Raw genomic sequence first — 54,000 nt, forward strand, 5'->3', positions numbered from 1 at the left:
GTGGTTGATGTGGACAGGATCACTGGGTGTTTGGGCGCTGCCTGGGAATGTGGAGAGAAGGGGCAGTGCCATCGGGTTAGTGGAATGAACATTTGGTGACAGAGATTAGGAGGGCCTGGGTCATCCTCAGAGACAGTCCTGGGATGGGGTCTCTAGGCTGTGGCTATGGCGGGGTCCCTCTAGGAGGACAGGGGCCTCTCTCCTGTGCCACGGCAGGGTCTAGGCATGGATGAGGAGTTTGTAGGGGCTGGATTTTGATGAGGAAGGAAGAGCAGGGAAGGTGCGCCCTCGGAGCCAGTGCAGCCACGGCCCCTCCCCAGCCAGGCCGTAGCCCAGGCTACTCAGACAGGTGCTCACATCAATAGTCAGGCGACAGTGGGGCACGCCAGCTTCACGCACTAAACCACCAGGCACAGCCCAGCAGGCCACTGTCCTCATTAATCAGCACTAACCGTGCACCCGGGGCTGGTTGTTGAAGACCCAGCTCATCTGTGAGAGACGTGCCGTGTGGGCAGCTGGCTTGGAGAGACCGGGGCTCTGAGCCACGTGGAGACAAGCCGACCACTGGTCAGACCACCAGGAGGCTCACCCGGTGTGTGAAGATGCAGAGGGAGGAGGGACGTAGATGGGACCCCCTGATCCTTCAAGGGACCTTCTTTCAGGGATATTTAACAGCTGTGGGGTCAGGGATCAACATGTAAGGGAGGCAGCGGGTCAGGCACGGGCCCTCCTGTTGGCTCAGACCCCTCCTGCCCTTGGAGCAACCATGGGGCAGGCAGGAGGATTGGGGGGATGGAGGGAGGGGAGCCCTGGGTTCAGGAGTCCAGGGCACCATCTAGAGGATTCAGGGGTTCAGGGATTTCTGTCCCAGGGAACCAACCACATTCCTGCCCCACATCCATCTGTCATCAGCTTTGCGACTCTGGGAAAGTCACTTAAAATCTCAACATTTTAGTGCCATGTACCATTAAATATGGATCACAGCACCTGCTGTGAGCTCCCCATGGAGCTGATGTGGGGATCACAGGAGATGATAACACATATTCTTCACAAGCTCTAAAGCATCACACCCATAACCTTCCCCGCTCCCCTGGCCTGTGGCATCCAGGTCCCCTCTCTGGAGGCAGCACTACCACATTTCTTGCTTATTCTTCCAGACATTTACTATTTGAACACTTAGGTAGCACTTATGAAGTACCCATCATTTTTCGTCAGGGTCTACCTGATTTGTTGTATTAAGCTTCATCACGTAATACTAACACGTGGGCCCTATTAACATTGCCATTATCACAGAACAAGGAACTGAGGACAGAGGGTCTGCATGACTTTCCCAGGTTCATGTGGCTTCTGGTATGATTTGAATCCAGACCATCAGGCACCAGCCCCCACTCTGTCGGTCACTGTGCCATGCTCCCTTTCTATATTATCTCACTAAATAAAGTCATGTCCCCGTGCAGTCAGCCTGCTGGCTGTTGTAAGTGCACACCACATTGCAACAGCCTCTTCTCAAGCCCAGCTTTGATTCACTCGACTCCCCTAGACTCCCCTAGGAGGCTGGTGAACAAAGAGAACAGACGTGTGACCTGGGAATGAATTGACACCTCCGCATGGTCTTCTCCCAGCAACATATCAATAGTTCTCTCAGTTTTTGTTGTGTTTTCCAGGATCATGACTCGGGTAGCAAGAAGAAAAGGAAGATTAAAAAGGAATCAAACACAGGATACACAAGAATATCATCTGCGATCAAGATAATCTGCTGGCCATCTGCAGCGGTCGTTCAGACACATCAGAATCAGCATCTGGCCAAACAACAGGGTAGGGACACAAATAGCACGGCCACTAACCACTCCATCGAAGGTACTGTGGAAATAATACCAGTTAGTAGATTCAGGAGTAATGGCTGTCGTTTGTACAGCAGAGCCTGGATCTGGCTGAGGGAGGATTGGGCAGGAAAGGTGCCCACTCAGAGCCCGTGCAGCCACTGCCCACTCTTAGCCAGGCCTTAGTCCAAGCTGTTCAGACGACTGGTCAGTTTCTAGTCACTGAGACCCTGGGGGCCTGTAAACGTCATCTATTAAGCCACCAAAACACCAGCCCAGTAGACCCTGTTCCCAGCTAATGAATATTAACTGCTCATCATCCAGGTTTGGTCAGTTGAAGATGATGCTACTTCTCTGTGCAACTGTCATGTGGGCAGTTGGTTTGGAATGTCCTGGGTTCTGAGTCAGTTAGGGAGTCAAGTAGACTACTGGTCATTCAGGGTGGTCACCTGACCACCAGGAAGTCTCACTGCAAATCAGCTGCTAGAATCAAGTGCTGAGGGGGAAGGGAGGGGAGATGCACACATATTTGGATACCCCGGTCCATCAGGTGGTCTTCATTTGGGGGAAAGGCATTGTATTTGGGGTCAGGGATTGAAATGTAGAGCCAGGAGGTGGGTCCAGATTTGAGCCATTCTCTTGGGCCAGGCACCTCCTCCGACTACCAGCTGTCTCCTTGCAGCATCTTTGGGGCAGGAGGATGTGGGAAAGGAAGTGAGGAGAGCTCTTGGTTTGTGTATCCAGGGCATGCTCTCATGTCCATATGTTCAGGAATCTCTATCCCCCGGGAATCAACTCCCTCCCCTGCCTCAGACCCATCACTCATCAGTGTTGTGACTCTGGGCAAGTTACTCAATCTCTCTAAATTTCAGTGCCCTGAACCATAAAATATGGGTCACAGCCCCTACTCTGCCCACCCCACAGTGCATCACAAGAAATAGTATTCTTTCCATGAGCTCTAAAACTTCTTACTCATGTCATCAATGTGAAAAAGTAGGCTCTATCCTCCGTTTGTAGCCTCCTAGGTGCCCTTTCTGGAGACAACCTGCTTATTCTTCCAGGCATTTAATACTTGAACATTTCAGTAGGTAGCACTTATGAAGTAGCCATCATTTTTCTTCAGGCTTTGTATTTACTAATTTTTAGCCTCAGAACATAATACAAACAAGCAGGTCCTATTAATATTTCCATATCACTGGCCAGGGAACTGAGAAACAGAAGGGCTAAGTAACTAACCTTCCCAGGTACACGTGGCTTTCAAATAGGATTTGATTTCAGGCCATCAGGCACCAGCGCCCATACTCTTCCTCATTGTGTTGTGCTGACTTTGTACTTGTCTCATGTAAATAAAGTTATTTTCCCCATGCAATCAGCCTGTTGGGTATTTTAAGTGCACGCTAAAATGCAAGGTCCATCTTCGTAAGCCCTACTTTGATTCAGGGGGCTCCCCGGGCAGCTAGTAATAAGGAGATCTGAAGTTTGACCTGTGAATTAGTTAAGACTTTTGCCAGGAAGATGTCAACACCTCTCGCCATTGTGAATGTATTTCCTAGGAACTCGTTTCAGGAATATGAAGAGAAAAAGACAAGGATTCTAACCAAGAATACATTTGGGGACTGATCCTCAGTGAAGAAAACATACTGGCTGGCCCTCACCACCATTCAACAGCTCAAAATGAACATCTAGTCCCAAAGGGTTGAGCCTCAAATATCATCCCATACAAGCCACTCCACTGAAGTCACTGTGGGAATTCCATCATGAAACTGATCAAGAGTAATGACTGTAAAAATGTTAAGTCATATTATCTTTTTATTGAGATATAATTCACATTCCATCAATTAACATTTTTTTGAACTGTGTGATTCAGCGGCTTTTAGTATACTCAGGTTTTGCAATCAACATCTCTAATTCCAGTACATTTTCATCATCCCCAAGAGAAACCTCATACCTAGTATCAGTCATTCTCATTCTCTCCTCCCCTTTCACCCGAGCCCTGGGTCTTTCTGTCTCTATTGATTTTTCCTATGCTGGACATTTCACATGAATAGAACCACACAATGTGTGGACTTCTGTGTCTGACTTTTGCAGTAAGCAAAATGTATTCCAGGTGCCTCCATGTTGTAGCATGTATCTGTCCTTCACCCTTTTTATGGCTGAATAATATTCATTGTATGGATATAACACATTTTATTTTTCCATTCATCAGTTGGCGAATAGTTGGGTTGTTTCCACTTTTTGGCTATTATGAATAATGATATGACAATATAACACTCATGTACAAGTTTTTGTGTGAACATATGTTTTTTATTTCTCCTGGACATATACCTGGGAATGGTGTTCCTGGGCCATATTTTATCTCCGTGTTTAACTTTTTGAGGAACTGCCAAACTATTTTCTTTTTCATATTTGCACCAGCAGTGCTTGAAAGTGCCAATTTCCCCACATCATTGCCAACCCTTGTTTTTAAAAAAATTATATGCATACTAGTGGGTGTGCAGTGGTATCTCACTGTGGTTTCAGTTTGCATAATTCTGACTAATAATTTTGGACATGTTTTCATGTGCTTATTGGCAATTTGTGTCTCTGCTTTGGAGCAGTATCTATGCAAATTCTTTTCCTCATTTTTAAAATTTGGTTATTTGACATTTTATTGTTGAGTTGCCAGTGTTCTTTACATATTCTGAAAACTAGGCTTTATCAGATATAAGACTTGCAAACATTTTCCTTCCTTCTGAAGGTTGTATTATGTCTTTCTTGATGGTGTTCTTTGAAACGCAAAGGATTTTAATTTTGATAAAGTCCTATTTCTTTTTCCTTTTGTTGTTTGTGCTTTTGCTATCATATTTAAGAGTTTGTTGCCAAATCCAAGACTATGAAGATTTATCCCTTTTTCTCTTCAGAAATTTGTATAGTTTAGCTCTTGTATTTAAGTCTTTGATCCATTTTAAATTCAAAGTCTATTTTGTCTGATATTGGTATAGACACTCCTGCTCTCTTTTGGTTACTATGTGAGTTTTCTCACTGAGTTTGGAATTCCTTTTTCTATCCTTTAACTTTCAACCTGTTTGAGTCTTTTGATCTCAAGTGAGTCTCTTGTAGACAGCATATAGTTGGATCATATGTTTTTACCTATTCTGCCAATCTTTGTATTTTGATTGGAGAGTTTAATCCATTTACATTTAAAGTAATTACTGACAAAAAACAACACAGACTTATTTCTGCTATCGTGCTATTTGTTTTCCATATGCCCAAAGCTTTTTTGCCCCTCATTTCCTGCATTCCTATCTTTCGTTGAGTGCGTTTAGCTGATTTATTACAGTAAAATATTTAAATTACTTTCTCACTTCCTTTTGGGTATATTCTATAGCTATCTTCTTTGTGTTTACCATGGGGATTACCTTTAACATCCTAAAATTAAAACACTCTAACTTGAATTTATACCAGGTTAATCTCAACACCATCCAAGTTCTTGAAGCTAAAAGAGCATCCTACTATCTCAATGCAAAAGACCTTCTCCAAGACACATTATAATGAAATTGTCAAAAATCAAAGGATAAAGAATTCTAAAAGCAGTCAGGGGAAAAAAGATTTTAACTTACAAAGGAACCCCCATTACACTATCAGCAGATTTCTCAGCAGAAACCCGACAGGCCAGGAGAGAGTGGAATGACATATTCAAAACATTGAAAGAAAAAAAAAGCCAACCGAAAATACTCTATCCATCAAAGTTATCCTTCAGATATGAAGGAGAAATAAAGATTTTCCTAGGCAGACAAAAGCTGAGGGAGTTCATCACCATTAGACCTGCCTTGAAAGAAATGCTGAAAAGAATTCTTCAAGCTGAAATGGAAAGACAGTAATCAGCAACATGAAAACGTATAAAAGTATACAACACATTGGTAAAGGTAAATATACAATCAGAAAACTCTAAATCTGTAACAGGAAGGTGTGTTAGCCACTTAATTATAACAGTCAAAGGAAAAGAGTATTTAAAATAATTATAGCTACTGTAATGTATTAACAAACACACAATATAAAAAGACGTAAATAACAACATCAAAACCATGAAGAGTGGGGAGTAAAAAGGTAAAGTTTTGGTAGGCAATTGGGGTTAAGACGCTGTCAGATTAAAATGGACGATTCTAATCTATGAGATGTCTTACGTAAGCTTCATGGTAACCACAAAGCAAGACCTAGAGCAGATGCACCAAAATATATGCACCAAAATATGCACAAAAATATAGAACAATCTAGAAAATTACAAATCAAGTGACCTTAGTGTTCACAGGCAAGCACTAGCACATTTTAATGTACCATGATCGTATTAAAATAGAAATAACTAAGAAACATTTTCTACGAAGAAGCAGCCCCTGCGGCAGGCAGCGGGAAGGGACAAGAAGGCTGCGTGGCGCCCAGGCCCCCGATGGCCTAGGTCTCATCCCGCAGCACACTGTTGATGCGCAGGAGCGCTGCTTCCTTCTCTGAGTCTAGGTCTTCGTCGGTGACCCGGAAACCCAGCTGAGGGGGTGAGGGCAGCCTCAGAGTCTCCCCTCGCCTGTGCGGCAGCAGAGGAAAACTACGTTTTCGGGGACTGGGACTGTCAGATGTGGGGGAGCAGTCCCTCCAGGGCCGTTTCTGCCCTCTTGTTGCCTCCGCATCTTTGACAGGCTGGCATTTTCTCTGGGAAACCACCAGAGCTGCAGAGGGCGACGGAGGGCCCTCCTCGCTCCCTTTCTTTGAGGACATCTGGGGCAGCCCTTGCGGTATGGCGGGACCCCTCCTTCTCTTCACGGGCGGGAAACCTCGGGTGGAGCTATATGAGCTCGTGATGGCATTTCTTTTGGGGCAGGAGCTCGTACAAGAGGTGTGGAGTGTCCTGTTGGAACTGTCTTCTGCCCTCTTGGCATGGAGGTTTCTCTGCAGAGGTCCAGGTCTGGGCACGAAGAAAGAGAAGCCCAGGGGCCTAAATGCAGGTCGTGCATCACTGGGGCCATCGGGGCCGCTTCTGTGGCCGTCGTTCCCCTCTATGACTGTAGGGTCTTCCTCCTGTTGGCCATCCCTTTCCCGCTCTCTCCCAGGGCCCTCAACACCGTCTGCTCTGTGCTGCAGTTCGGGACACAGATGGGTGTCGTGCGTGGCACTGACTGCCCGCACGCCACACTGAAGGTGACTGTGTCCACTGCAGACACTGAGCTGCGGGACATCATGGAGGTGAGAGCACCCATGACCGCCTTCTTCTGATGGCCTCACCTACAGATTAAGAAAAGGACCCCCAGAAAGGAGTGCAGGGCCTGCGGGATGGTAGAATGGGGTCTCAGAGACTCTGTGGCAAAGTGCAGATGCAGAGTCACTGGACACTTTTGGTCTGGCCTGCGAGTGGATAGCCGGCCATAGACAGCTGGGTGACCCGGGCCGGCCACAGGAAGTCGGTGGGTGCGGGGAGCGGGCTGGGGGCAGCCGAGCCCTCCTGGCAGGTGATGGTCACCCAGTGCCTGGGGTGGGGTAAGGGGCACGGCCTACCTAAGTAAATGCCCGTAGAGAACGTGAGTGAGATCGGTCCTTGGATAGAGAGCTGGGCTCCGAGCACTCTCCTTCAGCTGCCAACTCGGCCAAAGGAGAAGTGCACACTGTTTGGGCTGTTGCTGGTATTTATAGCTGTGCAACCTGTGAGCGAACAATGGGCACAAACGCGTGTTCCCTGCACCGGCAGGTGGACTCTCAACCACTGTGCCACCAGGGAAGACCTTGACATAATTCTTTTGAATTTGGATAGTGCTGATGGTTGCACAGCACTGTGAATGTATCTAATGTAACTCAATTGTATAATTGAAAATGGTTGAAATACTAAATTTGGTTTTATGTATATTTTACCATAATAAAAAATCAGATGAACGAACAGCATAAACCAGAATTAGGTAAGATGATAGAACTCAGGACAGAATTCAAAATAAAAGAAAAAAAGTTCAGAAAAGCTGACTAAATTTAAAATAATACAAGAGTGGGGACTTCCCTGGTTGAGGAACTGAGATCCCACATGCCGCAGGGCAGCCAAGCCTGCACGCTGCAACTACTGAGCCTATGTGCTGTGGAGCCCACGCGCCACAACTAAAGAGCCCACGAGCTGCAAGAAAGAGCCCACGCACTTCAACGAAGAGACCACGTGCTGCAACTAATACCCGACACTGCCAAACAGAAATAAATTAAATAAAATCATACGAGTGAATGAACATAATGGATAATGCCTTAAGAGAAACAAACAAGAAAAGGAAACAGTTTTTTAAATCAAAAAGAAGATAAAAAGTTTAGAGAAATGGCAAACATAAAAGATAGGCAAAAAAGAGTCAGGACAGCTCTGAAAAGAGTAACATAAGTACGTATAAGAATCTATTATACCATAAAAGTGACATTTCAAATCAGTGGGACAGATTAGTCAATAAATTGTGAAACATACATGTTGAGGTATAAGTAATTCTCTGGAAGATTCCACGGCACGGCAAAAGCAGATGTCTCTGAGGAGGGAAATGTGTGGCTGGGGAACGTGGGGAAAAGGGTGACTTTTCTTTGAGTGCCCTTGTGTACCTTTTCTAATGTTCTGTCATGTGAATTTATTACCTCTGAAGTTCACCTGAGTTCAAACCCCAGTTCCCCCAATTGCCAGCTCTTAATCTTGGGCAAACTCTTCACACTCTCCAAGCCTCTTTATCTGTGAAATAAGGTCAGTAACTTAGCCTGGTGCTGCCTGGCACAGAATACACTGTCAATAAATGGAGATTATTAGTGTAAAAAACCGAAATGCCCATCGATGGATGAATGGATATTTTAAATGTGGTGTATGTGTGAAATATTACACTGTCATAAAAAGGAATGGAGTACTGACACGTGCTACGACATGGACGAACTTGAAAACATTATGCTAAGTGAAAGAAGCCCCACACAGTGGTCACATTTGTATTATTTCATGAAATGTCCAGAAAAGGTAAAACCATAGTGATAGAAAGGAAATGTGTGGTTGCAGGGACTGAAGGAGGAGGGGATGAAGAGGGCCTGCTGATGGTTATGGGGGCTTCTTTGTGGGGTGATGAAAACGTGATGGGATAGATGATGGTGATGGTTGCATAGGCTTGAGAATGTACGAAATGACACTGAATCTGCGGTCTCAGGTGGTGAATTTTATGGCATGTGAATGACATCTCAAAAAAATAATTTTGAAAATGAAAATTGCCAGTTTTCCCATTTTCACTATCCACTATCCACTGCCTCCATCTCTCCCTTCTCCCCACGTCATTCCTTTTGACGCCCACCCCTGCCGCTCTCTCCCAACCTCACTCCCTCGAGCTGCCCCACGAGGCCTCCCAGGGAGCCCCTGAACCGCTGGGCGCCTGCGTCCTGTGGCTGTTGGAGCGGCTACCCAGTGCGCGTGCCCCCACCGCTCTCACCCGTGAGAGTGGACGCTTCCGTCGGAATTTTCTCGTGCGTTTCAGTTGATGGTGATGTTTACAGAAGGTGGCACACCCCCTGGTCAATGGAGGAAGCCCCTCAAGTTAATACTTAGGCCTGTCCAGAAGTTTGATGTCGTCCAGCAGTAACCTCAGCATGCTGTGCTCTGAAAGCCAGGTTGGACGCCTGCAGGCACTTGCAAATACTGAGGACTTCAGAGGCATTTGGGCCTCAAATTGAGGCCTTGTACCTCCACATGCGATGTGACCTCAGCCCTTTGCTGCACGTCTCTAAGTGAAGTGGCACAGGAATACTGGCCTTGCCTGTCGTTGCCAGGATTAACTGAATAGTGCATTAGCTGCCCTGGTGCTTAGGTGTTGAGTACATGGTGATTTACATACCAGGCCCTATCCCCTAGGATAACTCTGAGCCCTAGCCACCTCTCTGGTAGATTTCCCTATACCCCCACTATAATCACACCTGCATAAGGCAACTCAAACCTTTCCGAGATGTGTCCTGAACCTCTTGTTTTCTTAAATACCTGTGTGGTGGTTGTGAGACTTAAGGCCAACCTCCCCAAGAGACTTTTTCTATTTCTCCTAGTAAACCTAGACTCACCTTCCGTCATCTTCAACTCTACTCACATTTTGTTCTTTCAGCCCTGACCTCTGACCCTGCTCTTTACTTCTGCCATTTCCTCCTCACTCCTGCTTCCTTTCATAAATCCATAAATCTCTTCTGGCCTTCCTAGCCCTGGGCCACGTTCCTTCCTCTTTCCTCAGTTTTTACCCCTTTCCTCCCCTTTCCTTCATTCTCCCATCCAACTTTCAGTGCTTCCTTTCTCATGCAGACTTTGATTCCAACCCCATCAAAAACAAAACAAAACACAAAAACTTAAAGCACGCCACAGTTAGCAGCATCTCAAAATTCAGAAGGTTTATTACTCGTCTATTAATTCGATGACATTCATTTATTCAGTTTTATTGTTTTAATAAATATACAGAAATAAAAACAGAAATATATAATTAGAGAATAAATAGAGGAATTTATACCTGGTGCCCAAGGTGGCACCAACAATCCTAGCAGCTCTTACTATAAATATCCGTAGTAGTCAGCGATTTCCATTTCCTTTTGCCTCTCAATGAAAACTTGCAGTTTCCCCAAAGAGGTGTATTTGGCAGCATTCTCACGTTCTTGTTGAGCCCGCCTCTTCATGGCCTCCCGCTCTGGTCTCTGCTCTTGTTCGATGGGCTTTGACATGACTGGCTCAGAAACGTTGGGTTCCCTCCATGGTCTTCGTTGCTTGCTGAAGTCTTGGAGTAGAAATGGGGTTTGGAGCTTGGGTGGGGACCGGCACTTAGTCAGAGCAGGGGGAATAGGCCCCCGCTGGAGAAAAGCGAAAGATGAAGTTTTGTAGGGTGCAGGCCTAGGAGCAGCAGGCTGAGGGACACTAGGATGGATATGGGCGGTCCAACCCGGTTGGGTTGGGTTGGTCACAGTTGGCTGAGCTGGTTTGGCAGGACCTGGCAAAGAGGCAGGAGCTGGCTGGGATGAACTGGCTGCAGCAGGTTGAGCTGAGTTAGAAGAAGCAGGCTGGGCACGGTCCGCCACAGCAGGCCGATGTGAGGCCAGAGACTGTGGCCTCCGAGGAGCAGGTCGAGCTTGAGGCTTGTCCCAGGCAGAAAACTTGACCTTCTTAGGTGGAGGCAGCTCATACTGGGATGGAGATGGACACTGTTTTTCAGCACTGCTGTCTGGTTTCTGGGCTTTGACTTGAGTTTTCTCAGGACTCTTACCCTCACGTGGGGTACGCCGCCATGGCTGGATAGCTGGGGGTGGCTGGGGGTCTTTAGGGTTGCTTGAATTTCCCAAGACCCGACAGGAAGAGAGCCCAGTTCTCTTATCATTCTTCTTCCCCAGTGCATGAAAAACCTTCACAGACTCCAGCATGCGCATGCCTAGGGAGGTTCGAGGCTTTTTAATGCTCTCGTGGATAAGCTCAGTTTGGTGTTCCTTTCGCTTCGTCTTGGGAATTGTTGGCTTCTCTTCTGCCTTGACTTTGTTCCCTGACTGCTTCTTCTCTTCAGCCTTCTTTCTTCCTCTGGTCCTTGTGGTCTTTTCCTGCCCGTGGCTCTTAGTTTTGCTGATCTTTCTGGATGCAGCTTCCTGAGGGTTGCCTTTAGAATGCTTGGCCGTGTTCACAGGAGCCCTGCCACTGACTGCAGCATTGCATAGAACCACTTCTCCCCCTAACAGGCACTGTGGATTCTTTGGCTGGATTTTGGCCTTGGGAGCACCACTGATAGGCTCAGAGGCTTTATGTTTGTTCTTCCTGGGTTGATCAGAGGGATCCTTTATGACACTTGGCTTTTCCTGCACCTGATTCACTTTAATGACCCTGGTGTCTTTGGCTTTGATCACGTTGGGACCTTTGGATTGATGAAGATCTTTCAATGAATTAAAGAGCTGGGGAAGGTGACTATGCTCCGCCAGTGTAGTAGTGTCTGCAAAACCACTGCTAGATTCCATCCCATTTTCAAGTGTCCCTAGGTCCTCAAGACTCAGGCTGTCCTTTCCCAGATGAGCATTTTCAGAACCAGGCTGCTCCTCTTGGCTGACGGGGTCAGTGCAGCCCGGGAGCTGGTGAATATCAGGGATTTCTGAAGGGAGTAGTGGAAGCTCTTGGTTTTCTCTTGGGATCTGGTAGGCATCCAGAGGCTTTGAAAGCTTGGTTGTACTAGCCTCCAAGTTCTTACTCTCTATTTGTCCCTGCCTTGGAGCTGGAGGCAGGGCCAGGAGACTACTGGCACTCTGGACTGGAGCTGTCCCTGAAATGTCCCCAAGTTCGGGTGGTGGATTTCTCTCAAGTATCTGAATACTTCTGCTCCTGCAGGACTCGGGGAGTTCTTGAGTTTGTGTCACACAAAATGTCTGGATTGGAGGTTGCCATCCCAGGGAAGTTTTCATCACCAGGGAAGTCTCCATCCCTACAAAGGAGTCAAGGTAGAAGTCAGTCCCTCGTAAGTGAGATGCTCCCCCTAAACACCAACACAGCAATCATGTACCTTTCAAGGTCTATGATCGCTGTGTTGGTGTTTAGGGGCAAGATGGGCAAGGCATTTCTACTAACTCTTCTTAAGGACCATGGACAGTGTTCTATGCTACGAGATAAGTGGTGACTGTTGTAATTCTTACTGGTGATCATTTCCTGTCACTGATTCTTGGTTTTCTTTGTATTTCACAGGATTGTTATAAGTCAATTAGAAAATGAGTCTTATTTTTCAAAAATGAAATGTTTTACAAAGCCTAGCATTCTCATATAGAGTCCGTTCAATTCTCCCCACGTTCCTGAGAGGCTAAGAACACTTCACACCATGAACTAGGAGAGGGAGTAGAGCCCTTCCTGATGAAATAGATAAACAAAGACAGAGTCTTAGCCTGCTTGCTCTGGACAGGATCTCGGACCCTAAGGTCTTAAATCCTGGTATATATTAAGGAAGTGAGGACAGTTAAACTGGCACTATCATAACAAGAGTTCTGAAACACCTTCCAAAGAGACTCTGGCAGTAGATTAGGGAAGGGAGAGATACAGTGTGGTAGTACAGGGGGAATGATCGGCTACAGCGGTGAAAAATGTGGTACCTATTGGTATGCTCTTGGGGTTCTTGTACATGTAGCATAGATGACCTTTACAGTGTCCCTCCCACCTTCCCACCTGCAGTAGGTGTTCTTTTTTAAAAAATTTATACTCATTTATTTATGTTTTGAACTTATTTATTCTATGTATGTATTTTTTTTGGCTTCACTGGATCTTCTTAGTTGCTGGGCTACTCTTAGTTGCTCCATGGCATGTGGGATCTTCCCAGCCCAGGGCTCGAACCCGTGTCCCCTGCATTGGCAGGCGGATTCTTAACCACTGCACCACCAGGGAAGCCCTAGGTGTTCTTATGTAGAGTCTAAATACAGACAGCCCTGAGCAAAGGTAGTGGTTATTAAAGACTCAGGATCTAAATGCTACCTGTCTATACACCACTTCCCAGCTGTAGATTTGACCCCATTTTTGAATGCTGACCTCATTGTTCAACTTTCTTGCTGTTTGTACTCACCTGGAAAACTTGTTTCTGTGATGTGGTGTGCAGACACAGGGTAGTAGATTCCAGAGGTGGAAGCTGGTGGTAAGATATTGGTGGGCTGAATCTCCTTTAGTACCATTACCATTTCTGGTTGCACAGAGGCCCTACTTCCTGTGTATGACACAGAGCCATAGGACTGCAGGCAGGAGCCAAGTTCTCCATACAGTAAAGACCCCAGTGTGCCGTGGTTATAGTAAGATACCTGGCTTCCTTCCTGGTAGGGAAGTGACAGGCTATGTCCCTGATTTGGAATCTGAGATGGCGTTCCCTGAGCAAGGCTGGCAGAAAGTGGTGGATATAGAGGGGCCATGGTATTGGTGTCTGCAGTTTTATCATACTGGGCTGCCATAAGCATGGAGGAAGCAGCTGTGTGCTGGTCAGTGAGTGCCAGAGTAAAGTCTCCGAGTGAAGAAGAATTCTTTTCAGTGCTTCCTGTGATGCCCCACTCAGAAACACCTGGATAGGATGCAGCTGAAGTGGAGATCTGGCTCTGGTCAGTAACTCCAGATAACATAGTTGTGCTAGAATGTTGGGGAAGGTAGGCACTACCCATGTGTGTCTGGAAAGAGGTGGCCGTAGCTGATGCCGAACTGACGGCAGGAGCAGAGACTCTGGAGAAGTTGCAGACACTTGCTGTTAGGGAAGCTGCATTGCTCACCACAGGAAGAGAGTGCTGCAGAGAATTCAGAGTTCCAAGTACAGATGGATTTTGGCAATTTTCTGTAAGAACAAGGGGGTGACGAAAAAATCAGGGAGACTGATAAATTCTCACTATGCTTGAGGAAGGTTCTTGCTATCAGGACACCTCTACTGTCAATACTTACTGAGAATCCAAAAATCAGACAGTTATGATGGTTGTAAGGACTGAGCAGTTTTACACTCTTCTGTATTAACTGCCTGTGCTCCCATCTTGGGCACAGATGGGCAGAAGACCCAAGTGGTATGGTTCAGACATTGTTCTCTAGGATGGAAGCAACCTTCTCCCTGCCCTATCTTTCCCTTCAGCCTGCACTAGTATTGACTTCTATGCTGTTTCCTAGACTGGAAGCATTTTAGAACTAGGAGGGCCTTAGAGAACTTCTATTTTCACAGTCTCACTTCATGAGGAAGGAAACGGAGGCTCAGAGAGGTCAGGTTGACTTGTTCAAGTTCTCTCATTATGTTAGTATCCTTACCAGGTTTCAGAACCTAAGTATCCTGACTTCCTTGCCAGGACGCTGCTCTGAGCATGACACTGCCAGAAAGCAGGAGAAATAGAACTTATAATACAGGCATTTTCTTTGTCCGTTAGAAAACAGTACGGCTATTAATTACCCTTGTGATCTTCAGTGTCTCACTTTGCTTGTGCAGTTCCCACGCTCTTACCTAGAGTTCACATATAGCTCAGCCCAAGTGGTAAATTTAAAGAGTCATTTTTACCCTCTTCAAGCCTGGTTTCTCATCCTACCTCAAAAGGATTACCCGAAAGTGAATTTCTGACGTGCTTTTGGAAAGAAACAAGCGATCTGATTCCTTCAGATTGCTCGTCTGTAAAGTGGTTATAGCACCACCACCAATAATGATGGGGACGTCCTCCTGCTTGGCCATCCCTTTCCCGCTCTCTCCCAGGGCCCTCAACACCGTCTGCTCTGTGCTGCAGCTTGGGACACAGCTGGGCGTCGTGGGCGGCACTGGCTGCCCCCGCGCCACACTGACAGTGACTGTGTCCACTGCGGACCCTGAGCTGCGGGACATCATGGAGGTGAGAGCACCCATCACCGCCTTCTTCCGATGGCCTCGCCTGCAGATGGAGATACGGACCCCCAGAAAGGAGCGCAGGGCCTGCGGGATGGTAGAATGGGGTCTCAGAGACTCTGTGGCAAAGCACAGATGCAGAGTCACTGGGCACTTGTGGGCTGGCCTGCGAGTGGATAGCCGGCCATAGACAGCTGGGTGACCCGGGCCGGCCACGGGAAGTCGGTGGGCGCGGGGAGCGGGCTGGGGGCAGCTGAGCCCTCCTGGCAGGTGCTGGTCCCCCAGTGCCCGGGGCAGGGCCTACCTAAGTAACTGCCCGTAGAGAACTTGGGTGAGATCGGTCCTTGGAGAGAGAGCTGGGCTCCGAGCATTCTCCTTCAGTTGCCAACACGGCCAAAAGCGAAGTGCGCACCGTTTGGGCTGTTGCCGGTATTTATAGCTCTGCAACCTGTGAGCGAACAATGGGCTTGCGTTTGCGGGACGCAATAGTTTAGGGAGGGGTGGCGCATGCGCAGAGTACACGTCACGCCCTGAGGCGCACAGGTGAGAATGCGAGCCTGGACCGTCTAGCGCTTCTGAATATCCCGGGGTCTGAGGGTTGGAGGTGTTTGCCTTGAGGGTGATGAGCTTCTTGGCAGGACAGCTGGCCCTTCTCCCCTGGCCTGGCCCCAGTGCTGTCGGGGGAACTAACTGTACTGGACGGGGTCCCTGCCCAGCCAAGTGGAGCAAGGTTGCTGGCTGTGCAGCTCCCACAGGAGGCGGCAGCTCTGGCAGCAGCGCCTCTGCGTCCTTCTGCCCTTTCCCCTGGCGGCACTGGAGGGGAGAGCCGCTAAGAGCACAAGTGCCCACACCACCAGGAGCTCGATCGTGCACGCTTCTGTTTAAGGTTTCAGACTTTAAGAGTAATAGAAAAGCGTTGAACTTTTTTTGTTGAAGGTGAGTGTGTGGAACATCCCCAGTTGCATTTTCAACCTATCATTTTGCTACCGCGTGGAGAAGGCACTGCAGGGAGAAAGAGTGGAAGCGAGGAAACAAGTTAGGAGACTTTTGTAGAAATTGGGCATAATGGTGGCTGGGACCAGGGTATGGTGGTCATTGTGGTGGAAAGATGTGGACAGATTCTAGAGGTATGTAGGCAGTATCATTGTTAGCACTGCTGGTGGGTTGAGGATGAGGGCGAGGGAGAAATAGCCGTCAGTGATGGTGATTCCTAAGTTTCTGGCTCCTATGGTTGGTTGGATAGGGTTTTTTAGATATGATGTTCATATTTATCCTAATTTGTCTTTTGTTATTTGTTGGTTCTTGATGAATACTCTGTCCTATTAAGTCTCCTGTTTTTAGCGTACAGAGCATTTTCACCGAAACTGACTGTTGCATGTTAACAGATAACTTTTTACCATCTGCCAGTTTGGCCCTGTATTTTATTCTCTTTCATTTATTAATTAAATTGTTGTATTAATGTAAATAGTTATATTAATAGATTTTCTAAAGTTGCGTTACCCTTGAGTCCTTGGAATAACGCCTTTTGGTAGTCATGGTGTATATCATTCTTTAATAATTATCGATTAGATGTGCTGATGTTTCTTTAGGATTTTTCTACCTATATTTGTAAAGCGAAATTGTACGTTTTTTGCAAAAGCTTGATTTTCTTTCCTTTTTATTTACAAATGACTCGAATTTTGTTGTTTTGTAGTTATTTGATTGATGTAGAAGGCATGTGGCCAGATGATGCAATTGGATATAAGTATAAGGGTTGTCACTACTTTTCCGTTTTTATAAAATTTGAAGGTAGAAGTGTAGGGGAATTTCGCAAATTTTGGAAAAAGAGAAAAGTTTGTAATTCATTTTTTCTGACATAAGATAACTTTTTGCTAAAAGTTTATAAAGGAATGTATCTGGAAATGGTGAGATATAACAGCCTGAATAATTAGTCAGTGGATTTCAGCATTTTTTTCTTTTTAAAATTTATTTAATTAATTTATTTATTTTTGATATTATATGCACTGCACAACCAAGGAAGTCCCTTTTTCTTCCTTCCTTCCTTCCTTCCTTCCTTTCTTTAAAGCTCCAAGTCGTTTAAAATACATGACTTCTTACTAAAAATCTGCAGTTCATATAACCAAGGGGTTTATAACTTCTCCTCTAAAAGTTATATTCTGGGACTTCCCTGGTGGTCCAGTGGTTAAGACTCTGCGCTTCCAATACAGCAGGCATGGGTTCCATCCCTAGTTGGGGAGCTATGATCCCACATGCTGCAAAGCCAAAGAAATTTTTTTTAAATGTTATATTCCTGTATGATTGAATTTAGTGGTTTAGACTTTCTTTTTCTTTCTTTCTTTTCTTTCTTTCTTTTTTTTTTTTTTTTTTGTGATACACGGGCCTCTCACTGTTGTGGCCTCTCCCGTTGAAGAGCACAGGCTCCGGACACACAGGCTCAGCGGCCATGGCTCACAGGCCTAGCCCTCCACGGCATTAGGGATCCTCCCGGACCGGGACACGAACCCGTGTCCCCTGCACCGGCAGGTGGACTCTCAACCACTGTGCCACCAGGGAAGACCTTGACATAATTCTTTTGAATTTGGATAGTGCTGATGGTTGCACAGCACTGTGAATGTATCTAATGTAACTCAATTGTATAATTGAAAATGGTTGAAATACTAAATTTGGTTTTATGTATATTTTACCATAATAAAAAATCAGATGAACGAACAGCATAAACCAGAATTAGGTAAGATGATAGAACTCAGGACAGAATTCAAAATAAAAGAAAAAAAATTCAGAAAAGCTGACTAAATTTAAAATAATACAAGAGTGGGGACTTCCCTGGTTGAGGAACTGAGATCCCACATGCCGCAGGGCAGCCAAGCCTGCACGCTGCAACTACTGAGCCTATGTGCTCTGGAGCCCACGCGCCACAACTAAAGAGCCCACGAGCTGCAAGAAAGAGCCCACGCACTTCAACGAAGAGACCACGTGCTGCAACTAATACCCGACACTGCCAAACAGAAATAAATTAAATAAAATCATACGAGTGAATGAACATAATGGATAATGCCTTAAGAGAAACAAACAAGAAAAGGAAACAGTTTTTTAAATCAAAAAGAAGATAAAAAGTTTAGAGAAATGGCAAACATAAAAGATAGGCAAAAAAGAGTCAGGACAGCTCTGAAAAGAGTAACATAAGTACGTATAAGAATCTATTATACCATAAAAGTGACATTTCAAATCAGTGGGACAGATTAGTCAATAAATTGTGAAACATACATGTTGAGGTATAAGTAATTCTCTGGAAGATTCCACGGCACGGCAAAAGCAGATGTCTCTGAGGAGGGAAATGTGTGGCTGGGGAACGTGGGGAAAAGGGTGTCTTTTCTTTGAGTGCCCTTGTGTACCTTTTCTAATGTTCTGTCATGTGAATTTATTACCTCTGAAGTTCACCTGAGTTCAAACCCCAGTTCCCCCAATTGCCAGCTCTTAATCTTGGGCAAACTCTTCACACTCTCCAAGCCTCTTTATCTGTGAAATAAGGTCAGTAACTTAGCCTGGTGCTGCCTGGCACAGAATACACTGTCAATAAATGGAGATTATTAGTGTAAAAAACCGAAATGCCCATCGATGGATGAATGGATATTTTAAATGTGGTGTATGTGTGAAATATTACACTGTCATAAAAAGGAATGGAGTACTGACACGTGCTACGACATGGACGAACTTGAAAACATTATGCTAAGTGAAAGAAGCCCCACACAGTGGTCACATTTGTATTATTTCATGAAATGTCCAGAAAAGGTAAAACCATAGTGATAGAAAGGAAATGTGTGGTTGCAGGGACTGAAGGAGGAGGGGATGAAGAGGGCCTGCTGATGGTTATGGGGGCTTCTTTGTGGGGTGATGAAAACGTGATGGGATAGATGATGGTGATGGTTGCATAGGCTTGAGAATGTACGAAATGACACTGAATCTGCGGTCTCAGAAGGTGAAATTTATGGCATGTGAATGACATCTCAAAAAAATAATTTTGAAAATGAAAATTGCCAGTTTTCCCATTTTCACTATCCACTATCCACTGCCTCCATCTCTCCCTTCTCCCCACGTCATTCCTTTTGACGCCCACCCCTGCCGCTCTCTCCCAACCTCACTCCCTCGAGCTGCCCCACGAGGCCTCCCAGGGAGCCCCTGAACCGCTGGGCGCCTGCGTCCTGTGGCTGTTGGAGCGGCTACCCAGTGCGCGTGCCCCCACCGCTCTCACCCGTGAGAGTGGACGCTTCCGTCGGAATTTTCTCGTGCGTTTCAGTTGATGGTGATGTTTACAGAAGGTGGCACACCCCCTGGTCAATGGAGGAAGCCCCTCAAGTTAATACTTAGGCCTGTCCAGAAGTTTGATGTCGTCCAGCAGTAACCTCAGCATGCTGTGCTCTGAAAGCCAGGTTGGACGCCTGCAGGCACTTGCAAATACTGAGGACTTCAGAGGCATTTGGGCCTCAAAGTGAGGCCTTGTACCTCCACATGCGATGTGACCTCAGCCCTTTGCTGCACGTCTCTAAGTGAAGTGGCACAGGAATACTGGCCTTGCCTGTCGTTGCCAGGATTAACTGAATAGTGCATTAGCTGCCCTGGTGCTTAGGTGTTGAGTACATGGTGATTTACATACCAGGCCCTATCCCCTAGGATAACTCTGAGCCCTAGCCACCTCTCTGGTAGATTTCCCTATACCCCCACTATAATCACACCTGCATAAGGCAACTCAAACCTTTCCGAGATGTGTCCTGAACCTCTTGTTTTCTTAAATACCTGTGTGGTGGTTGTGAGACTTAAGGCCAACCTCCCCAAGAGACTTTTTCTATTTCTCCTAGTAAACCTAGACTCACCTTCCGTCATCTTCAACTCTACTCACATTTTGTTTTTTCAGCCCTGACCTCTGACCCTGCTCTTTACTTCTGCCATTTCCTCCTCACTCCTGCTTCCTTTCATAAATCCATAAATCTCTTCTGGCCTTCCTAGCCCTGGGCCACGTTCCTTCCTCTTTCCTCAGTTTTTACCCCTTTCCTCCCCTTTCCTTCATTCTCCCATCCAACTTTCAGTGCTTCCTTTCTCATGCAGACTTTGATTCCAACCCCATCAAAAACAAAACAAAACACAAAAAATTAAAGCACGCCACAGTTAGCAGCATCTCAAAATTCAAAAGGTTTATTACTCATCTATTAATTCGATGACATTCATTTATTCAGTTTTATTGTCTTAAAATATATCAAAATAAATAGAGGAATTTATACCTGGTGCCCAAGGTGGCACCAACAATCCTAGCAGCTCTTACTATAAATATCCGTAGTAGTCAGCGATTTCCATTTCCTTTTGCCTCTCAATGAAAACTTGCAGTTTCCCCAAAGAGGTGTATTTGGCAGCATTCTCACGTTCTTGTTGAGCCCGCCTCTTCATGGCCTCCCGCTCTGGTCTCTGCTCTAGTTCAATGGGCATTGACATGACTGGCTCAGAAACGTTGGGTTCCCTCCATGGTCTTCGTTGCTGCTGAAGTCTTGGAGGAGAAATGGGGTTTGGAGCTTGGGTGGGGACTGGCACTTAGTCAGAGCAGGGGGAAGAGGCTCCTGCTGGAGAGAAGTGAAAGATGAAGTTTTTTAGGGTGCAGTCCTAGGAGCAGCAGACTGAGGGACACTAGGATGGATATGGGCGGTCCAACCCGGTTGGGTTGGGTTGGTCACAGTTGGCTGAGCTGGTTTGGCAGGACCTGGCAAAGAGGCAGGAGCTGGCTGGGATGAACTGGCTGCAGCAGGCTGAGCTGAGTTAGAAGAAGCAGGCTGGGCACGGTCCACCACAGCAGGCCGATGTGAGGCCAGAGACTGTGGCCTCCGAGGAGCAGATCGAGCTTGAGGATTGTCCCAGGCAGAAAAAGGCAGAGGTACCAACTTGACCTTCTCAGGTGGAGGCAGCTCATACTGGGATGGAGATGGACACTGTTTTTCAGCACTGCTGTCTGGTTTCTGGGCTTCGACTTGAGTTTTCTCAGGACTCTTACCCTCACGTGGGGTACGCCGCCATGGCTGGATAGCTGGGGGTGGCTGGGGGTCTTTAGGGTTGCTTGAATTTCCCAAGACCCGACAGGAAGAGAGCCCAGTTTTCTTATCTTTCTTCTTCCCCAGTGCATGAAATACCTTCACAGACTGCATCTTGCACATGCCTAGGGAGGTTCGAGGCTTTTTAATGCTCTCGTGGATAAGCTCAGTTTGGTGTTCCTTTCGCTTCGTCTTGGGAATTGTTGGCTTCTCTTCTGCCTGGACTTTGCTCCCTGACTGCTTCTTCTCTTCAGCCTTCTTTCTTCCTCTGGTCCTTGTGGTCTTTTCCTGCCCGTGGCTCTTAGTTTTGCTGATCTTTCTGGATGCAGCTTTCTGAGGGTTGCCTTTAGAATGCTTGGCCGTGTTCACAGGAGCCCTGTCACTGACTGCAGCTTTGCATAGAACCACTTCTCCCCCTAACAGGCACTGTGGATTCTTTGGCTGGATCTTGGCCTTGGGAGCACCACTGGTAGGCTCAGAGGCTTTATGTTTGTTCTTCCTGGTTTGATCAGAGGGAACCTTTATGACACTTGGCTTTTCTTGCACCTGATTCACTTTAATGGCTCTGGTCTTTGGCTTTGATCACGTTGGGACCTTTGGATTGATGAAGATCTTTCAATGAATTAAGGAGCTGGGGAAGGTGAATATGCTCTGCCAGTGTAGTAATGTCTGCAAAACCACTACTAGATTCCATCCCATTTTCAAGTGTCCCTAGGTCCTCAAGACTCAGGCTGTTCTTTCACAGATGAGCATTTTCAGAACCAGGCTGCTCCTCTTGGCTGACGGGGTCAGTGCAGCCCGGGAGCTGGTGAATATCAGGGATTTCTGAAGGGAGTAGTGGAAGCTCTTGGTTTTCTCTTGGGATCTGGTAGGCATCCAGAGGCTTTGAAAGCTTGGTTGTACTAGCCTCCAAGTTCTTACTCTCTATTTGTCCCTGCCTTGGAGCTGGAGGCAGGGCCAGGAGACTACTGGCACTCTGGACTGGAGCTGTCCCTGAAATGTCCCCAAGTTCGGGTGGTGGATTTCTCTCAAGTATCTGAATACTTCTGCTCCTGCAGGACTCGGGGAGTTCTTGAGTTTGTGTCACACAAAATGTCTGGATTGGAGGTTGCCATCCCAGGGAAGTTTTCATCACCAGGGAAGTCTCCATCCCTACAAAGGAGTCAAGGTAGAAGTCAGTCCCTCGTAAGTGAGATGCTCCCCCTAAACACCAACACAGCAATCATGTACCTTTCAAGGTCTATGATCGCTGTGTTGGTGTTTAGGGGCAAGATGGGCAAGGCATTTCTACTAACTCTTCTTAAGGATCATGGACAGTGTTCTATGCTACGAGATAAGTGGTGACTGTTGTAATTCTTACTGGTGATCATTTCCTGTCACTGATTCTTGGTTTTCTTTGTATTTCACAGGATTGTTATAAGTCAATTAGAAAATGAGTCTTATTTTTCAAAAATGAAATGTTTTACAAAGCCTAGCATTCTCATATAGAGTCCGTTCAATTCTCCCCACGTTCCTGAGAGGCTAAGAACACTTCACACCATGAACTAGGAGAGGGAGTAGAGCCCTTCCTGATGAAATAGATAAACAAAGACAGAGTCTTAGCCTGCTTGCTCTGGACAGGATCTCGGACCCTAAGGTCTTAAACCCTGGTATATATTAAGGAAGTGAGGACAGTTAAACAGGCACTATCATAACAAGAGTTCTGAAACACCTTCCAAAGAGACTCTAGCAGTAGATTAGGGAAGGGAGAGATACAGTGTCGTAGTACAGGGGGAATGATCGGCTACAGCAGTGAAAATTGTGGTACCTATTGGTATGCTCTTGGGGTTCTTGTACATGTAGCATAGATGACCTTTACAGTGTCCCTCCCACCTTCCCACCTGCATTAGGTGTTCTTTTTTAAAAATTTATACTCATTTATTTATTTTATGAACTTATTTATTCTATGTATGTATTTTTCTGGCTGCAATGGGTCTTCATTGCTGTGCATGAGCTTTGTCTAGTTGCGGCTTGTGGGGGGTACTCTTGGTTGCAGTGTGCAGGCTTCTCAGTGTAGCGGCTTCTCTTGATGTGCAGCATCGGCTCTAGGCACGTGGGCTTCAGTAGTTGTGGCTCACGGGCTCTAGAATGCAGGCTCAGTAGTTGTGAGACATGGGCTTAATTGCTCCACGGCATGTGTTATCTTCCCAGCCCAGGGCTCGAACCCGTGTCCCCTGCATTGGCAGGCGGATTCTTAACCACTGCACCACCAGGGAAGCCCTAGGTGCTCTTATGTAGAATCTAAAAACAGAGAGTCCTGAGTGAAGGTGGTGGTTATTAAGGGCTCAGGATCTAAATTCTACCTGTCTATACACCACTTCCCAGCTGTAGATTTGACCCCATTTTTGAATGCTGACCTCATTGTTCAACTTTCTTGCTGTTTGTACTCACCTGGAAAACTTGTTTCTGTGATGCGGTGAGCAGACACAGGGTAGTAGATTCCAGAGGTGGAAGCTGGTGGTAAGATATTGGTGGGCTGAATCTCCTTTAGTACCATTACCATTTCTGGTTGCACAGAGGCCCTACTTCCTGTGTATGACACAGAGCCATAGGACTGCAGGCAGGAGCCAAGTTCTCCATACAGTAAAGACCCCAGTGTGCCGTCGTTATAGTAAGATACCTGGCTTCCTTCCTGGTAGAGAAGTGACAGGTTATGTCCCTGATTTGGAATCTGAGATGGCGTTCCCTGAGCAAGGCTGGCAGAAAGTGATGTATATAGAGGGGCCATGGTATTGGTGTCTGCAGTTTTATCATACTGGGCTGCCATAAGCATGGAGGAAGCAGCTGTGTGCTGGTCAGTGAGTGCCAGAGTAAAGTCTCCAAGTGAAGAAGAATTCTTTTCAGTGCTTCCTGTGATGCCCCACTCAGAAACACCTGGATAGGAAGCAGCTGAAGTGGAGATCTGGCTCTGGTCAGTAACTCCAGATAACATAGTTGTGCTAGAATGTTGGGGAAGGTAGGCACTACCCATGTGTGTCTGGAAAGAGGTGGCCGTAGCTGATGCCGAACTGACGGCAGGAGCAGAGACTCTGGAGAAGTTGCAGACACTTGCTGTTAGGGAAGCTGCATTGCTCACCACAGGAAGAGAGTGCTGCAGAGAATTCAGAGTTCCAAGTACAGATGGATTTTGGCAATTTTCTGTAAGAACAAGGGGGTGTCGAAAAAATCAGGGAGATTGATAAATTCTCACTATGTTTGAGGAAGGTTCTTGCTTTCAGGACACCTCTACTGTCAATACTTACTGAGAATCCAAAAATCAGACGGTTATGATGGTTGTAAGGACTGAGCAGTTTTACACTCTTCTGTATTAACTGCCTGTGCTCCCATCTTGGGCACAGATGGGCAGAAGACCCAAGTGGTATGGTTCAGACATTGTTCTCTAGGATGGAAGCAACCTTCTCCCTGTCCTATCTTTCCCTTCAGCCTGCACTAGTATTGACTTCTATGCTGTTTCCTAGACTGGAAGCATTTTAGAACTAGGAGGGCCTTAGAGAACTTCTATTTTCCCAGTCTCATTTCATGAGGAAGGAAACGGAGGCTCAGAGAGGTCAGGTTGACTTGTTCAAGTTCTCTCATTATGTTAGTATCCTTACCAGGTTTCAGAACCTAAGTATCCTGACTTCCTTGCCAGGACGCTGCTCTGAGCATGACACTGCCAGAAAGCAGGAGAAATAGAACTTATAATATAGGCGTTTTCTTTGTCCGTTAGAAAACAGTACGGCTATTAATTACCCTTGTGATCTTCAGTGTCTCACTTTGCTTGTGCAGTTCCCACGCTCTTACCTAGAGTTCACATATAGCTCAGCCCAAGTGGTAAATTTAAAGAGTCATTTTTACCCTCTTCAAGCCTGGTTTCTCATCCTACCTCAAAAGGATTACCCGAAAGTGAATTTCTGACGTGCTTTTGGAAAGAAACAAGCGATCTGATTCCTTCAGATTGCTCGTCTGTAAAGTGGTTATGGCACCACCACCAATAATAATGGGGACGTCCTCCTGCTTGGCCATCCCTTTCCCGCTCTCTCCCAGGGCCCTCAACACCGTCTGCTCTGTGCTGCAGCTTGGGACACAGCTGGGCGTCGTGGGCGGCACTGGCTGCCCCCGCGCCACACTGACAGTGACTGTGTCCACTGCGGACCCTGAGCTGCGGGACATCATGGAGGTGAGAGCACCCATCACCGCCTTCTTCCGATGGCCTCGCCTGCAGGTGGAGATACGGACCCCCAGAAAGGAGCGCAGGGCCTGCGGGATGGTAGAATGGGGTCTCAGAGACTCTGTGGCAAAGCGCAGATGCAGAGTCACGGGACACTTGTGGGCTGGCCTGCGAGTGGATAGCCGGCCATAGACAGCTGGGTGACCCGGGCCGGCCACGGGAAGTCGGTGGGCGCGGGGAGTGGGCTGGGGGCAGCCGAGCCCTCCTGGCAGGTGCTGGTCCCCTAGTGCCCGGGGCAGGGGTGAGGGGCAGGGCCTACCTAAGTAACTGCCCGTAGAGAACTTGGGTGAGATTGGTCCTTGGAGAGAGAGCTGGGCTCCGAGCACTCTCCTTCAGCTGCCACATCGGCCAAAAGCGAAGTGCGCAGTGTTTGGGCTTTTGCTGGTATTTATAGCTCTGCAACCTGTGAGCGAACAATGGGCTTGCGTTTGCGGGACGCAATAGTTTAGGGAGGGGTGGCGCATGTGCAGAGTACACGTCAGGCCCTGGGGCGCACAGGTGAGGATGCGAGCCTGGACCGTCTTGCGCTTCTGAATCTCCCGGGGTCTGACGGTTGGAGGTGTTTGCCTTGAGAGTGATGAGCTTCTTGGCAGGACAGCTGGCATTTCTGGGGTTCCTTATCTCCATCTGCAGGTGAGGCCATCAGAAGAAGGTGGTGATGGGTGCTCTCACCTCCATGATGTCCCGCAGCTCAGTGTCCGCAGTGGTCACAGTCTCTGTCAGTGTGGCGCGGGGGCAGCCAGTGCCGCCCACGACACCCAGCTGTGTCCCGAACTGCAGCACAGAGCAGTCGGTGTTGAGGGCCCTGGGAGAGAGCGGGAAAGGGATGGCCAGCAGGAGCAAGTCCCCACAGTCATAGGGGGGAACGACAACCAGAGAAGTGGCCCCGATGGCACCGGGGATGCACGACCTGCATTTAGGCCCCTGGGGGTCTCTTTCTTCGTGCCCAGACCTGGACCTCTGCAGAGAAACCTCCACGCCAAGAGGGCAGAAGACAGCTGCAACAGGACACTCCACAACACTTGTATGGTCTCTTGCCCCAAACGAAACGCCATCACGAGCTCATATAGCTCCACCCAAGGTTTCCTGCCCGTGAAGAGAATGAGGTGTCCCACCATACTGCAAGGGCTGCCCCAGAAGTCCTCAAAGAATAGGAGCGAGGAGGGCCCTCCATCACCCTCTGCAACTCCGGTGGTTTCCCAGAGAAAAAGCCAGGCTGACAAAGATGCAGAGGCAATAAGAGGGCAGAAACGGCCCTGGAGGGACTGCTCTCCCACACCTGACAGTCCCAGGCCCCGAAAACGCAGGTTTCCTCTGCGCCGCACAGGCAAGGGGAGACTCTGAGGCTGCCCTCACCCCCTCAGCTGGGTTTCCGGGTCACCGACGAAGACCTAGACTCAGAGAAGGAAGCAGTGCTCCGTCGCATCAACAGTGCGCTGCGGGGTGAGACCTAGGCCATCGGGGGCCTGGGCGCCACGCAGCCTTCCTGTCCCTTCCCGCTGCCTGCTGCAGGGGCAGCTTCTCCGTAGAAAATGTTTCTTAGTTATTTCTATTTTAATACGATCATGGTACATTAAAATGTGTTAGTGCTTGCCTGTGAACACTAAGGTCACTTGATTTGTAATTTTCTAGATTGTTCTATATTTTTGTGACTAAAGGCATTACTTGGGGGAATTAAAAGAATATCTTGAAGCGATTTGGGCTTTTGATCTGCCACTAGTTCCTATTTAACCTTAATTCAGAGGTCGGATTCTTTGACCCAAGGAAACAGAATAGTATAAAAAGAAAGACTGTGAGTGTCAGATGGTGGCAGTGATTAAGTATAGCAAGAGATGCCTTTGCAAGTGACTGTGGGTCCCAGAAGACTCTCACTTAGCTGTGTGATCCTGGGCAAGTCACTTCACCTAAATCTCTGAATTATAGGGCTGTGGTGATGACTTAAAAGTGACTGGGCATGGTGGACACTCGGAAATCCTGGGTTCTCAATAAAGCCACTGCCCTGCTCCTTGGTCCTTTGGAATTACTATATTAGTAAAATTGATACTTGACAGTAATGTTAGCTTAAAGTTTATTTTGTCTATTTCATCTCAGCCTTTTGGCTAAGCCTTTTGCTTTACAGTGGTGTGTTAGTTTCTGCTGTAGAACAAAGTGAATCAGCTATACATATACATACATCCCCATATCCCCTCCCTCTTCGTCTCCCTCCCACCGTCCCTATCCCACCCCTCTAGGTGGTCACAGAGCACCCAGGTGATCTCCCTGTGCTGTGGAGGTGGTGGGGGTGATGGGGGTGATGGGGGGTCCAGGGCAGAGCCAGACTTCCCAGGGGCCCCTCCAGGAGGGTGGATCCATCCCTCCTGACCCTCAGCCCCGCCTCCTACCTGGTGAGGGGGTGGGATGTGGTGGGGTTGGGGGAGGAGGTTGGGAGGGTACTCATTGTTACTTAACAGGATTCAGTGATGCAGATGGGTGGAGCTGGGGGTGTCAGGAGCCAGCGCAATGCTAAGAAAGTGGGGGAGGAAGGCTGCAGGGAGATCGTGTAGATTTTACAGCCTATCCCAGGACCTCAAGTGCCTGGACAAGACCAGGTCCTTCTGGATGAGAATCATAAGAAGGGGGAAGGAGGGGATGGGGAAGAGCTACAAAGAGGAGCTCATGAATAAGAGAAAGAGAATTTAAAGAGGCAGAAAGAGGAATAAATCACATGTAGATTGTCGCTCTCTCTTTAGGAGTCTTCAAAATCCACCAAGTAATGCTCTGCATGGAGAATTGCCAGAATGGCGGTGGGGTGACCTTGGAAAAGGAAAGGGGAGGGTGGGGAGGGTCAGGGTCTAGGTGAGGACTCAGGGTCCTGCTGTGCCTGGTGGGATAAAGCCCGACCTTTGAACCTTTTCTGTCCCCATCTCTACGTTCTCGCCTAGGTCCTCCATCGTGTCACTTTGGCAATGTGGGGGTGGGTCTCTGATCTCCAACATCATTTCCCAGCCCTCAAACTCTATAACTGTGGCCAGAGATGAATGCCTGTGTCATCCTGTTTCTCCAAAAAGACAGTCACTGTCCCCGTGTCACTGCATAAATTGCTTTCCATCTCTCCCCCTCCCTTCAGGACTTAACTTCCCTGCCTGTTTTCTCTCTTGAGTAAAAGCCCATTTCCTGTCTCTTTGTCAACCTCCATCCATCACTGTTCTCCAACATGGGAACGTGGAAGGAATAATCATGGGTATTCCACCACCGTATCCTATCCTGGGAACCCCTACCATGATCCCGTGGTTGTGCTGGGCTCTGTGGGAGAGACTGACAACCAGATCCACGTAGTGAGTGACTGTCCTGTCCTGGGGTGACCTTAGGTTCTTGGGAGACATTTGAACCTTATAGCAACCCCATACATGCTCTGAAGATGAACACAAGCTTAGAGGTAAAGAAACTTGTCCAAATTCTCTTGTTCTGCAAGTGATGCAACAAGGGTTCTCCAGCAGGAGGATATATGCCCACATGAGTAAACAGTACCTGCTAGATTGTCCCGGAGTCCTGGAAGGACTGGGGAGGAGGGGGCCTGGGCCAGCCTGGGGGAAGGGCACAGAGTGGGCATGGCTGGGGTATGGGGGAGCAGGGGCAGTGCTGCCTGGCTGCAGCAGTGGGTTCTGAGAGGAGAAGTGACTCCCTGGCCCTGCCTTCCAGACGCTCTGTCCTGGGGCAGGTCAGTCCCAGAGGACAAGGTCAGCAGGGCTATGAGGACAAGTGTGTGGGGCCAGTCCGACAACCCTTCACAGCCTCCTCGAGAATTCCTGCCAGCCATGGAGGGGCTCGGGGGGCAGCTGAACATAGGCCTCATTCCTGGTCCCAGGATTTGGGTTGTGGGTGAGCAGTGGAGGCGAGAAATGTGCTCCAGGGTGTGCTTCCCCCTCACCTCTCCAGGAGGACCCAGGAACCCGTACAGGAAGCTGGGAGGACATCATGTCTAACCTCCCCACCCCTGGGAGCGCCCTTAAACCAGGAGTAAACCTGAGGACAGGACATGATGGTGCCGCCACAAGACCTGAATGTGCAGAGGGAGCGCGTCTGCTTCTCACCCAGCACCGGGATCGCACACGGAGAACTGTGTCCAGGTTCAAGTGTTCGTGAGGGAGTCGTGTCCCACCAGATGGCCTCATCCCAGCTCAACCCCCAAACCCCAAACCAATAACGCTTGTGCTTTATTCCCAAGAGATGCCAACCAAATGCAAGCAAAGGCTTTACTTTGGCAAAGGCAGAAAAGACCAGTTCTTATGGGAAAGATAATCTTAAATAGCAAAAGACATTTGAACGCCATAGGCTTAGTATCTCCCACTCTTATGTCATTAATACATGCAAAGAGCAAAACAAGCCCTCACACATATTTCCTTCTCCTTTCTTATTTCATATCCCTCTTCCTCAGTCTCCACAGGGGCATGTGTATCCTGATTGCTGCTGGGGACCCTCGCCCATTGGATCCTACCTGAGCATTTGTCCCTACCTGGAGAGTCTTTGTCCTCACTTGAGTCGTGTATGCTCTCCACACGCCATTCTTTAGAGACACAAACATGAGCAATAAAGTTATTAGAGAAAGTGGCTCACCCGTGCCTCCCCTTCCAGTGGAGGCCATGCTGGCTCACTCAGCATCATCTGGCTCCTTCCTCTGGGTTCTCAGCCTCCCCTGGGCTCCCTGGAGCCAGAGCCCTTCACCAAGACATTGATCACAGTTGCAAACCTTCACCGAGAGGATTCGCCTTCAACTCGTCACTTCCCCGTTTCCACCAGATCCTTCTAGCTCTAGCCTCCAGTCTGATTAGCCTGCAAATCCAACCGTGATGCACATGCTTTGGGTTAAATGACTTCAAGGAACAGATCCAGTGGTGGGCAGCTGCCCAAAAGAATGTTCTGTGAGGATGGAAGTGTTCTCTATTGATTGGGCCCTTGAAACGGGGCTAGTGTGATGGGGGACTGAATGTTTCATTTGATTTGCTTTCATTAATTTAAATATGAGCAGACACCTCTGACTCGTGGCCACCATGGGACAGTGCAGTACTAGAGATCAGAAGATGAGGAAGACATAAGCTCCCCTCCCCTTGTTGCTCCTTGCTTTGGAGTAGTTAGATGGCCTGATCTGTCCATGCATTTGTAAGTTCTTCCTGGCCTCACATACACGTGCCAGGCCCTAAGTGAGGCCCTGGGGACACAGACAGTAAGGTCAACACCCAGGTCCTAGAGGATTCCCAGCAGGGGACCCACCTGTCAGCAGAGATGAAGAGCAAGGCCGGGCACACCTGTCCTAGATGTAATCAGAACAGCAGGGTCAGGGGTGAGGGAGGGATGCTTCAGGAGCCCACCCGTCTCATCCCTGATCTGGATTAGAACCTGGGCAGGCCCCTGGCTTGGTGTGGACCCAGCAGGCCTGGACAAGCTGAGGAGGGACCCTCTCCACTCCTGAACTGGATCCCAGTCTGGGGTGGGGGGATGTACATTAGACATTTATGGGGCCTAAGACGGGTTGTCTAGGGCTGACCACTGGGGTGAGAATTGATGAGGAAGATACAGGCAGTGCCCTTGCAGTGGTCACCTACGTCCGAGTTTCCTGCCCCCACAAGTGGGAGGACACAGAATTTGGGCCTGAGAATTCCAAGACAATTTTGAAGAAACTCTCAAATTGATGACTCTCGGTCATAGAGAAGAGTAGGAAGGACCACCTCGACTCTGGGATCAGCCCCCATCTCTTTCCTGAACTCCACTGTGGTCCATGCCTGTCTCATCTCCTTTGCAACTAGAATGTCCTACAGCTGCCCTGGCCACACAGTGTGAAGGCTCTTCAGTTTAAAAGTGTTTCTGAGCCAGACAACACTTGGCCAACAGTGTGTGGACAAGGACTGGTTGTCAGGCAACTTCCAGAAACAGGTGAAAACTAGAAACTTGTCCTTTCTGGCCCCAGGCGGAAGAGGCCTGGGAAATTCCGTGTCTCTGGCCTGTATTCTGACCCATCCCTGTGGACTCATCTCCTGGCCAATCCCAGCTGGAACCTGGTTGAGGCCAGCTCTGCCCACGAAAGCCAGCACGTTTTTTTTTCCTCAGAAAGTGAGTGATTCCAGACTACGTCCCACTTTCCCTTGTTCCTGACACCACCTGCAATTGCAAAGAAAACACGATGAGGACCTGTTCACACAGCTCTCCGTTCTGTTCTCTTGGTGACTTTAGGAAACCAGATGGGAAGCTGTGGTCAGGTCAAAGGTCCCCAAAACAAGGGTAGAGGACACCTTTGGAAAAGGCACAAGCTTTCCTGAAAGGTGTGTCTCTCGAGTCCAGTTTGGTCGGCGATGCCAAAGTTCTTCATCCAAGGAGGGATACTACTGCCAAGCGAAACTTCCCCCGCCGTGTAGTTTATGACTGATGCCGTCATTTGTAAATGCCCCCTTGGATCAGTTATCAGTCGGTAAAAGACTCTCACTCAATACTCCCCTTCCCTGCCCGCCATGGAAATGGTATATATCATCCCTAATGTACCTGGTCAGCTTTCAAATTTGACTGAAAAGGAAAGAAACCAAGAAAGCAGCATTTCTATCAAAGAGAGGCGAGCTTACCTTGACCTTCCTCTGCTCTGTCACTGGGAAGATCCTTTAACAGGTCCTGCGTTGAGTTGGGGGGGTCTAAGAGAACCCACAGTGACCAACGGGACATTGGTGGCACCTCTCAGAAATTACTCAGGGGGCTTTGCTAGATGTGGACCCAGGGTGAGGGGTCGTGGATATGGTTGGATAACAAGGATGGACCAAGGTGCTGCTGGGCCATTCTTCTTGGTGAATTGAAGGAAGTCAAAGGAGAGGAACATGAAAGAAATGAGAAACAGAGCCCTTGGTTTGGCTTTGTTGCTCAAGGTGACCTAAAGCAATGCGAAGGAATCAGCCTACGAGTGGTCCTGACCTGCAGGCTGTGATTCAGTGACGTGGTCCCCATCGCCCCTCCTGCCCGTTCTGAAGCTCATCTCGAATGCCACTGTCTTCCTGATCTATTCCAAGACCATTTCAGTCTCCACGATGCAATGATGGTGCAACGACATCGGCCATCAGTGGCATGGGATCTCACACTTGTTTAAAAGACTTTTCTTAGTGGGAGAGATTTAACTGTAGGCAGTGCATTCTACTGTTCTTGAGAATCCTCTGCCATGAAGACACTCAAATTCAGAAGATATGAGAACACTGACATATTGCCACTTAAAAATAACCCATGGGACTTCCCTGGTAGCACAGTGGTTAAGACTCTGGGCTCCCAATGCAGGGGGACCCGGGTTTGATCCCTGGTCAGGTAACTGGATCCCACATGCATGTCCCAACTAAGAGTTCAAATGCCACAACTAAGGAGCCTGCGAGCTGCAACTAAGGAGCCTGCCTGCCGCAACTAAGAACCGGCGCAACCAAATAAATAAATAAATATTTTTTAAAAACAAAAATAAAAATAACCCTTAGTAGCCATATGTTATTTTTACCTCCAGTCTTCCTTTTCTTTGTCACATGTGTGTATTCATTGAGAGAGGTGGCTATCCTTGCTCGGGTAGCAGTCTGGAGGTGGACTAGTCCACTCTGGAGGGGAGATGGGGGTGAGTAGCAATGCTCTCCAACATGGCTGCGCCAGAGAGCTGTGGCAAGGGGGATGAGCACCAGGCACCCTGAGTTCTTATTTGTCACTGTCCCCAGGGTGCATAGCTCAAGGATTTCAGGATTTCTAGGGCTCCCGGCGATAATGCTGCCAAATGCACTAAACTTATGTGCGTTGGGCCGGCTTCTAAGGAGTGATGACCCAGAACTGGCAGAAGGTGACCCAGTTGTCCTAGGTGCTGCCTTCCGTGCTCAGCATCTATGAGCTGACCAGAAGCATGTGGACTCTCTGCGTGCTTTTCACACTAACGATGATGCCCAAGCCTGCGTAAGACGCATCTGTAGTGACTGTTGGGAAAGCACCACTGAAAGACCCACAGCCTCTCTGGGATTGCGGGCTTGGTGCACTGGGACTGGAACAGTCCCCCCTGTGTCGCTTGGCCCTACATTCTTCTTCCGTATTAGGAGAACCTCTCCCTGGTCTCCTTGGTTACACTGCTGCCTTGCTGGACCTCTCTGCTGGGGACTGTGCTCTTTCGGCATCTTGCTTAGGGCCATACATGGATTCACTGCAGGGACGCAATAGCTGCCGGGCCTACCCCGTCATTGCTCCAAGACTTCAGCTCCGTGCTGTTAACTTTCCCCCAAACCATGACTGTCTTCATCCTGGTCTCAGCACCCAGCCATCCCCGCCGCGCAAGATGCTCATCAGCACAGCTGCTGGGAGCACTGCAGGCAAATACCGCACATCTTTCCACAGGTCACAGAATATCATCCTCGCGCCACCTCGTGGACATACTGTGCATTTGCCCATTAGTGCGGTCATCAGGGTCCTCCTATTCCCTACAAGTTACATCTACAGGATTAATAAACAGGGGACTTCCCTGGCGGTCCAGTGGTTATAGAGTCCACGCTCACAATGCAGGAGTCATGGGTTCGATCCCTGGTCAGGGAACTAAGATCCCCCATGCAGCGTAGCGGGGCCAAAAGGTAAAAAACAAAAAACCAGCCTATGTTGTTTTCACTCTTCCAGCGACATCCACATGCCCTCCTTTCAGCCCAGAGATGAGCGTGTTTGGCTCCACGAAAACTGAAAGCCCAGCTCACGGTTTGCATGCTGTATAAACTTGTTCTTATCTTGAAATAAATTATTTCCACTGTCTTTTGTTTTTACACTTGAAATTTAGCCTCACAGAACACGGATCACAGTTTTCAGCTACATGCATCTTTTTCAGTTTTTCTTAATTAGATAATACAGGAGCGCTGGGCTCTGTCTTTACAATGACCAAAGAATCCAGCAAAAAGCAAACACCGGGTGATTACTTTCTAGATGCAATACAATTTAATCCAACCATTTAGAATTAACCTGGCCCCTCACAGACCATCTCCCCGAGTCTTTATTCCCATTGCTAAAACATTGAATCTGTAAGAGTCATCTAATCACGTGATTTCTTTTTGATGTTTAAAAAACATTTTTTTTTAATTTTGTTGAAGTATAGTTGATTTACAATGTGGTGTTAATTTCTACTGTATGGAAAAGTGGTTCATATATATATATATATATATATATACATATATATATATACATTCTTTTTCATATTCTTTTCCTTTATGGTTTATCACACGATATTGAATATAGTTCCCTGTGCTATACAGTAGGACCTTGTTTCTCCATCCTATGTATAATAGTTTGCATCTGCTAATCCCAAGCTCCCAGTCCATCCCTCCTTTACCCCCCTACCCCTTGGCAACCACAAGTCTGTTCTCTGTGTCTGCTAATCACATGATAAATCATTATCAAATAGGACCAAAATTCAGTCTTACAAAAAATGTATACAAAGAAAGAAAAGATACCTAATTTATGATACATTTTAAGGTGGGGAAAAACAGTAAGATTATGTTCAAGTTGATTGTGATTTGAAAACAAAACTGTTATATCACAAATTAAGCACAATTTAATCAGTCAAATTAATCAGACCAGTTTCTTCCATGATATCGGGAGATTCATTGTTCCTCTTTACCTTGCTTAAGGCCTCACGTCCCACATAGTATGGAAAATACTCTTCCATTTAGTTCCACATCCTCCTTCTGTCCATGGATACCTCCTGGTGTCCAGCAATGGTACCTCTGTCCCCATATTGCCATCTGCAGAGATATCCCATCTCCCACAAACTACAGAGTATTGCTAAACCAAAATACAGAAGACACAAATAAATGGAAAGATATCCTGTGTTCACAGAGTGGAAGACTTTGTGATACATTATTTAAGAAGACTTCGCAGGTTTTGCTTCCAGTAAAATTGTGATCTGAACCTACAGAGGTCCTGCCTGACTCTGTCACATGAAGGTGTTGCAAACCAATGACCTGTCAGGACCACAGAGAAAACTGAGTTGTTTACAAACAGGGAAAACAAAAGCCTGGAGTCAGGCCTTAGATTGCTCCTGCACTCGGAGTAGCAAAACGTGGAAACAGAAAATTGTGTTTGAACATTGCTAACTTACATGGTCTTAATTATCCTGAGAGCTGGGGACTTGGGAGCAGCGGAGGCAATGCCCTTAACTGGACACGGGGCAGGTGGAGCAGAACATGGAAGATGAGCCTCTGAGCCCACAGGACCCAGAGACCCAGCACCCAGAGAGGCCTGGGGAGGGGGAAGGGGGAGTTCTGCATTAGTACGTGGGGCTCAGGCATGTGATTAAGTTAAGGATCTTGAGATGGGTGGATTATCCTAGATTATCCTGGTGGCCTGGTGGACTCGATGTAATTACAAGCGTCCTTATTAGAGGAAGACAGTCAGCTAAGTACTTTCTAACTGATATGTCATTTAGTTCTCCAGAATCACCCAACCCTGAATGCTCAAATGTCAACATATTAGGCCTGACTGCAACAGCACAAAACTAGTGGGCTGCCATTTGATTTATTTGGTCCTGCGAACATATCTATGGTGTTGGGCAGATGTTGCCTCCATTAGCTGGAACCCTCTCCTTCCACGATGAACATGACCTGTAGCCCCTGGAGAATGAGAATCAGAGTTTCAAGCAGCAGTTTCAGGTGCCGGACCCACTTTCATCACTGCTTCCATTTATTCCTAGAGAGCTGGAAAATTCCTTTGCACACTGATAAACCAAATAACTATCTCTTTATCAAATATTTATAGAGCAGCACTATAGGGCCACAAACTGGTAAATTCAAAGGAGTGTCTAATACAATGGTTTTCAACACTGGTACATTAGAATCACCCAAGGAACTTCAAAAAAACGCTCATCCTATGCCAGACTATTTAAATAAGAACTTCTAGGGTACATCAACATTTTAAAATATGCTCCCCAGGGTTGAGAACTGTTGGCCTTGTGAGAAAGACAGACAAGAAATCAATGCTTACAGGAATGTGAGGCTGGAAAGACTCTAATTGAGTGGATGTACATTTTTTGGTACATTCTCAGTCAGGAGTTATAAGAGGCACAAATGTTATTAGATACCATTCATCACAGTTTTTATACATGCAGAGGCCAGTGCAACAGGTGTGCTTTTGGAGAAAAAAAAAAAAAAACATCCAGGGAGTTTTATTCTACAATTGAAAGAATGATCACTCCAAGAATGAGAATGTTTGCTTTATCAGGCAAGGCAAACCACAGGGAAAACCATGTTACTGTGTGTTGAAGACTGGATTCTCTAGAAGTGATGATGAGACAGAATTTAGGGAGCAAGATGTTTATAAGGGATCAACACCTGAGTAAGGAAGGGGAGGAAGCAAGATTGGGTGGAGGAAAAACTGAGATGTAAGTTCTACAAAGCCTTGGCCAATCCAGCAGAGTTCTGAAGCAAGTATTGCCTGTCAGAATGGCCGAGCCTTTACACCTCTTCTTCATTCAGTCACAGGATGCAGGCTGCCCCAGCGAGGGCATGACCTCAGCCAATGTGATTCTGTACAGATGAGATAGATCCTGAAGTTGGTGACAGCTAGAGGCTGTCTGTGGACTACACTCCCTATCGCTAAGTAACGAGTCCTTCCTTCAAGGGGGACCTAGGCAGCTTATCTCAGTGTTTATCGTTCGGTACTATAACAATGGACACCATGGGCCAAGAGGTAATTTTTCTTCTCAGGAATTTTTTCTAACCCAGGCCTCTCTCTCTCTCTCTCTCTCTCTCTCTCTCGGAACACAAGAAAGAAAAATTAGGACTATTTGTTGACAATATTTAAGCAACAAAACCCCTTGAAGTTTAGTAAGACCATAGGATGACTGTCCCTTTTCCTTATGTTTTGGATTGAACTAGTGTTTTGTCCAAGGTCTCAGCAAAGGCATCCAGCTGAGGCAGGATGCATCCCACATGCAGCCACTGATGTTCCCTACTTAAAGGATATGTGGGGAGCAAATTGAGGTTGAAAGGAAAGGAACTATATCCTATTTGAACACACCTCCTCCTCCCCAGGTGTCTTTCAACTTCATTGTTTCTAAGAAACCTCTTGATTCAAAGCCTAGAGATTCAGGATTTTATTGGTCATCTATAATTGTATAACAAATTACCTCAAACTCAGAGGCTTAAAATAATAAACATTTGTTATCTCACAGTTTCTGGAATTGGGGAGTGGTTTAGCTTGGTGGTTCTGACTCAGGTTCTCTCATGAGGTTGCAGCCAAGCTGTTGGTCGGGACTGCAGTCATCTCAAGGCTCTACTGGAGAAGAACCTGCTTTCAACATGGCTGTTAACAGGTCTCAGAATACCTGCTTCCAAGCTCATTCACATGGTTGCTGGCAGTCCTCAGTTCCTAACCATATGGCTTCTCCATAGCCTACCTGAATGTCCTCATGACATGGCAGCTAGCTTTCCTTTTCCTAGAGCTGTGTCATAATGCAGCAGCTGACTTCCCCAGAGTAAGTGATTCAAGAGACAGCAAGAGAGCATGAGTGGGCACCAAAGACAGAAGCTGCAGTCTTTTTATAACCTAATTTTGGCAGTGACATCCCATCACTTCTACCACGCTCTGTTCACTACAAGCAAGTTCCTAAGTCCAGCTCATGCTCAAGGGGAGTTTTCTTCAGAGGAAATGTATCAAAGAATTTATAAATATATCTTTAAAATTACAACAAAATTAACACAGAAGAGAAAGGTTTGGAGTTCAGTTAGGTTTGTTTTTGCAATCGGGTAAGAAAGAAAGAAACAATCCAACAAAAGCCATTAGCCATGTCCACTGCAGAAAGTGTTTTAATTTAGCAAGAGTAAAGACTCTCCCCAGCTGCAATACTCCCCAGCAGGCATCTATGCCTACTAAACCAGGAACGCCACTTCCCAAAAGCAAAAGCAAAGTCAAATGCAGTAAATCCCCTACATGCGGATGAGTTCCATTCCAAGGGCATAGAGATTTGTCATTTTTAGGAAGATGACAAATTCATAAGTCCAATTTGTTCAAGTCCAACAAAGTTAGCCTAGGTACCCAACTAACACAATTGGCTATATAGTACTGTACTGTAACAGGCTTATAATACTTTTCACACAAATAATACATAAAAAACAAACACAAAAAACAAAGAAAACTTTTAAAATCTTACAGTACAGTACCTTGAAAAGTACAGTAGTGCAGTACAACAGCTGGTGTACAGGGGCTGGCATCGAGTGAACAGGCAAGAAGTTACTGACTGGAGGAGGGAGAGGAGGTGGTGGTGGAGCTGAAGGATCATCAGCAACAGGAGACAGAGGGCAAGCTGCAACTTCACTCACGCCTGACGTTGATGGAATGCACGTTCACATCTTTGAAAGTCCGAAACTTGAAGGTTCATGTGAAGGGGACTTACTGTACAGAAATGTCTTCATTCACTGGACTGTATCTTTAGAAATAACACGAACCTGAATCCTCCTCACTTTAGGTCCTTAGGCTTAATCTCCAAGGTAGTACATGTTTTTCTTGTTTTTAATACTTTTTAAATTGGAGGGCTTCCCTGGTGGCGCAGTGGTTGAGAGTCTGCCTGCCGATGCGGGGGACGCAGGTTCGTGCCCCGGTCCGGGAGGATCCCACATGCCGCGGAGCGGCTGGGCCCGTGAGCCATGGCCGCTGAGCCTGCGCGTCCGGAGCCTGTGATCCGCAATGGGAGAGGCCACAGCAGTGAGAGGCCCGCGTACCGCAAAAAAAAAAAAAAAAAAAAAAAAAAAAAAAAAAAAAATTGGAGGAAAATTTAAAATACAGAAAAGTACAAAGAAAAAAATAATCATCATCCATACTTTCACCTTCCAGAGTTAACTGTTACTGTCTCAGCAGAGATGTTTTATTTGTTTTTTTTGTTTCTGTTTTAACATAAATATCCCATTTGTTTTATGACTACCGTGGCTTCTCTATCATTAAATTCTTTATTTTGATCGAATTCTTGGCTGCCTTCATTGTCAAGAAGTTTTATTTTTCCCCCCCAAGAAGGACTCATAGGTGCCACATTCTTGATTCCTTTCATGTTTGAGAATGTCTTCCCATTATTGCTTTTATATTTGAATGATACCTTCATTATTAATAATATTCGTGTGTTCCACTTTCTTTTTCTGAAAATACAGATTGTGTTCCTCTGGTATGCAATGTAGTGAAGAGCTTGGGGATAAGCTTAATTTTTACTCTCATGTAAGTGGTTAGCTTTTTGTCTCTGGACGCTTGAAGAACTCTTCCCGTTGCGGAGCACAGGCTCCAGACGCGCAGGCTCAGCGGCCATGGCTCAGTGGCCATGGCTCACCGGCCCAGCTGCTCCGCGGCATGTGGGATCTTCCCAGACCGGGGCATGAACCCGTGTCCCCTGCATCAGCAGGCGGACTCTCAACCACTGCGCCACCAGGGAAGCCCTTGAAGAGCTCTTTATCTAGGGATAAGTTTAGTAAGTTTACTAGGATACAACTGGCCAAATTTTCATAGAACACAATAACAATATACTCTCAAAATCTGTATATTTTTCACTTGATTCAGAAAATTTTATTATATCTTATTTTTAATTAAAAAATTAAAATTTAAGTTAAATATACACATAAAGAGGTAAATAGTCTCTCAAGGTTTACAATGAAAAATTTCAGTCTTCCATTCCCTTTCTTTCCCATTTTCTGTCCCCCAGAAGCACACCATTTCAATTCTTTTAGTGAATCCATTTAGTATTTCTACTCATATTTCTTTTTTTTTTTTGCAGTACACGGGCCTCTCACTGTTGTGGCCTCTCCCATTGCGGAGCACAGGCTCCGGACGCGCAGGCTCAGCGGCCATGGCTCACGGGCCCAGCCTCTCCGCGGCATGTGGGATCCTCCCGGACCGGGGCACGAACCCGCGTCCCCTGCATCAGCAGGCGGACTCTCCACCACTGCGCCACCAAGGAAGCCCTCTACTCATATTTCTAATAACATTCTAATAGTGATATTTCTTGGTTTTCCAATTCAGATATTATCTGTTGATTTACCACTATGGAAGATGAGGATTTAGCTTCCGTTCATCACCAGCCTGTCCCCACTACATACACCTGTACTTCTTGTATTCTCTATCTTTCTAATATAATTGTTTCATTATTTTGGTTAGCTTAATAATCAATGTTTAAGTTATTATGACTTCAGCTTTAGGTATTAGCTATTAACTATGAAAGAGGAAGTTTATCTCTCTTTTCTTCCCTCATACTTCCAACAGACTAACCTTCCCTCCCATTATTCCAAAGTAATTATATCATAATTTTGGCTAGTCAGTGATTACATTATTATGCATATATAACATTAGTTACACCCGAGCCATTTAGCAACTAATGTTTTTTTGTTCCTGAACTTTTTTTTTTCTTTTCTTTTCTTTTTCTTTTTTTTTTATTTTGGCTGCGCCATGCAGCTTGCAGGATCTTAGTTCCCCGACCAGGGATGATTGAACCTGTGTCCCCTGCAGTGGAAGCTCAGAGTCCTAACCACTGGACCACCAGGGAAGTCCCTCCTGCACATTTTTATTGTTTGCCTTGGCATTACTTGTCTTTTCATTTCTTAGTTTTCTAGATACTTATCAATAATTCAACTCCAAACTAAGTGCTCAAAACTCCTTTCAAAATGTTGACGCACATCAAGTATTCTATCATTTTCATCAGAAGAACTATGAACATTTTGAAGAAAATTTTCTCAAATCTTTCTGACCTATTCCAATCTGGTCTGGTTGCCATCTATCCCAGATACACAGGTGTTATCCTGGAATCTCCCTTCATCATTATCCTAGGGATTCTTTTTCCTATATCTTATGTCTTTCTCTAAGTGTATGCCAGGGTTTTGGTGTTCTATATCCTCTTGTAGCTTCCTAAAACAGATGCATGGAAAGCAAATGCCTGAAAGGTTCTTACTCTACTCTCATACTTGATAGTTTGACTAGATATAGATTTAAGAATTCTGAAAGCATTCTTCCCTTATTTTATAGTTTCTAGTGTTGCTGTTAAGAAATTGAAAGGTATTTTAATTCCTTTATATATGATATCCCCCCTCTTCTCTGGAAGCTTGCAGGGTTTTCTCTTTGGTATCAGGGTTATAACATTTCACAGTGATAACTTGCTATGTTTCTTTTCATGCATTTTGCTGCACACTTTCCTTTCAGTCTAGAAACCCAGCTTCTTTCATTCTGAGAAATGTTTTTTGTAACAGTTCACTGGTGATTTCTTCCCTCTTCATTTTCTCTGTTTTTTCCTTCTGGAACTCCTAATATTCAAATATTGGACCTCCTTGGCTGCTCCTTTAATCATCTTATCACTTCTCTATTTTCCATCAATTTGTTGTTTTATTCTGCTTGGTGAAAAATTCTTCCAAAAAACTTTCCTAACTTTTCTATTAAATTTTTCATTTTAATATCAGCACTACGTGTTCTCTAAATGTTCCTTTTTAAATATAGCATCCTGCTTTTGGGTTCATGAATGCAATATTCTCTCATCTCTCAATGAGGGCAAGGATGTTAGTGTGCTTTGTTCACTGCTGTGTCCCTAGCTCCTATAACAGTGGCACTCAGATGCTCAAATATGAATAATAAATGTTACCTTTTTGAAGCTTTTTTCTCTCTGCATAATTTCTGTTTCCTTCAAGTTGACTTTTTTCCTATTATTGTTTTTTTTCCCCACCTGTTTATTTGTTCCGGCCTCTAAATCTGGTAATCCTTGCTTTTTGGGGGTCCAACTTCTAAGACTGGCACAATAAATATGTGATTGGGAGCACTGAACATGTGGTGGACTTTGTCAACTTTGAAATTCAATGTAGTTAGATCCAAGAAGTATATTATCTGCTGGGAACTCCCTGATGATTATATCTTTAGGTCTCTCCTTTTGGACTCTGCTACCACAGAGGAGAATCTTCTAATGTGCTTGTTTGACATGTGTAAGCCTGGCTGCTAGTATTTAGGAGCCAAGTGGAAGAAGGAAGCTGAGGACCTCAGAACACACATTCACTTAATCCCCACTTTCCACATGGTACCTCCAACCTCATCTATGCCTGGTGCCCCAATCCAGAGATCCTCTATTTTACCCTCTTCTAAGAATAAATCTCCAGTCTCTTACTAGAGTTGTGAGGTCTGGGGGAGGAAATCTAAGGATCTACTTTTTAGACAAACTTTGAAGTAATCCTGTTTTTAGCTTCACTACTTGATGTACTTGGTGAAATAATATGAAGCTGGAGACTGTCCTTCCATAGGAATGGGGTAACCCCTTACGTATGTGGAATGAAACAAGAATATTTAACAGGATGTCAGGAAAGAGAAATAATTGGACAACGACTCTACAGTACCTTGGTGAGTTCCCTATACCCTTTCCATCCCTCCCACTCACATCATTCCCTGAAGCCATAGAAAAGTACACAGAACATAGTAGAAGTACACAGAACACAAAATAACCAGCACTCACATGGTAGCCAGTCTCTTTTGAGAGTTTTATAGTGCAAATCAGTTTTTAACTCTTTTGAGAGTTTTACAGTGCAAATCAGCTTGCATCTCAGCTTTCCTTTCCCCACTTCTGGCTTAGCATTCAGCTTTCTCAGGTATGCTAAATTGTCCTGGTTTTCTGCTTCCCAATTTCTGGTGTTGCTATTTCCTTTTTCATTTTCTTTAGCCTTCTGGATTTACACCCTTCTAAAATCCCTTTACTGTTGTCTTATTTACCCAGTCCTTACAGCTTTATACTAAAATCCTTAAATTAAATTACTTTACCAAGAATCCCTTATATCTTTGAATGCATCTTTTGGTCACATGTTCAGCTCTCTATTTCAGAGACGTTAACTATACTGATTCATCTTTGTCTTTGATTTCTGTTAGATTCTAATTTCAATTATTTTCATCTAAATTACTGAATATCTTAAACTTTTCCTCTATGTATATAATTTGATTTTCAGTGGTGTCAATTCTCTTTGCTATTTTTAAATTAATTAATTAATTAATTCTGTAATTAAGTTATTTGGTCCTCAATTTATTTTCTTAGTCCTATAATATCTTCTTTTATCTCATTTTGTTGTTTTATCATCTCATCACTGAACTCTTATTTATGAAATTCATATTCTACCGAGTTGTTTTGCAGTGGTAGAATTGTATATTTGTAAGGAAATTCTTTCTATTCATTGAGTTATGTTTTTCTCAGGGCAGGTTTTTGTTTTTTTGCAGGGCATTTTTCTTGCTTTCATTTTTGCTATACATTTGCACAGTTGACACACTGATTCTTTTGGTCTTGTTCATGATTGTTTTATTTATTTTGATGTATTATAGATGAATTCTTATCTCTCATCCTCATGTATCTGAGACTGGCTACCATGTGAGTGCTGGTTATTTTGTGTTCTGTGTACTTTTCTATGGCTTCAGGGAATGATGTGAGTGGGAGGGATGGAAAGGGTATAGGGAACTCACCAAGGTACTGTAGAGTCGTTGTCCAATTATTTCTCTTTCCTGAGATTCTGTTAAATAGTCTTGTTTCATTCCACATACGTAAGGGGTTACCCCATTCCTATGGAAGGACAGTCTCCAGCTTCATATTATTTCACCTATTCATTTTCTTAGGATTAGATCTTTTGTTTCTGTTAAAGAGTCAACCTCACTGTTCATTTTCCCTGCTGCATCATTTACTCCCCAGCAGTTGTTCCCATTGCTTCTCAGTCAGAAGAAGATAAATGTACAGATATGTACTCAGTTTGCTTCTTTCCAGATCTGGAGCTATTAGTGAGAATTTGCAGGGTTTCATTAAAATATCAGTATGGCTTCTGGGGAGTGGTGATAGGGTGGAGTTGGGAGCCTAGTGTTATTCCTTTCTGTTCCTCACCAGAATCTTGTTTCTTTCCTTGGCCACCAATTTTTAAGCTTTATTATGTTTGATTACCTTACTGTGTTTGCTACTGTTGAAATTTCTGTCATTTTTAAAATTAATTTATTTTTCACATTTAATTAGAAACTAGTAGTAGGAAGCTCTGTGATGCAATCTGAAGCATCCACTTTAATCCACAAGTGTTTCTATGTAAGGCTCTAATATAGAACTCTTATCCATAGGGGTAATTGGGCCAACTGAACCTAGAGTTTAATTTCATTTTCATTAAAATATATACTCTGAAATATGTCTCCTACCTCTGTTGTGCTGGATAGCAAAACAAACAAACAAACAAACAAACAGGAAAAAACCCACCAACCAGTAAGACATTTTTCTTTCCCAATTTACTCCTCTTACATTCATTTCATCCAGGCTCCAAACATTTAGTAAGCATTCCTATGTATTGGCATCAGGCAGTAAAGCTCTGAGTATAGTGGCTTCTGAGCAAGCAGTCAATAAAATGCTGATTGAAGAAAATGTGACGAGGTTGCCTAGGTGCAGCCATTAGGATGGCTACTATCAAAAATATAGAAAATAGGGCCTCCCTGGTGGCGCAGTGGTTGAGAGTCCGCCTGCCGATGCAGGGGATACGGGTTCGTGCCCCGGTCTGGGAGGATCCCATATGCCGTGGAGCGGCTGGGCCCGTGAGCCATGGCCGCTGGGCCTGTGCATCCGGAGCCTGTGCTCCGCAACGGGAGAGGCCACAATGGTGAGAGGCCCGCGTACCGCAAAAAGAAAAAAAAAAAATATATATATATATATATATATATATATATATATTATATAGAAAATAACAAGCTTTGATGAGGATATGAAGAAATTATATCCTCATCATGGTTGGTGTGATTGTAAAATGGAAAAAAGTATGGAGGTTCCTCAAAAAAAAAAAAAGGAACTATCAAATTATCCAGCAATCCCACCTCTGGATATATATCCAGAAGAATTCAAAGCAGGATCTCAAAGGGATATCTGCACATCCATGTTCACTGCAGCATTATTCACAATAGCCAAGAGGTGGAAGCAACCCAAACGTCCATTGATTGATGAACAGATAGAGAAAATGTGGTGTATACACACAATGGAATTTATGCAGCCTTAAAAGGAAGAAAATTCTGACACGTGCTACAATGTGGATAAACCTTGAGGATATTATACTAATTAAGTGAAATAAGCCAGTGACAAAAAGACAAATAGTGCATGATTCCACTTATAAATGGTACTTCAAGTAGTCAAATTCAGAAAAACAGAAAGTCAAATGGTGGTCACCAGGGCCTGGGGAGAGCAGATAAGGGAGAGTTGTTGTTTAATGGATACAGAGCTTCAGGTTTGCAAGATGAAAAAGTTCTGGAGATCTGCTTAACAACAATGTCAACATACTTTTAACACTACTGAACTGTACACTTAAATATGGTTAAGGTGGTAAATTTTATGTTGTGTGTTTATCACAATTAAAAAAAAAAAAGAGGAAGTTCTATAACACTGTCGGAAAGACAGTCCGGTTCCCTGTTCTCTCCACAGCTGCTCTGCCCCGCTCCTATGCAGGATTTGATTCTACCTTGGCAGGAAAAGACACAGGGAAAAGCTAAGCTTGTGTGGTGAAGAAAAGCCTCCATCCTATCTCATGGGAAAACATTCACATACTTTTGTCAATTTCACACTGTTTAATCTAGTTTTCATTCCCTCTTTCCCATCCACTGGGTGGTTTTATTTTGTTTTAAGACAAGGAGAATTGCCCAAAAGAAAAACCCCAGGGCTTACTTCTGCAGGACGGATCCCTTAATGACCAGCTCCTCATCCAAGTCTGCTTCATTAGCCATGAAGAGCAGCCTCTTTCCTGTGCTGTCCACTCCAATGAAGTCACGCTCCTCCACTGAATCACACACAAAAAAGGAAAATCAAACAAAGCCGTTTGCCCCACCTGTATGACTAAGTCAGGGGAGAGGGCACCTGCTCACATTGTTTTTAGAACCAAATACAGGAGTGAGTGCTATGGAACACATACTCACCACAATGTTTAAAACATGGGCAGTCAAATTTTTTTTGTATTGCTCTAAAGGATATTATTAGGTTAACTGGTGAAGCCTGAATAAAGTCTGTAGATTAAAGTATGGTACCAATGTAATTTTCTGTTTTAAGAGACTGTGGGGGTGTGGGGGAAAGATACACATTGATGTATTAAAGGCAAAGGGAATCATATCTGCAATTTATCCTCATAAATAGCTCAGAAAAATAATAATTACATATATAATATATTGTATATTCATTAGATATACATTGAATATATATTATAAGAGGGAAAGCGGGAGAATACTAGAGCAAATGTTAACATTTGGGGAATCTGGGTAAAGGATATCTGCGATCTTTATACTACTCCTGTAACCTTCTGTAAATGTAAAATTGTGTCAAAAATTAAAAGTTAAGGAGGTGATGGATATGTTAATTAGTTTGATTGTGGTAATCATTTCACAACATCTACATATGATGTCAAAACATCATGTTGTATACCTTAAATACAGAATTTTTATTTGTCAAAACTAAACAAGTAGGGGACTTCCCTGGTGGTGCAGTGGTTAAGAATCCGCCTGCCAATGCAGGAGGCATGGTTTCAAGCCCTGGTCACTTGGCAAGCAGAGCAAGAACATTAGAATGTCCATCCTAAGAGAAAGATTATACAAATAAGGTTAAGAAGGCAGTCAAAACTATGAACTTCCATCTTTAAAAATTCTGTCATAATCAACTATTCATATATTTTTCCAGTTGTTTTTTACTTCTCTGTCTCCTCTACAGTCATTTACTTATTCATTCATTCATTCAACTAATAAATATATTTGTGCACCACCCCAGTGACAGGCATTATGTTTGGAGTGGGGAATTCCATCTCATTTTATGAGGCCAGCATGATTCTGATGCTAAAACCAGACAAAGGTATGACAAAGGAAAATTACAGGCAAAACAAAACATTAGCAAATCAAAACTAACAGTCTATGTAGTAGATTTAAAAGGGTTACAAATTTGTTGTAGCTTTGCCCATCAAGATATAGGGTCAAGAATGTAAGATGGTAGCCACTGTGGAAAACAGGATGGTGGTTCCTCAAAAAATTAAAAACAGAATTACCATATGATCCAACAATTCCACTTCTGGGTATATAACCAAAATAATTGAAAGCAAGGTCTTGACAAGATATTTTTACACCCATGTCCTTAGCAACATTACTCAAAATAGCTAAAATGTAGAAGCAACCCAAATGTCCATCTATGAATTAAATAGATAAGCAAAATGTGGTATATACACATAAGAGAATATTATTCAGCCTTAAAAAGGAAGGAAATCCTGAAATACGCTACAACATAGGTAAACCTTGAGGACACTATACTAAGTGAAACACACCAGTGACAGAAAGACAAATACTGTATGATTCTACTTATATAAGGTACTGAAAGTAGCCAAAACCATACAGACAGAAAACAGATGGTATTTGCCAGGGGCTGGGAGGAGGGGGAAATGGGGATTTATATTTAATCGTTATAAAGTTTCAGTTTTACAAGATGAGAAGAGTTATGGAGATGGGTGCACAAAATTATAAATGTATTTATTACCACTGAACTATGTTTAAAAAGAGATGGTAAATGTTATGTGTTTTTTACCACAACAAAAAAATTTGAAGAAAAAAAAAGTGCCCACAGGAAAAAAAAAAGAAGTAAGGTTAGTAAGGTTAGTTCCCTATCCTTTATATCTAGGCTGGCCTAGTGACTAGCTTTGACTAACACGAGTGCAGAGGAAGTGACACGGTGTGAGTTCTGAGTTTAGGCCTCAAGAGACCTTGTAGCTTCTTTCTTATTCTCTTAGAACCTGCTGCTGCTGCTGCCATGTGAACAAGTCTGGGCTAGCCTCCTGTATGATAAGAGACTAAATGGAAAGAGAAACTCAGCTGTCACAGCTAAGGCCCTAGACATCCTAGTGAGTTCAGCTGTGGCAGGCTGGCTCTAACAATGATAACTGCTTCCTGGCATGCAACCCTTCTGTATTCCCTCCCCTTGAGTATGGGCTGGCCTGGCTACTTGCTTCTACCAACAAAAAGTGGCAAAAGTAATCAGATGTTACTTTTGTGATTAGGTTACATACGTTCATAACTTATGTGTCGCTAGAAGAGTCTCACCCTTTCTCCTTGGAGAAAGGAGAGTCTATTTAATAAATGGAGGAAGGAAAAAGAGACATCTATATGGAAAACAAGATTAAACTGGATGCCAACCTCACACCATATACAAGGCACAATTCTATTTGGATCAAGAAATTATGTGTCAAGCATAAATCTTTAAAATTCTTATTAGAAAATATGTTAAGGACTTCCCTGGTGGCACAGTGGTTAAGAATCCACCTGCCAATGCAGGGGACATGGGTTCGAGCCCTGGTCCGGGAAGATCCCACATGCTGCGGAGCAACTAAGCCCATATGCCACAACTATGGAGGCCTGCGCTCTAGAGCCCGCAAGCCACAATTACTGAGTCCACGTGCCACAACTACTGAAGCCTGCTCACCTAGAGCCCATGCTCTGCAACAAGAGAAGCCACCGCAATGAGAAGCCCGTGCACCACAACAAAGACCCAATGCAGCCAAAAATAAAGAAAGAAAGAAAGAAAGAAAAATAAAGAAAAAAGAAAATATAAGTTAACATTGTTCAGAACTTGCAGTAAGGAGTTCAAGACACGAAAGATGCTTTTAAAATTTTGGTAAATTTGATTATATTAAACTTAAGAATTTTTGTTCATAAGACGTTTTAAAGAAAGTGAGAGGGGCTTCCCTGGTGGCACAGTGGTTGGGAGTCCATCTGCCAATGCAGGGGACGTGGGTTCGTGCCCCGGTCCGGGAAGATCCCACATGCTGCAGAGCGGCTGGGCCCGTGAGCCATGGCTGCTGAGCCTGCGCATCCGGAGCCTGTGCTCCACACGGGAGAGGCCACAACAGTGAGAGGCCCGCATATCGCAAAAAAAAAAAAAAAAAAAAAAGTGAGAAAAGTTTTCCTATTTTCTTTTGGGAAACTCTATTTGCAGTATATCCAACTGACAAATGAGTGGTAAGAAACAAATCAGTAAGAAAAGTGCAAATAACTCATTGAAAACTAGGCAAAATATATAAACAGGCATTTCACAGAAGAGAAAATAAATATGACCAGTGAACAAATGTTCAACCTCGAGAGACCAAGGGAATGTACACAAAGATCACAATGAGATAAGATACCATTTTACTTCTGCTCAACTGACGCAAAGAATCTGACAACGCCGAGTGCTGGAGAGTAGATGGAGCAATGAATTCTTTTAAATCTCTGGTAGTTGGGGAAACTGATATAACCACTTTGGAAAAGAGTAAAACTGTTTACCATTACCCCCAAAATTGAACATTCATATATTCTATGACCCAGCAATTCTATTAAGAAACTCTTACATGTGCCCATTAAACAATATGTACATAAATGTTCATAACAGCACTGGTGACAACAGCAAAAATTTGGAATCAATCTAAACCCCCATTGCTTGAAAAGTGAATAAATAAACTGTAGTGTACTTATACAGTGCCATTTTGTATAGCACTCAAAATGAAGAAACTGTAGCTGCCTGTAATATAATATTGGAAAAAGTAAGTCCCACTAGATTACATCCATCATGCTATCTTTTTAAATAAAATTAGAAGCAAATAAAAAATATGTCAGGACTTCCCTGGTGGCACAGTGGTTAAGAATCCACCTGCCAGTGCAGGGGACACAAGTTCAATCCCTGATCCGGGAAGATCCCACATGCCACAGAGCAACCAAGCCCGTGCGCCACAGCTACTGAGCCTGTGCTCTAGAGCCCGTGAGCCACAACTACTGAGCTGGCGTGCCACAAATACTAAAGCCTGCGTGCCTAGAGCTCGTGTTCTGCAACAAGAGAAACCACTGCAATCAGAAGTCCGTGCACCACAACGAAGAGTAGCCCCTGCTTGCCGCAACTAGAGAAAGCCTGCACACGGCAACAGGGACCCAATGCAGCCAAAAATAAATAAATAAAAATTTAAAATTACATATATATCAATATATATTTTTAGAATACATAAAGCTGAGATAAAGGAAAGCCAAAAAAAAGATAAATAAGATTCAGTAAGGTGTTGATAATTACCTTAGATGGGGACAGTAGTGAGTTGGGAGGGGGTAAGATCACATTGGTAGACGTTTTAAAGTTTGAGTTGAGTGGTGGGTTAAAAAAAAAAAAAGATTAGTATTTTCATTTTCTTTGGATACATACCCAGGAGTGGAACTGCTGAATCATATGGTAGTTCTATTTTTAGCTTTCTGAGGAACCTCCATGCTGTTTTCCACAGTGGCTGTACCAGTTTACATTCCCACCAGCAGTGTACAAAGTTTCCCCTTTCTTCACAGCCTTGCCAACGCTTGTAATTTGTGATGACAGCCATTCTGATAGATGTGAGGTAACATCTTATTGTGGTTTTGATTTGCATTTCTGGAAAGATACATTTGCCATTTGTAACAACATGGAGGGACCTGGAGGGTATTATGCTTACTTAGTGAAATAAGTCAGATGAGAAAGACAAACACTGTATGTTACCACTTACATGTGGAACTTAAAAAATAAAACAAAAAAGAAAATATAACAAAAAAGAAATAGACTAACAGATATAGACAACAAACTAGTGGTTACCCGTGGGGAGAGGGAAGGTGGAGGGGCAAGATAGGGGTAGGGATTAAGAAGTACGAAGAACTATGTATAAAATAAGTAAGCTGAAAGGATATATTGTACAGCACATGGAATATAGCCAATATTTTAAAATAACTATAAATGGAGTATAATCTTTAAAAATTGTGAATCACCATGTTATATGCTTGAAACTTATATAACATTGTAAACCAACTATACCTCACTGAAAATAAAACAGGCAAACAAAATAGAGAATTACAGCCTAAGAGAACATGAAATGTATTAATAAAAGTTCACTTAATTTTTTTAAAGGTAATTAATCTGAGAAAAAATTTTTAGAACTGAGGACTTGAATTTTCAGATTGAAAGGCCCATTAGCATCCAACACAGGAGATGACATTAAACTATACTAAGGCATATCAATGTGAAATTTTAGAAGTTTAGAAATAATAAGATCCTATAAGCTTCTAGAAAGGAAAAAAAATGGTCTCATACAAAAAGAATCAAGAATCACAATGGTGTTGGATTTAATAGAAAAGCTAAAAGATAGTGAAGTAATACTTTCAAATTTTTGAGGGGACAGGATTTCCAAGGGAAGTTTATACCCAGCCGCCCCCAGCAAAAAAAGTGGATATAAACTAAGAAAGAGGAAAATATGAGGTTCAAGATATGAGAGTGAAGGGTGAACCTAAAATGACAGTTACACAGCAGAGCAACAAGTCCAGAATCTAGGAGAGAGATCTTTAAGAATTTGAAATTGAGGGAAACAGTGTGTTGGAAAGTAATGAGAGGAAATTCACACAACTGGGGTTAAGGCTGAATTAGTAATAAATACATAGAAAACAAAGCAAATGAAAAAACGAGACAATTTGTAGGAAAATAAAAGGAAGAAAGAGAAAAGTAACGACACACTACAGGTTCAGCTGTGAATACCATTTATACATTCAAAATAATGTAAACATCAAATATTCAGTTAATCAACACTACAATATAAGTAACTATATTAGGAAGCTGAGGAGACTGGAAGTTTGCATATGTGTGGTGGGGGCAGAAGGTGTGGTAAAATAGAACTAAATCTTTCACTTTCATAGTGGGAAGTAAATAGATAATTCCAAAAACTAAAAACATCAAGACATAACAAACAAAAGCATGTTATTTGAGAGGTGGGGTTAAATGTGAAAAAAAAATTAGCTAAAAATGTTGAAAGTGGCTGCCTCTGAGTGAGGTGAGGAGAGACAAGATGGGGGTTGCTATTTATTATAATACACCTTGGAGAATTACATCACTTTTAAAATTATGGGCATATAAAACATTGATAGAAATTAAAACTAAATTTAAAAAAAAAAGAAGTAGAAAGCCCAGGCTATGGAGTTAGAAGACACGGGTTCAAGTTCTGATTCTACCACTTACCACTGATGTGATATTGAACAACTATCCACAAAGTGCTATTAGGCCATAGATGGATATAAAAGTTGGTGAATAACAAAACTACCTAGCCCCATTCATTGGATTTTACCTTATGAGCAAATCTTGATTATTTATGCTTCTCATATAGGACTTAGCATAGATTTTATACATAGTATGTCCTAAATTCAATGACTACATCAAAATTTAATGCATTTGTTAGTCAGGGATCTGATTTCATACCAACTACCCAATCTGTACCTAAGTAAATTGCTCAACTCCTTTTTTTCAAATATCATGTCTTTAAAACATATTTCCCTGTAACTAAGACAATAAACTATTCCCTGTATTTTGTACATGCTCCTATTATTGTACTTGTCACATTGTAACACACAGTTTCTAGCATATTTGAACTTATTTTTGTATACTGTTTCCTCAATCACAAGAATTTCAGTTTTGAGTATGCAGGGATTTCAAGTCACTTCTCTTGGATATAATTAGGAAAAAAAGGGGGGCGGGCAGTGAGAATAGGATTGAGAAGAGAAAAAAGATAAGTAGATGCCTAAGCAGGAATAGAAGGCTTTTGCTTTTTTTTTTTTTCTTTGCAGTAGAGCTTTGAGAAAAATCAAGGAAGCTGAAGCAAAAGAAATATAGGCTCAGAACTGCCTGCCAGCATTTGTTAATACAGAGGGAGCTAAGCTGATTGAGAGGTGACAACCAAGTGACAGCTTTCACTTGTGAGATTCTGAAGCACTTTGATATATACTAATTCTAGTCCAAACCAAAGCTGTATATAACTCTGAGAACTAGGAAGGAGTTTGAGAAATACTACGGTGAACTGGATACGTTAAAAAACAATTTCCTAGAACTTTTTCCATTTCATATATCCCAAGAGACACGGTGGAACTATAGAGATAATAGTCAATAATTTGTGTCATAAAATCATAGTAGCATTAAACATTTGCACACAGGAATGTCCAGGAAATAAAAAGCCCCTTAGCAAACATGTTAATCTGTAATTAAGCAAAATAAACATACTATGTTCTCACTGAAATTGAGAAAGAAGGAAATCTTGGATTTTCTAACAAGCAAGGGATGGTAGGTGGAAATTAATTATCTTTGCACAACTGGTTGGTTGAATCCATATTGCGAAACCCGGATACGAAGGGCCAACTATAGTGTCAAGTAGCAGATCACATGCTTTACAAACATCTCATTTAATTCTCACACAAAAATCCCCAAACGATTCAGTCTCATTTTATAGCTAAAGATAATGAAGTTCAGGTCAGTTAGACAATTTGTCCAAGATCACACAGCTTTTGAGTGTTGAAGCCCACACAGTCTGAACTCCAGAACCTGTGCTTTTAACAACCATGCTACAGCAGTAACTGTTTAATTTAAAACTCTTGAAAACATTTCTAAACACGAATTAATAGGCAATGGGAATTCCCTGTCCAGTGTTTAGGACTACATGCTTCCATTGCAGGGGAACTAAGATCCCACAAGCTGCGTGGTGTGGCAAAAAAAAAATAATAATAATAAAAAATAATAGGCAATGTAGTGTCAGTGTGCTAAA

General features: G+C 44.6%; 1 protein-coding gene and 1 pseudogene across 2 annotated transcripts; both read right to left on the reverse strand.

Moving 5' to 3' along the window:
* Positions 1 to 10,224: 10,224 nt before the first annotated feature.
* LOC309798197 (uncharacterized protein C2orf78-like) lies at positions 10,225 to 16,660 on the reverse strand (the record flags this gene model as incomplete). Its single annotated transcript, XM_082646474.1, has 5 exons — positions 10,225 to 12,244; positions 13,364 to 14,110; positions 15,082 to 15,211; positions 15,821 to 15,937; positions 16,625 to 16,660. 5 exons carry the CDS (start codon positions 16,658 to 16,660, stop codon positions 10,350 to 10,352), a joined length of 2,925 nt encoding a protein of 974 aa, XP_082502600.1. The 3' UTR covers positions 10,225 to 10,349.
* A 4,097-nt stretch (positions 16,661 to 20,757) lies between these two features.
* LOC309798198 (uncharacterized protein C2orf78-like) lies at positions 20,758 to 46,203 on the reverse strand (annotated as a pseudogene). Its single transcript has 7 exons — positions 46,092 to 46,203; positions 28,949 to 29,004; positions 26,114 to 26,157; positions 25,587 to 25,664; positions 25,341 to 25,470; positions 23,623 to 24,369; positions 20,758 to 22,344 (listed from the first exon to the last, which is right to left on the reverse strand). The product of its transcript is annotated as an uncharacterized protein C2orf78-like (transcript).
* Positions 46,204 to 54,000: the final 7,797 nt, after the last annotated feature.

The sequence above is a fragment of the Mesoplodon mirus genome (assembly GCF_964341445.2).
Source record: "Mesoplodon mirus genome assembly, contig: HAP1_SCAFFOLD_2097, whole genome shotgun sequence".
NCBI classification, from domain to species: Eukaryota; Metazoa; Chordata; class Mammalia; order Artiodactyla; family Ziphiidae; genus Mesoplodon; species Mesoplodon mirus.